Genomic DNA, 72,089 nt, shown 5'->3' with positions numbered 1-72,089 from the left:
TCTGATTTTGAAGATATAGAAGATGATATGACATTACTTGCTAAGAAATTTTACTAAATTTTAAAAAATTGTAAAGATTACATTTTCAAAAACCATCTGACAAAAGAAAAGGAAAATTTAAATCTTGAAAATCTATAAAGGATAGTCAATGTTCCAATTATCGTGAATACAGGCACTTAGTGAATAAATGTCCTAAAAGGGATAAGTCAAAAAGAAATGGCATGATAGCTACTTGAGATGAATCATCCGGCTCTGAAAGTTCTTCTGAGTCTGATGAATCAGAACAATAAAATACAAATGATGTAAAAGCCCTAATGACTATAGCCAAAGTCACCTCCTCGATAGCTATAACATATCTGACTGTGAAAATCTTAGGAGTGACCCTGAAAATGAAAATGAAGAAGATCTTCAAGATGTCTACAATGCCTTATACAGGGAAAGTTGCAAAATTGCTGTCAAACTGAAAATTCAAAGAGAGGAATATGTTAAACTAAAAGAAGAACTTGAACATAATGTTTTAGAAAAATCTTATCTTTCAGATTGTTTTGAAAAAATAAAACTAGACTTAAATTTCAAAACCTCTGAGTTAGAAAAACTACGACCTGAAAATGAGAAACTTAAACTCGAAGTTTCTTCCCTTTTGAGTTCTAAGGATACTTGGAGATATGCCCACAGAGACCCAAAATTGAAAAAATTATTGACCTCATCTAGAAAATGTGGTGAGAAATCAGGTCTGGACTAAATCAAAAATGATTCTCAGTAAAATAAGAATTCATCTCCTATATTTGTAAAAGGATAATCCTCAAACTCTAAAGGTAAGAATTTGAAAATTTTTGGACAAAATAATTTCAAATTTTCAAAACCTCTTCAAGTTCCTAAAAATAACTCAAATGTCATCAACTATAAAAATCAAAGATATAATAAATCACCTTTAACCAAAAAAATTATGAACTTACTCAAAGAGCTTCTAAAATCCAACTTAGATGGAATCAGAGTTAATAGAATGTGAGAAATTCTAACTCCCAAAAACAGAGAAAATTCAATGGAACTCCTAAACCTAAAACCATAATAAAATGGGTTTCAAAGGTTACATGTCTTGTTGCCCACACACAGCCTTCAAAGCCACTAGCTATTCAAAATGGTACCGGGATAGTGGATGTTCAAGACATATGACAGGTAACAAAGCAATATTCACCAACTTTAAAGAAGTAAATGACGGATCAGTTATTTCGGAGATGGAAGCAACTGCAGAATCATAGGCCTGGTACTATTCAACTCTCTAATCTTCCTCCCTTTGAGAATGTATTGTATGTTAAAGGTCTAAAACATAACATCCTTAGCATATCTCAAATCTGCGATAACAAACATAGTGTAAAATTTATAAATCATGGATGTGAGATTACAAATGAAAAGGGAAGTGTAATATTAAATGGTCGTAGGACCTCTGAAAATTTCTACATTATTAATGACTCATGCTCTTCTAACTTTTCATGTTACATGGTCCAGACAGACGAAATAGAACTATGGCATAAACATCTTGGACATGTTAACTTTAGAAATCTTTATAGATTGAGTAAAAGAGATCATATTCGTGGCTTACCCAAGTTAAAAAAATGTAGAAAAAATTTGTGGCGCATGTCAGATTGGCAAGAAAATTAAGAGTAGTCACAAGAAACTGAACTCCTTAGCCACAGCCAAACCTCTTGAACTACTCCATCTGGACTTGGTGTGACTAATGAGAACAGAGAGTAGAGGTGGAAAGAAGTACTTTCTGGTTATTATAGATGATTTACTAGATATACTTGGGTAGCCTTGTTGAGAGAGAAATTAGAGACTCTCGATGAAGTCAGAAAAATTCTAAAATGAATTCAAAACTGAAAAAGTACATGTGACCAAAATCAGAAGTGATCATGGTACTAAGTTATTATAAATTGTGTGTATGTTAGAAAAGTAAAAGATAAATTAGCCTATGAGATATGGTTTAATAAGAAGCCGACTGTCAAATACTTTTGGACTTTTGGAAGTAAATATTTCATTTTACATGACCGAAAAATTTTGAAAAAGTTCAAAGCCAATAGTGATGAGGGAATACTCTTGGGTTATGCTTTAAATAGTCGAGAATATCGTGTTCTTAACAAAAAAGATAGGAGTGATTCAAGAATCTATTAACGTAGTAATTGACGATCACTTGATCACACCCGCACCAAGTCAAGATGATGATGAAGTCAACATTATAGATAAACCTGACTCTTCATCTAATCAGATAATACTGAATTAAAATCAGTCAAAGACCATCCGACTGATCAGATATTGGCTAACCCTCGTACTGGTGTTCAGACAAGATAGTTAGAAAATATCTGTAATTACGTCTACTTCACTTCTCAAATTGAACCAGCAAATGCAAAAGAAGCACTTGCCGATTAAAGTTGGATATTGGCTATGCAAGAAGAGTTAAATCAATTCGTCAGAAATTAAGTTGGTATTTGGTTCCTAGACCTTTTGATAAATATATAATCGGAACCAAATGGATTTTTAAGAACAAATCTAATGAAATGGAAAATATCATTAGAAACAAGGCACAACTAGTTGTACAAGGCTACACTCAGATAGAAGGAATTGACTATGATGAAACCTTTCCACCAGTTGTGCGCCTTGAATCCATTAGATTATTCATTTCAATTGCTTGCTCTAAAAATTCAAAATATATCAAATGGATGTTAAAAGTGCGTTTCTAAACAGTGATCTACATGAAGAAGTATACGTTGAACAACCTAAGGGTTTTGAGGATCCTAAACTTTCATATCATGTGTACCGTCTTAAAAGGCACTTTATGGTTTGAAACAAACTTGCAGAGCATGGTACAAAAAGTTAACTAAATTCTTACTTAGTCACAACTTTATCATGGGAAGTGTTGATAAAACTTTATTCGTCAAAAAATATAATGACCATATATTAATAGTACAAATCTACATTGACGATATTATTTACAGATCTACATGTACTAACTTGTCCATTGAGTTTGCAGATCTGATAAAATCCAAGTTTGAAATGAGTATGGTTGGAGAATTGAATTACTTTCTCGGAATACAAGTAAAACAACAGGAAGATGGAATATTCATCTCACAAACCAAGTACACCTTAAATCTTGTAAAGAAATGTGGGTTTGAGAATGGGAAAAAGCTTGATACTCCTATGAGTACAACTCTCAAATTCTCTAAGGATGAATCAGGTAAAAGTATAGACTCCTTATTTATATCGAAGTATGATTAGTAGTCTTCTATACTTAACTACTAGTAGACCTGATATTGCTTTTAGCGTTGGAATATGCGTTAAATATCAATCTTATCCTAAGGAATTACATTTAATCGTTGTTAAATAGATAATCATATATGTCGCAAGAACTACTAACTTAGGTCTATGGTATCCGCATAATACAACTGTACAAGTTGCCGGATATACCGATGCAGATTGGGCAGGAAACGTTGACAATAAAAAATCTACCAGTGGTGGATGTTTCTACGTAGACAATTGTTTAGTTCCCTGGCTTAGCAAGAAACAGAATTCTGTATCACTCTCAATAGTTGAAGCTGAATATATTACAGTTAGTAATGCTAACACCCAGCTGATCTGGATGAAGAAGATGTTCGCTGATTATGGGATTGTGCAAGATACAATGATATTATATTGTGATAACTCAAGCGCAATTAATATTTCAAAGAATCCTATTCAACATTCTCATATGAAACATAACGACATTCGATATCATTATATTCGAGAATTTATTGAGGAAAAGAGTATTTCATTAAAATATATTCAGACTGAAAAGCAGCTTACAGACATTATGACTAAACCGCTTGATAGGAATAGATATTCTAAATTAAAACATGATATTGGTTTCTATACTTTTAATTAATTAAATCATATCGTTTATGCATTTTTATTTATTATATGTTTATAATTTTAAAATGAAAACATATAAATAAACTTAAAATTTTAAATATAAAATTATTTTTTTTACTGCTCGACGGGTCAAGTACATCTTGGACCAGTCGACCTTCGACGAGTCGAAGATCATACTCAACCAGTCGAGGTGCGCGGGTTTGCCCATTAAAAGGGAAAAAACTACTTTTCTATTTCATTTTTCTTCTTCTTCCTCGACTAGCCAGTGCTTCCCTCGACGAACCCATCTTTAAATCTTTGTTGTAAGTGGTCTATTTCCATTTTCCTTCTAGATTTGGTTTCCTATTTACTAGTTAATCTTTCATTTGTAGTTTATTTGTGATTTATAACCTTTCTTTAGTGGGTTTTTGAGCAAAAATATGATCTAAGCTTAACCCATCTATCTTCTTTAATATTTTCTTTTGCAATCTCTAAATGGAGCTTCGTACTGAGAAGAAGGCTACTTGCAAGGGCCCTAGTGGCTCCTCCTCCAGGTCGACTCCAATTAGGAAGAGAACCCTAAGATCTCCCAAAGAATATTCAGAGCATGTTAGGGAATTTTGCAGTAGGAAAATTATTATTGAAAGGACTGTAAATATAGACCACATTACACTATTCCATCTTTTGCCTATCATTACTGCTATAAGTTGGGAAAATATTCTCGGTTGGGGTGGAACGGCTTACCGCTCCATAGCGCAAGGCATGTATGCTTCCATAAGGGACTTGTCCCTTGAAAATATGACATTTTCTATTAATTTTCAAGAAGGGACAGTCCCTATTGATTGCCACTTGATTTTAAGTTTGCTTGACGTAAACATCAATGATGATGGCATTCTCATTGCCACTTTCGCTGAGAAAATGACACATACTAAGTGACGGGCAATCACTCGCAAATTATGTCACTTTCACGCTAAATGGAGTTCTAGCAATGCCCTCCGTGCTAACCAGATGCTTCCTAAATATAGAGGCTTACATCGCATTTTCACATCCAATGTGTACCCACGATTTGGGAATAAGTTTGAACTTACTCCCTTCATGACTCGTGTCCTTCACTCTGTTGTGTCTGGTATTCCTATTTGTCTTCCCTCCTTGATGTGCTATTTGATTATCCAATTCCATATCCATCCTGGTCATGGGTCGATACCTTTTGCCTATCTCATGACATGCATTGCTCTTTATTACAATGTTGTCATTCCTTCGAAGGAGGCACCTGAGTCGCTCTACCATTTGATAATACAAATATACATAAAATGAACCTGGCACTCCTTCCGACCAACGCGATGATGGAGAAGAAGATAAAGCCGCTCCTATACCAGAGGACACATCCATGGACGACATATTTACCAAGCTTGATGAGTCGGATGATGAAGCTGATCCAAACTATCAACCTTCCCAGGTTGATGATCGGCTCAAGTCATTGGAAGAGAAAGTTGTTGAGTTGAAGGTATCCCAAGATAATCTAGAAAAAAGTCATAAAGCATCTACAAAATATATGCGAAAATATTTTCATCGCATTACCAAGGGACTTCACCAGATTGATCCTTCCATACCTCCTCCATCTTCTTCTGGATCCAATTCGGCTGTTTACATTTTTTTTTAAAGGGTTGTATAACTTTAACTTTGTGTGTGCTTGTTGATCACTCTCAAACTCTACTCTCTTAATGCTTCTTGATGAATTTTTGATAACTCCTTTAAATGACATGTTTATATGCATTTTCTTCTTATTATTCTACTGATTTTACTGTGGTTAATTACTTATAATCACATGAGTAATCTTCCCTTTGTCATTTTGTGACAAATAGGGGGAGAGGATTGATAATTACTAACAGAGTAGAATGAATGAATGTTGAAACACATTATATGAATGTTGATATATGCTTGGAGTTTTGCATTGGAATGGAAAATGTATAGGTCATAATATAGGAGAAAGCTCACATTGAGGGGGAGTAGTAAAGTTTTTTACACATTCATTAAAGTTGCACCAAATCTTCTACAATATGCAATTCAAGATGTCATTCTAGTTGTTGTAATAATAAGTGTTTTGTCATGAATTTGACAAAGGGGGAGATGGTAAGTATTATATTATATAAAGCACACCTCTATTTGTCAAATTTCGTTTATACAAAACAACTTATGAAGTGGTCCATTTAATGTGGATCAAGATGGAAAGCTCAAGACCCTACTTCAAGTCAAGTAGTGGATTAATGTCACACCCCAAACCCGAAAATCGAGCTCACAAAATTCTCGATCACCGAATCCAGTGCCGACAGCCTCCGTAGTACCCCATTCTCGGTTCCCAGCGCACATACACCAGATTCTGATCCTAGGATCCTACAAGGAGGATTTTCCAACTTACATTTGTCTCGTAATAAGCATAACCACAAGTTTGCCCAAATCACAAAGGCAACATCATCATCACGTATCCACTAATATAAATATTTGAATACAATGCTGAAAGGAAAAATACATATGTCAAAATCAAGCTCCAGAAGTCAGCTATATGCTTCAAGCTCCACGTTGCTGCAATTAACATCACCTGCACGCATCTATCGTACATATGCTTATAGAAAGCTCAGAGGGTGGTGTAAGTGTGTGCACAAGGTAAGTGCCAAGTAAGCAATATCAGAGTAATCAGAGTAAGCGGAAATATTGACAAGATCATGAATCATACGATATTAGAGTAAGCGAAAATATACTGGTAAGTTCATGAGTGTTATCAGCCGTACCAAGGATATGCGATGCAAGGCATGAATGTTAATGGCCATATCAAGGCTATGCAATGCAAAACATAATAAGACAATAACAGATGTCGAGTATACAATGCAATATGCAAATTCTGAAGAGCCATGAATACCATTAACCTCATCTAGGCCATACATCAAACCTGCGCATATCGCGTGATCATGTGGGGATAACTCCGTCTCACAAGGAGTCCCATAAACATCTCAGCCTAATGGCATCTGATTTAATCAATCATCCATAACAACATGTATACGAATGATGAGGGTCCCCAGAAGGATGACGAATCTAGTCCAAATATTAAGATAGGCTCATTGATTTAAAATGCGTCATGATAGTTAAGGAAAGAATCCAACTTATAGCCACCACAGCATCAGACGATGCTCCCGATGTGGGACAAAGTTCTGCCTTCACTATGTGCACAGTAGCCTGTCAATCACTGGTAGCTCGCCTAGGCCCTTAGTCCTCGCCCATATCAGCGTCCGCCCACGTGTGCCCACCCACATGTGTAACAGTGATGGAGCGTCACAATATCCCCCACCGAGGGCAGATCCGAGTCTAAGTGCAATAAGTGGGCTTCCTTACCCTCTCTATCGTGTAATAAACTGGACTTCCTTATGGGGCCCAATATATACACAAGGTGGGCTCCAAGGTGTAGGTATCAGATGCAATGCTGTCAAACCATCCAGTCATGCAGCAATCCTGCGCGTACCGCGCACTCATGTGGGTAACTCCTATCAATGAGTCCCATAGATAGGCTACCCAATGGCATATGCTATGATCAGTCACTACTCATATCAAGCATACATATGATGCGTATGGGCATGAGTCATAGAATTATACTAAGCATGTTATAAGGTGATGAATCTATCCTCACAACGAAGATGGGCCTAGCTGGCCTACACACAACAAGTATGGGCCTATCAATGGGCCCTAGGGAGAGTTACAATGCGGACATTTAACCATCATTGCTCCTGCAATGTGGACATCAAACCATCATTGCTCCTAAGGCATGGCCCGCCATAAACATCATTACTTAAACCATGGTGGAATTACACATCACAATGGACCTTACATACATCCAATTGGGCCTTGACCCATGAGCCTCAAACACATCAAATGAGCCGCATCACATGGGCCTTATATATATCAAGGTGGGCCTCAACAATGGGCCACATACATCACATCAAGGTGGGCCTCAACAACGGGCCTCATATATCACATTGGGCCTAATCAAATGGGTCGAATCAAATGGGCCAAGTTGAATGGACCGAGTTGAATGGGCCAAGTTGAATTCCACTATTTTTTTAGAAATCAAAGTAGAGTATTATAAAAATGAATCATATCAAAATATCAACTGGACCATACAACAACTAGCAGTGGAGATAATGATTTCCACCATTAAATAAATCACAAGGCCTACCATAAAGTTTATTTTTCCAACCAATCTAATCATAAGGTCAGAAAGACCTAGATTAAGAGGGAGAACAATTCCCCATTGATCCAGAACTTTCGTGACCCAAATGGGTTTCAATGATAGACATTCAAATCCCACTATTTTCGGTAACGTGGTCCACCTAACCCTAGATCTGTCTCAATTTTAGCCTCAAGCCTTAAGATAAGCTTGCCAAAGAGGTTGGACGGTTTGGATGCAACACATGCATCATGGTGGGTCCCATAGGTATGGACAACATAGATAAAGCACATACCTCATGGTGGGGGCCACACTAATGGAAGGTGTGGAACACATACATCAGTGGGTCCCACGTGGGCCCCACCATAATTTTTATTTTCCATCCAATCTGTTGATAAGGTCACCAGACTCGGCTGAAGAGGAAAAATAAATTTCATAATGATTCAAAACTTCTGTGACCCAACAGGGTCTCAATGGTATACGTTCAATCATCACCGTTTCCTGTGACGTGGGCCACCTGAGCATTGAGTACGGTTGGATTTTTGGGGTGGGGCTCACAGCTAAAAGGGGCCCACCATATGTACAGTGTGATGTTCAACACACATCACGTGGGGCCCATGGCTGGGACCACGTCCCTGCCTCCAGCGAGCCACAGCAGTACAGGACGCTGCTGTAGCGTCCTCTGGATGTCAGCAGCAGCAGCCCTGCTGCATGCTTATTATTTTTTTTATGAAAAGATGGTTTTTCAGTGGTTTTTCCTAAGCGGGGCCCACATCAGGTGAATCCAAACCAACCACTGGATTTCACGACTCAAGACGGACCAAACGAGCCCAATATGCAATGTGTTTTGGCGGGTAGAAACATCAAGGTGGATTTCAATGGTAAAAACCATTGTTTTCGACGCTATGGCCCACAAGAAAATTGTATTGGCTTCATTTTTCAACTCAACGCCTAAAATGAACTAGGAAATGGGATGGACAGTATGGATTAGACTCATACATTGAGGTGGGGCCTGCTTGAGCAGCCCACCCTAAGTTTGGAATCAAGCTGATATCTTTATGTGGTTTACACATCAATACACCACACTCTCAGTTCATACTTCATAGCATGGTCACGTCCAGCGTCCCTGGACGCTAGATGGTTTGCATACAACACATTTAAGGTGGGCCCCACCTACAGACAAGCTGTCCAGGTGGACCACCAAATAGCTGGATGGTGTGGATAAGAGATACATCAAGATGGGGTTCATCCAGGTGGGCCACACGGCCACATCATCACACCAAAAATAATGAAAGAGAGGGAGAGAGAGAGAGATCGAGTGATGGAGGGACCCCGGCACTATGGGACCTCCCTTCCATATATCACAATAAACATCAAGTGGGTCCCATTACATGTGGGCCCACCGATCAAAATCAATGGTGGAGATCCTTTCTCCACCAAAAATGCAAGGTCTAGGTGACCCTATTCATGGAAGGAAAATAAACATCATGATGGGGTCCATGAAACATGAGCCCATCATGGAATGATCATGAGAATCAAGGTGGGCCATCGGTCACATCTAGGGTCCAAAGTGAGATCCATACCATCAATCGGTAGCCTAAATTGGCCCATCATAAAAAAAAGTGAAATCTAAGCCTATAGAAACACCCACCCTTTGATCTTCTTGGTTCGATGGAACACCGATCTTCTTATGTCTCACTTTGATGGAGGTTGATGAGAAATGAAGGGCTAGGATGATAGATTTTGGGATGGAAAGTGGGCCACATAACTCACTCTTCTCTCTTGAAATTGCTTGGACGTCCACCACTTTGTTGCTTAGAAAATGTGTTGAGAAAGAGAGAAAGAAATGGTGGTTGTAAGGGAGAGGTGATGGATGTGAGGTGATGGGTATACTTGACATGTATGGGTGTGTAAGAGAGAGGGTGAGAGAGAGTTGATTTTAGGGTTGCTCTTGTACTTAACATGAGGTGATTAATTGAGTGATTGATTAATGGGATATGTTGTAGAGATTCTCTTAGGATTGCAAACTCGCGGTGTTTTCCTCGAACTGAACGTGAGCCCACATCTCCTGGCTAGGGTATCGAATTGGTATGCAAGACAAGGCGTTGGAACCGCGGTGACGGTGCAGTCACAATGGTACAAGTCTCAGATTAAGCCAACTCGGATCTATAGGATATGACTTAGGGTCTCACGTAAATGTCGATTACAGATCACGGGTTGCCGAAATTTGACCGAGAGGACCGCGGAAGCCTACGAAACGGTACAGGCTAGGATACGGGCCTTGCAGCTCTCCCCTCTTAATAAAAATTTTATCCTCAAAATTTAAAGCACGACACAACTAATACAGAGTTCACAAGGGAGGAAAATCCTATTGCTATAGATATAATCATCAAACACCTAAGAGATGGGAGCAACACCCACGAATATCAGCCTCTTACTCCCAAGACGCCTTGTCAGCACTATGATGATCCCACTGAACCTCGGATCCTGGATCAAAAATGATCGAAACTGGAATACTATGCAGCCTCACAATCTCAGCGGTAGGGAGCTATATCAAAAAATCTCTAAGTTATTCGAACTCGGAGATCTAACCATTCTAAGTTCTTAACAATCATAGAGTGAAGGATAGCTATCAGCAGATATGTGATGTTATCTTTAGGTATTCCCAAGTTATGCTCTGATACCAACTTCTGTGAATCTAAAAGGATTTCAATGATAAACGTTCAAATCCCACTATTTTCAGTAATGTGGTCCACCTAACCCTAGATCTGTCTCATTTTTAGCCTCAAGCCTTAAAATGAGCTTGCCAAAGGGGTTGGATGGTTTGGATGCAACACATGCATCATGGTGGGTCCCATAGGGATGGACAGCATAGATAAAGCACATACCTCATGGTGGGGGCCGCACTAATGGAAGGTGTGGAACACATACATCAGTGGGTCCCACGTGGGGCCCATCATAATGTTTATTTTCCATCCAATTTGTTGATAAGGTCACCAGACCCAGATGAAGAGGAAAAACAAATTTCATAATAATTTAAAACTCTGTGACCCAACAGGGTCTCAATGGTAGATGTTCAATCATCACCGTTTTGTATGACGTGGGCCACCTGAGCATTGAGTACGATTGGATTTTTGGGGTGGGGCTCACAGCTAAAAGGGGCCCACCATATATATGGTGTGATGTTCAACACACATCACATGGGGCCCACGGCTAGGACCACATCCCTGCCTCCAGCGAGTCGCAGCGGCAGAGGACGCTGCTGCAGCGTTCTCTGGACGTCAGCAGCAGCAACCCTGTTGCATGCTTTTTTTTTGAAAAGATGGTTTTTTCATGGTTTTTCCTAAGCGAGGCCCACATCAGGTGAATCCAACCCAACAACTAGATTCCACAACTCAAGCCGAACCAAACAAGCCCAATATGCAATGTGTTTTGGTAGGTCGAAACATCAAGGTGGATTTCAATGGTAAAAACCACTGTTTTCGACACTATAGCCCACCAAAAAATCGTATTGGCATCATTTTTCAGCAACGCCTAAAATGAACTGGGGAATGGGATGGACGACATCGATCAGACTCATACATCAAGGTGGGGCCTGCATGAGCAGCCCACCCCAAGTTTGGAATCAAGCTGATATCTTTATGTGGTTTGCACGTCAGTACACCACACTCTCAATTCATACTTCATAGTGTGGACATGTCCAGCGTCCCTGGACACTGGACGATTTGCATACAACACATTTAATGTGGGCCCCACCTACAGAGAAGCTGCCCAGGTGAGACACCAAATGGCTAGATGGCGTGGATAAGAGTGGGCCACACTACCACATCATCACACCAAAAATAATGAAAGAGAGAGGGAGAGAGAGAGAGAGATCGAGTGATGGAGGGACCTCGGCACTATGGGCCCTCCCTTCCATACATCGCAACATACATCAAGTGGGTCCCATTACATGTGGGCCCACTGATCAAAATCAACGGTGGAGATCCTTTCTCCACCAAAAATGCAAGGTCTAGGTGACCATATTCATGCAAGGAAAATAAACATCATGATGAGGTCCATGGAAAATGGCCCCATCATGAAATGATCATAAGAATCAAGGTGGGCCATCGGCCACATCTAAGGTCCAAAGTGAGATCTGTACCATCAATCGATAGGCCTCACTTGGCCCATCATAAAAAAGTGAAATCTAAGCCTATAGAAACACCCACCGTTTGATCTTCTTGGTTCGATGGAATGCCAATCTCCTTGTGTCTCACTTTGATGGAGGGTGATGAGAAATGAAGGGCTAGGATGATAGATTTTGGGATGGGAAGTGGGCCACACAACTCACTCTTCTCTCTTGAAATTGCTTAGACGTCCACCACTTTGTTGCTTGGAAAATGTGTTGAGAAAGAGAGAAAGAAATGGTGGTTATAAGGGAGAGGTGATGGATGTGAGTGATGGATGTGAGGTGATAGGTGTACTTGACATGTATGGGTGTATAAGAGAGAGGGTGAGAGAGAGTTGACTTTGGGGTTGCTCTTGTACTTAACATAAGGTGATTGATTGATTGATTGAGTGATTGATTGATGAAATATGTTGTAGAGATTCCCTTGAGATTGCAAACGCGCGGTATTTTCCTCTAATTGAGCACGGGCCCACATCTCCTGGCCCGAGTATCAGATCGATATGCAAGACACTGCATTGGAACCGCGACGATGGCAGGGTCGCAATGGTGCATGTCTCAGATTTAGCCGACTCAAATTTATGAGATATGACTTAGGGTCATACGCAAATGCCAATTACAGATCGTGGGTTGTCGAAATTCAATCGAGAGGACCGCGGAAGCCTACGGAACAGTACTGGCTAAGATACGGGCCTTATAATTAAGATAAAAAGTTCAAGTCAAGTAGTGGATCAAGATGAAAAGTTTAATAAGTTCAAGATGATTGAGTTTAAGTTCTACTAAAGATCTAGTAGGAGATAAAGCTTCATCTTTAACTACAAGCTTTATTGAAGAATCAAGTAGAAGAACAAGTTACATAAAGTTCAAGCATCCCATCTACTTCAAAGTTTTAGTCTTTTCAGGTATAATAGACCGTAGAAAAACCTTAGGCTTAGGTTCTTTGAAAACATAAACTTAAATGGGTTTCTATACTTATGTTAGGCTAAGGTTCGACTAATCTAAGTTGTGGCTCGACCAGTTTAAGGAATCTTCATCCAATCCTAGTTTAAATTACAGAAAAATGGATTTTTTCATTACTTCTTCGACCAGTCGAGCAGACTGCTCGACCAATCACAGAGGGGCCTTCGACTAGTCAAGGGTTGCTCGACTCGAAGTCTAGCAACTGAATCAGTTCAGATTTTTGGCACCCTCGACAAGTCGAAGACCATGCTCAACCAATCAAATAGGGCCCTCGACCAGTCGAAGTTCTATTTTATCTGATCATGTTCAAATTTAAAAATTTGTTGGAACAAAATCTAGTTCTTAGACGAGTCGAAGAATGTCATAGACGAGTCGAAGCAACAACTTTTCTGCCTATAAATAGAGGCCTTCTCTCAATCTGAATATACAATTCAAGTACATCAAATCCACCATCAAGAGAGATAGAAGCCCCTATTATACTCAAGTTATTGCATGGCATTTCTAAATTTTTAAATTGCTTATTTGTTTTAATTCCTAAATCTCTTATTATTTGAATTTCATTTTATAAAGAGAATAGATACTCTTCTTTGAATCTATTTAAAATCAATCTAGAACCTTGAACCCTTGTTTATGTGACTGAACATTGAACAATCTACAACAAGAGAAGTGGTTCTACATCTACATCGACTAATACATCTTCAAAGGTGAAGATAAGTATATTCTGTCTTTTTTATTTTCGTTTTATTGAGATAGCCAGAAAATCTCATTTGTTGGTTTGTATGAGATAGCTAGAAAATTCTCAGAGAGGGGTTTTTTGATAGCCCTTTAAAATTACAACTGTATCAAGTTTTGAAGTGACCCTGGGAAAACCTTATTTATAGTGAAAGCCAATATCACGTGGATAGTGATTATTGGGAGTGGAGAAGGTGTTGCTATTTGAGAACAGTTGTTGTACACACCGAATCTCTATAATTCTTGGTGTTGTGGTAAATGTTTACTTTTTACATATATGGAGAATGTTTGTAATTTCATTTATGCAAAAGTAGTCAATGTTTGTAATAGATAGCTTTATTTTCCCTTGCTTGGTTTGAGTTCTTAATTCTTACAAACATTCATGAAATAAGGTTGTCCAACCTAAACTTTATTTTGGGTGTAGGTTGTCCTACGAACTAGTTTGAATCAAATTTTCAATACTAGTGCGATTGAGATTTTTTATTTATTTATTATTTCAGCACTTTAATTTTTATTTCGCATAGTCCTATTTACCCCCCTCCCCTCCAGGACTTCTTAAGCTCGCCTTTTCAAAATATATTTTTAATCAAAGGGATTTAAATCTGCGTCAACACCGTTGGATAGATACGTTGAAGGGTTTCAAATTTGAATTATCATATTATCTAGGAAAGGCATATTTGGTGGTTGATGCTTTAAGTAGAAAGAAAGCACCTGAGTTTGTAGTGTCACTTATGTTAGAAGAGTGGAATATGCCAGAATTTATACTAGATTTTGAGCTAAAACTGCAAATAGAAGAACCTAATGAGAGTATAGCTCATATCCATATTCGACCTACAATTAATGGTCGAATTATTGCAACACAGGATCAAAATGAACTTTGGTAAAATTAAAATGAAATGTAGTTCAAGGAGAAGACTTAAAATGAAAAATAAGTACCGACGGTGGTTGTAAGGCCCATATCCTAGACCGTACCGTTCCTTAGACTCCCGCAGTCCACCCAGTCGAAATTTGGCACCTGAGTCGCACCCTATCAACCCGAATCGGCTCAACTCGAAACTTGTACCATAGCGACCGTGTCGTCGCCGCGGTTCCAATGACGCATCTCGCGCACCGATGCGATGCCCAGGCCAGAAGTTGTGGGCCCACGTTTATTTCGAAGAAAACGTCGCGCGTTACAAATCCCAAGAGAATCTCTACCACCTTTCACATCAATCAATCAATCACAAGTCAAGTACACAACACATCCCTCTCTTACACAAGCCTTATCCAAAGTCAACTCTCTCTCTCGCCACCCATCCCTCTCTCATCCAAAAATTTAACCAAGCCTATACCCTCCATGTCATTTTCTTACAACATCTATTCCTCCCATCCCATCTCTCTTACAACACCCTCTCCTCTCTCATTCTCTCCACCATTTCCCAAGCTTCCATGAGAGAAAGCTCTAAGGAGAGAAAAGATCAAGGCTCACTTCCTACCCCCTCATCTCACCATCCAACCCTCCATACTTCATCATCCACCCTTAAAGAGAAAGCCTAAGAGCTAAGGAGTCCAAGGAGCAAAAGAAGAAGACCATCGGTGGGTGTTTTATAGGCTTAGATTTGTGTTTTGATAATGGGCCAAGTGGGGCCTACCGATTGATGGTAAAGATCTCACTTTGGACCCTAGGTGTGGCCGATGGCCTACCATGATTTGCATGATCATTTCATGATGGGGCCATCCTTCATGGACCCCATCATGATGTTTATTTTCCTACTATGAAAAGGTCATCTAGACCTTGCATTTTTGTGGAGAAGGGATCTTCACCGTTGATTTTGATTGGAGGGCCACATGTAATGGGACCCATTTTCATGTATGTGTTGTAAGCAAAGAGGGGCCCATAGTGGCGAGGTCCCTCTATCTCACCATTTTCTCTCTCTTCTTTTTTATGGTAATATATGTGTGTGGCCCACCTGATGTGATCAAACATCCAAACTATCTAGAAATTTCTGGACGTCAAGTTTATGGAGCCCACCTTGCTGTCCATTTTTGGGCCAGCCCAGATGAAGGAAAACACAAATATCGGCCTGATTTTGAGGTCATGTGGCCCACCCTATTGGACCCCACTATGATTTATAGGTTATATCCATGATGTCTACCTGTGGGGTCCACTTTCCTAGACTGTCCAGCAGACGAGCTTGCCTCTTGTTCGTCTAGATAGGCCTAGGTGAAGAGGAAAAATAAATATCAACTTTATTTAAAACTTGGTGGGCCACACGTGTGGTCCCAACTGATGAAATCCACACCATCTAAACCTTGGACGGTGGGCCCCATTACAGCCTACAGCTGCTGCGTCAGCAAGTTCTAGAGGTCTGATCATGTGGTATGAGTTATATCTTAACCATCCACTGCCTAGACATGGCTCACCTTGATGGTTTGCTCGACCCACACCGTCCAGCAGGGATGGTGGGTCCCAGCAACCATAGCTGTTGTATTGACGTCAACAATTGTGGGTCCGATCATGAGGTTGTGTTATATCCAAGCCGTCCGTCCATTTAAGGACGCGGACCCCACCAAGATGTATGTGTTGTCTCTAACCGTCCATTGTTTAAGATGTGGGGCCCACCCCACATGTGTGGCATGTGTGGGGGTGGGACCCGCCTTAATGTATATGTTTTATTTCTACACTGTCCATCTGGACAGGTGGTGTGGGGCGCACCATGACGTATGAGTTTTATACACACCGCCCATCTAATTTGAGGGTAGGCCCACCCCACATGTGTGACACGTGTGGCTAGGTGGGACCCACCTTGTTATATGTATTTTGTATCTATATCGTCCATCTAAACGGTGTGCAGTGTGGAGCCCAACCATGATGTATATATTTCTCCACGCTATCCGTCCACATGGGACGTGGGCCCCACGTGATGTACGTGTTTGATCCAAACTATCCATCTGATGGGGCCCATTTGGAATGTCCAGGGCCCACCTCAACATGTTGTATGTGAGGCCCAATCTGATATGTATGAGGCCCATATGTGAGGCCCAATCTAATGTGTATAAGGCCCATATGTGAGGCCCAATCTGATGTGCATGAGGCCCATGAGACAGGCCCAATATGATGTATATATGGCTCATATGATGAGGCCCATTATGATATGTATGTGGCCCATGAGTGAGGCCCGATATGATGTATGTGTGGTCCATATGTGTGGCCCAATGTGATGTATATATATGGCTCATATAACGAGGCCCATTATGATGTGTATGTGGCCCATGAGTGAGGCCCGATATGATGTATGTTTGGTCCATATGTGCGACCCGATGTGATGTATATATGGCCCATATGATGTGTATGAGGCCTTTGTGTGTGAGGCCCAATGGGATGTGTATTGGGCCCTTACGTGAGGTCATGGGCCCACTATATGTGAGGCTCTATATGGGCCACTCCTTGGGAGCAATGTTGGTTAAATGTCCACATTGATGAGCAATGATGGTTAAATGTCCATATTGTGACCTTCTCATAGGCCTTATTAGGCCCATTCTCATCATTCTCTAAGTGAGTTAACCCAAATCATTGGGCCTCATTGATGTTGCATGGTTCATCATCATCGTAGACGGATGGCTCCGTTCTATCAGATTTAATATATCCGCAGCCGAGGGCCGATCTTTATATTATGGTTTAGATCAGTTGTTCATTTATGGACCCCGCCTTGCATATAGGCCAATTATCGATGTTGATTATCAATACAGATTATTGATACCGATTATGAGTATGTGACAGCATAGCATCATGATACATGCCCATACGCATCATCTGCATGCTTGCGATGAGAAGAGGTTGACCATTGCATATACCTTCTTGCAAGTTGTTTATGGGACTCCCTGATAGGCGGTGTTATCCCTCATTAGCGCATGGTATGCGCAGGATTGATACATGACTGGATTGTATGACTCATGCATCTTGCATTGTGTGATGTGGTTACTATACGCCCTAGCGACATCAGGACCGTGGCCTCCACAAGCACATCGTGGAGGGCTGGATCGGATACCAAAAACACTGTTACTAGTATCAGGGTGCCATAGATGTCCCTAGGTGAAAATCCCTAAACCTGATGGAACTAGAGGATAACTCCAACGTCAAGACCGAGTGGATATATGAGCGCACGAGGGCCATATACCAGTAAGCCGTGTCTCTCACTGTGTCATGGTTGGTTGGAAAGGGGTGTGACCTTACCCACCTGAGTGAGGAGGTAATATCTAGGTTGAGTTTGACCAGCTTGAGGAATGGGTCCGCTATTGACAAGCCAGGCCCGATATTGGTAGGTGAATGGTAAGGGTTCTTTCACTTACCCAGTTGTGTGCTCGGATAGGGGTGGTAAGCTGGCGTAGAGTGTACTAGACCCCGGTGATTATCCAACATGAGAACTGCACCGATATTTGATGCTCTAATGATGAGCTGCATTAATATGTCGATTCGGATGAGGACTGGTATGCTTGAGTTGCATCTCGCATCGCATGGCCTTAGTATGGCCGACATCATTCATACCTTACATCACGTGGCGTTGATATGGCCGATAGCATTCATGCATTGCATCACATAGCCTTGGTACGACTGATAGTATTCATGGATTCACCAGCATATGCCGCATTACTCTGATATTATATTCTGAGCACACTTATATTGAGCACACACTCTCACCACCCTCTAAGCTTTTCGTAAGCTTATGCATGACCATTGCGTGCAGGTGACGCTAGGACGCCGCAGCAGCATTGAGATTGGAGCGTGCAGCGAACTCTGGAGCTTCCGATTCTGTTATTGTATTTCCCTTTATACGCATTGTACCTTAAAGTTTATGATCAAAGTGGATTGTGATGGTGTCTTGGTTATTGTTCGTAGGTTATGCTTATGGTTATGCTTGTTACAGAATAAATTCATGCTAAAAAATCTCCTTATAGGATCCCAAGATCGAAACCTGGTATATGGGTGCCAGGAGCCGAGAATGGGGTACTATGGAGGCTATCAGTGCCGAATTCGGCAATCAGGAATTTTATGAGCCTGATTTCTGAGTTTGGGGCGTGACAGTGGTTTGTGTTACCATAATCGATTATGTGTTTCAAATAATCTTAAATTAAAACAAGAAGTTCTTGATGCATCCTATCTATCTAAACCAACGATTCATCTTGAAAGTACCAAGATGTATTAAGATTTGAAACGAACGTATTGGTAGGAAAACATGAAAAATGAAATAGCATAATGTGTTTTGAAATGTTATACTTGTTAACAAGTTAAACCTAAACATCGTAGACCACAAGGACTTTTGCTACCTATGCTAATAACTAAGTGGAAATGGGATTTTATTTCTATGGACTTTATCTCTGGGCTACCAAGGACGAGGAAGGATCATGATTCGATATGGGTGATTGTGAATCGACTTACCAAGACTGCTCATTTCCTACTTATTCGCATGATAACTACAATAGATAATTTAGCCAAGTTATACATTAAAGAAATCATACATTTAGATGGAGTGCATCTTAGAAATTGTATCAGATAGAGATTCACGATTCACATCATTCTTTTGGACTCGTATTCAGAAAGCTATGGGTAGATCTCTGAAATATAAAACTGCATTTCATCTATAGAAAAAAGGATAGACAGAAAAAGTCAATCAAATTTTAGAAGATATGCTCTGTGCATGTATAGCATATTTTAAAGATAATTAAGATAATTATCTCCTTTATACAAAATTTACGTACAATAATAGTTTTCAAGCTAGTATTTATATGGTCCCATATGAAGCATTGTACGGACGTCCATGTTGAGCCCCGCATTATTGAGTTGAAGTTATGGAGAAAAGTTTGGTTGGACCCGAGTTAATTCAGATTTCTTCTAAAAATATTGATATTATTAGACGATGTCTATTAGTAATCCAGAGCAGAAAGAAAAGTTATGCGGATACTGATCGAACCTAAGGGTTGACAACCCCAAGTGCACGGCTGTGATGTAGAAATAACTTGGTGAGACCGAGGTCGAATCCGTAGGAAATGGAGAACACGGCCTAAAATTAGTATAACAGTAAACGTTGGTTTAGGTTTTTAATCCAGAGAAGTATAAAAGAGTTTTAAAATAATAAATAAATGACTAAGTATCAAGGAATCTACTTATAGCAATTATAATATCTCATTTATTAATTCAATATATAACTCAATTAGAATAGAAGTCATATCTTATCCAATCAGAAGATAATTCGGTTAAACCATTCATGAACACCGAAAAGAATATGATTTCAATTGAACAATTCTCTCGTGAAGCACTCGGATCTGAATTGTAAGGAATCAAAGCGTTTAAAGCACCCTTACGTGACAATAGATCAATCAATTATACATATTAAATCATTCTCTAATTCAAGCTAAACAATTGTTAAATCAAAGCATTCATTGTACCCAGAGTACACAATAAATCCATAAATAAACAACTTAAAGACTTTAAAATAAATCAAAATCAATTCAATCTGCTATCATCATTGAAATCATTGCCAATGAATCAAATAAACTAAATAATGTAAGTAACTACAAGCTTCATCATCCCTTAGCCTAGCTAAGAGATTAGCCTAGCATGGCTAACATCTTAGAAACAAAAACTAAAGAAAAGACAAACTACATTTGAAGGATCGAACAAGAAGGATGGCTCCATGGAAACTCCACCACCCATAGGTCTTTCTCCCAAGCCTTAATGTGTGCTTTGAAAAGCCTAAAATACTCCTTTAAATAGAAAAAATCTGCACCAACTTGAAACTAACTTTAAATTTACGCACTTATGTTACGCTTCAGTTGTAAGGCCCTTATCCTAGTCCGTACCGTTCCGTAGGCTTCCGCAGTCCTCCTGATCGAATTTCGGTGACCTGCGACCTGTAATCGGTATTTGCACACAACCCTGAGTCGTATCCCATATTCTAGAGTCGACTCAACCCCGAGACTTGTATCCTTGCGACCGTGCCATCATCGCGTTTCCGACGCCGCGTCTCGCACTCCAAGGCGATACCCATGCCTGGAGATGTGGGCCCGCGTTCAATTCGAGAAAACACCATGCATTTTCTAAACCCAAGAGAACATGTCCCATCAATCCCATCAGTCAAGTACATGTCCCATCCCCAAAAGTAACCCCTAAAGTCAACTCTCTCTCTCCACCCATACATGTCAAGTACACACCTATCACTCACCCATCACTCCCCATCACTCCATCACCTCTCACCCATCCCTCTCTCTCTTACAACATCATCTCTCTCTCTCTCTCTTTCTCAAACCCATCTCCCAAGCAACTCCCATGGGAGAGAACCGTCCAAGCTCCATGAAAGAAGCTAGGTGTGGCCCACCTTCCTACCTCCCATCTCCACCATCCAACCATCCAATGTCCATCATCCTTCATCAAAGTCAAAGCTTTGGAGCTAGGGAGTCCAAGAAAAAGTCTAGGTGGGTGATTTAGGATTTATACCTTTGATCTTAATGATTTTAGGGCCCACATGTGGTGGGACCCATTTGATGTATGCATTGTGAGAAAGGGAGGGCCCATAGTAGTAGGGTCCCTCCTCTCCATCACGTTTCTCTCTCTATTTTTCTCCCTTGTATGATGGCCCACCTATGATGAGTGTATCTTATCCATGTCGTCCAACAAGTGGGCCACCTTGATCCCGGGGCCTGCATGACCGGTCCGTCACACAGGCCCGGACGGAGGGGAAAAACACAAGTATCAACTTGATCTGTGAGGTGGCCCACTGATGTGGACCCCACTATATATGTGTGTGTGTGTGTGTGTGTTATATGTGCACTGTCCAGTGCTGCTGGACGTAGGTAAAACACAAATATCTGCTGGATTTTCCAGCTGGTGGACCATACAGTGGAAACCTCACCATCCAGACAGATGGGACGGTGGGACCACGTAATGTATGCATCTCATCTATACCATCCATCTATGTTTTATCCACCATCCATCTGTGGACTGTGGAATCCGTTGCTATATTGACAATAGCAAGTTATGTGGGTCTGATCCGAGGCATGGATCTCATCATTCGTGCATAGCATGTGGCACCCACGTCGATGAGGTGTTGTATCCAGCACATACATCTCCACCGTGATGCATGTGTTTCATCATTGCCATCCATCTGTGATGACCCACCATGATTTATGTATTTTAGCTGCTGATTTGTCGTCAACAAGCTCTGTGGGACCCATGCACATGTGGAGATCATGGTGGGAGCTCACATCCAGACCGTCCATGGAATGAACGTCTAGGGGCTAGGTATTTGATTATAATATATATATATATATATCATGAGTGGTGGGCCCCACGTGGGACCCACCTGTTGAGATAGCAGGTTGGCTGGAGTACCTTGCACCAGCTATATAGCTGCTGTATTGAAACAGCAAGTTCTGGGGGTCCCACCTACTATCCACACCATCCATCTGAAGGACAGTGGGACCCCACCTCAATGCATATGTTGCATTCACACCGTCCAGACATCTAGACGGTGGAAATCCACCATGGTGCATATGTTATATCTACACCGCCCAGGTGGACATGGACCCCCCCCCCCCCCCCCCAACTGGCCAAGATGTATGTGTTATATCCAACCATCCATCCAATTGGAGAGCTCGTCTCAAGGCCTGAGACTAAAAATGAGGCAGATCTATCAGGTGGACCACACACGCAGAAAATAGTGGAGAGTTGAACGGCTACCATTGAAATCCTTCTGGTACCACAGAAGTTTTGGATCAATATGAAATTTATTTTCCTCTTAATTCAGGTCTTTAAGACCTTATGAATAGATTGGATGGAAAATCAACATTATAGTGGGCCCTGATTATGAGGCATGTGTTATATCTAATCTGTCCATCTGTGGGGACCACTGTGACATGTATGTTTTACTCTCACCGTCCATCTGGATGGTGGATTCCACCATGTTGTATGTGTTTTTTCAGCACCGGTCCAAGATGGGACGGTGGGCCCTCACATGATGTATCTGTTTAATCATACCGTCCATTTATTTTGGCAGTGGATGGGGCCCACCTTATGTATGTGATGTATATCCAATCCATTAATTTCAGCTGGACATGGGACTCCCACCACATGATGTATGTGTTTTCAGCCACATCATCCATCTGATTTCTGGATGGGTGGGGGCCCACCTAGATGTATGTATTTTGTATTCACACCGTCCATTCATGTGGCCCCCACGTGATGTACGTGTTTTACCCAAGTTGTCCATCTGATGGGCCCATTTGGAACGAGCAGGGCCCACCCCATTGTGAAGTATTTGAGGCCCAGAAATTAGGCCCATGTGATGCGGGCCATTGTGATGTATATGAGGCCCAAGTATGAGGCCCAATGTGACCTATATGAAGCCCATGAGTGTAGCCCAATGTGATATATTTATGGCCTATATTAATGAGGCCCATTATGATCTATTGGAGGCCCATGGGATGTGGCCCATCGAGATCGTATATGGCCCACTGTGATGCGGTCCATGGTGATGTGTATAGGCCCATGTGATGCGGCGTATGTGATGTGTATTAAGCCCATGTGACACGGCCCATTGTGGTGTATGAGACCCTTGTGTAAGGCCCATTATGATTATGTGAGGCCCCTTGAAATTGTATGCGACCCATTTTATTGTGCATGAGGCCTTTGTGTGAGGTTATGGGCCCACTATATGTTTGGCCCTATGAAGGCCACTCCTTGGGAGCGATGTTGGTTAAATGTCCACATTGATGGGCAATGATAGTTAAATGTCCACATTGTGACCTTCCCTTAGGCCTTGTTAGGCCCATTCTCACCGATTCTAATTGTCGAAGCTGATTCCAATTATCGAAGCCGATTCCGATTGTTGAGGCCAATTTCAATTGACAATATTGATTATCGAGGCCGATTCCGATTGTCGAGGCCGATTCCAATTGCCAATATCAATTCTGATTATCGAGGCCGATTTCGATTGAATATGCCGATATCGAAGCTGATTCCAATTGTCGAGGCCGATTCCATTGTCGAGGTCAATTCCGATTATTGAGGCTGATTATCAGTGCCATTGTCGATACCGATTATGAGTATGTGACAGTATAGCATCATGATACATGCCCATACGCATCAACTACATGTTTGTTATGAGATGTGATTGACCATTGCATATGCCATAAGGAAGGTTATTTATGGGACTCTCTGAGAGACGAAGTTGCCCCACATCAGCACGTGGTATGCACAAGATTGATGCATGATTGGACTATGTGATTCATGCATCTTACATTTTGTGATATGACCACCGTACGCCCTAGCGACATCAGAGTCGTGGCCTCTACAAGGATGTCGTGGATGGCTAGATGGGACACCGAAAATGTTTGATTCTAGCATACGGGCGCCATAGATGTCCCTAGGTAAAAATTCCTAAACCTTCGTGGCCAAGATACGCCCCAACGTCTAGACCAAGTGGATATATATGAGCGAATGAGGGTCGTAAACCAGTAGGCCACGTCTCCCACTGTGTCATGGTTGGTTGGGAAGGGGTGTGACCTTACCAGATTGAGTGAAGGGGCAATATCTAGGTTGAGTATAACCAACTTGAAGAATGAGTCTGCTATCGACGAGCCAGGCCCGATATTAGTAGGCGGATAGTGAGGTCTCTTCCACTTACCCAGTTGTGCACTCGGATAGGGGCAGCAAGCTGGCTTAGAGTGTAATAGACCCCGGTGATGATCCCAGAGATGTACGGTACTAATATGTGGACTTATTGAGCAGGAGTTGTATACTCATTCATTCATTCATTCACTATCTACCCGGGTTGGTGGTGTGCAACTAATTGGTGAGTATCTTTGCAATAGTCAGGATTTCGGTTGGGGCGTGCAACTAACTTGAGATCAGGAGTTTACCACATTGAGTCTGACTATCCAAATTTAGGTATGGGATTGGTTTGGATAGAAGTCCCTTGTGGTGGACCCCGTAGCCTGCGATATTATGTACTATCATCCCGACTTCACACTCCAGCTTGATCATTTCATTCACACCGTATATTGCATTACATCCGCGGCATATGATATTTTGGGTTGCTATGTTTTTGCATTTATATGGCCTAGATGAGGTTGACAGCATTCGTGGACTCGTCAAGATTTGCATATTGCATTATATCCTCAGTTTATGATATTGTCTTATTATATTTTACATCGCATAGCCTGGATAAGGCTAATAGTATTTATGGACTTACCAGCATATTTCCGCATTACTCTGATATTGTGCAATTTATGGATTGCCAGTATTTTCACTTACTTTGATATTTATATGCTTGGCACGTGCATCGCACACACTTACACCACCCTCTAAGCTTTCTATAAGCTTATGCAGGATAGATGCGTGCAGGTGACGTTAGGTAGCAGGAGAGTTGAGCTTGGAGCATGGAGCTGTCTTCTGGAGCTTTGATTTTTATACATGTATTTTCCCTTCATGTATTGCATTCAACTGTTTATATTAGTGGATATGTGATGATGATGTTGTCTTTGTGATTTGGGTAAACTTGTGGTTATGCTTATTACGAGTAAAATATATATTGAAAAATCCTCCTTATAGGATCCCAGGATCGGAATCTGGTATATGGATGCTGGGAGCCGAGAATGGGGTACTACGGAGGCTGTTGGCACCGGCTTCAGCGATCGGGAATTTTGTGAGCCCGGTTTCCAAGTTTGGGCAATGACATCGGTCGCACTGAATGAGTCTCACGGTAGTAACCGAATTTCTTCAATATTCATCAGAAGTCTCTGTCTCCCTAAGGTCACGACAAACTCTTCTTCAATGGCACCAAACCTAACTTCGGTCGGACCTAAGTGTCAAGCCGAATTAACTCTAAAAATCACAATTTCTTATTAGATTATTCTATGCACATTCGATCAGACCAAATTAACCTCAAGTGGACCAAACAGTTGTTATTTTTGTTGATGTACTTTATGATTTTTCAATTTTTCTTTATCCTTTGTCCTTGGTTTTCTTGGTTCTTTGGCATATAAATTCTTCATTAATGACCTCCAAATATCCAATTCTTCTTTTTATTCAATTTGATCTCTTTTTGAGCTTTAAATCCATCTCTTTAAGAATGTATTCATGTTTAGGTCTAAAATTACCTCACATGTAAAATAAAAAAAAATAAAAAAATAAAAAAAATAAAAAAAAACATATATAATTGAATCAAAATAACACTTAAATACTAAAAAAGCTAATGTAATCGAGGAGATAAATATGCAATATTTAGGTGTTATGACATACTATAAGAAGACATTTAGAATTTCTAGTATGAGATTATGTTTTTTTTAAAGTTTCTCCTATGAAAGAAATATTGCGTTTTGGAAAGAAGGATCTGACTCCACATTGCATAAGTCCATTTCAGATATTAGATCGTGTTAGGATAATTACTTATCATCTTTCACTATCTACATCCATCTTAGGAATTAATGATGTTTTTAATATTTTAATATTGAAGAAGTATGTTTGTGATCCGTCACATATTATCAAATGGAAACATGTATAACTCCGCGATGATGTTACATACATTTTACAGCTTACTCGAATACTTGACAGGAAAGAACAAGTCCTTTAAAATAAAGTTATTTCATTACTAAAGGTGTTATGGGTTTATTTAATTTATTTTAAATTATGGACCATGATTGTTATTAGATTAAGAATTTTGTAATATTGTGAAAAATTGATAATATGATTTTGTAAGTTGTTAAAAATACAATTCATATAATAGAGACTTTTTGATAAATTATAAAATTATAAAGTTGGCATGTTGGGTGTATGATCATACTTGAGTGAGAATTTTTGTTAATTTTTATTTAAAATGTAATATGGGGATGTGTAAAATATTATGGACTATTTTAGTAAAGACTGTCTTTTAAAATTTTATAATATTAGGATTGCTTACATTAGATTTTTCAATCAGTTGCATGTTCGATTGATTAAAGTAGAACTAGGTTGACCGACTGTAGCATGGGCTACTTGTGGGTTGCTTTGCACTCAAGGTCTGTCTAGTCCATGATCCTTTAATCCACTGAACTTGTCTAATTTAGGGATAGCCATTAATTTGTGAAAGATGTCACATATTCAATCGAATCCAATATACCATGATTACCATTGACATACAATCACCATTCATAGCATTTAGTAAATATGATTTAATGTGCTACTTGTTACAACTCATAGGCCAAGCATGGTAGTATGTGATATTATATTTGTGCTATCTTTGACTTGTGTAGGTGAGCAAATCTTACAGTGAGTCTTGAGCACCGATTGAGGTGACGAGACTACCATTATCGATCTTGAGTGATAACCTAAGACTGTATAAAATTATGTTTGGACTGATGCCTAAATTAACAATATTGTTAGTTACTTATTAAAATTGTTAAGGACCATGTTGATGAGCCATGTGGTTCCTATGTACTTGACTTGTAATACAATTGTGATAATCAGGCTTCATTAATATTGTTTCTTGAATACGAAATAATAAAGGCCGAACACTCACGCATTCTGTGAATGGTTACTTATAGGGATTTGTGTGCTTGGTTGCTTGTTGAGAACCAATGGTGAACTTTTCTCCTAGCATATCGTGTGTGGCAAGAGGTCCACTTCGTGGTAGGGAAGAGAACCCCACATTCGTGTTGTCCAGACCATGCATTTATGTGTTTAACAAGTAGAATATGATCGATTTGAATACTACTCTTCATTATATGAAACTTAATTGTTTTGATATAATGTTTAACTTTAGGAATGGTAACACTAAGTTGATCACTCACTCCCTTTTGGTATGATATTTAAAACACCAACTAGATGTTTGTGACGTAGGTACAAACAGAACAATAGGTGATAATGATGGGATGGTGGACCTGATCTCTTTTAGGTCATTTTATCAGTTTGCAAATGACTAGTTATAGACTGATGTGCCTTGTTTTTATTTTGTTATTATGAAAACTAGTAGGAGATGACAGACACAGACTTTATATTTTTTGATATGTATATATTGAGAAGCCAAATTGAGTGGACTTTGCTGATTATATGGTTGATAATATGGTTTGCACACTTTTTTTTTCAGATGATACACATATTCACTATTGAGGTTGAATTTCTTTACTGTGGTTTAATGCCCTATAAATTGTGCTTTTAAATTCATTATTTGCATTAATAGCAATACTCAGAAATTTTGATTATATTCAATTTCTAGATTTGGGGGTGTTGCATATAGCTATGTTATAAAGTTTAGAAGCATATGCATGGATTTGGTTCGCATATTCCTGATCCTTGGAGTATCTGTGACATGATAGTAGTAGTCCATCTTCATTGACAACCAAAAATAGCTGAGTCGCGGAATCTTCTTTATCATCATATACTCATTATTATGTGGGTCAAATACTCCATTGTGAATTTCTATCATGATTTTTGCTGATTCAGTTTCGTCCACACATCAAAGGACTTGATTAAGGGATCACTTGTGAAAATGCCTCCACTAATCGTAAACAATCTCACCAACCGCTAGATGGTGCAATGGTCAATTGGTGTCACTTCTTCTGGGTATTACTAACATTCTAGATACTTCTTGATGTCATCATACTAGGGTTTGCGGGTAGGAATTTATTCGGCTTCTTTGATTTATAAACAAAAGGTAGGTTATTCTTGAATTTCAACTATGAGCTCTCACTCAAAAGTTTCCTTCAGAATTGCATTGATGTCAAAGTGGTAAGAGCGTCTACGAGCTCATTCTTACCTTGCAGTCTATATGAGAATGTGTTGAGTGTCAAATATTACATATTTCTCCCTATTTATGTCTTGGTTTTATAAACATAATAGTGCTTAATCGATCTAATTATGCATGTTTTCATGTACGAGGTGATTTCGAGAGCTTAAGGTGAAATTTATGCTAAAAGGATGGATTTAGAGCTCAAAAAAAGATAATGAAAAATTAAAAATTTGGAAGTCATTAATGAAAAATTCACATGCCAAAGATCTAAGGAAACAAAGTGAGGAATGAAGAGAATCAAAGATTTGAAGTAAAGAAAAGGAATCCTGAAAATTGTCCTTAAAAAAATATATTCTGAAATTATTGGGTTAGAAAAACATAGTTCTGAAATAGTTCCAGAATAGACTTCGATGCAATCAAAGACACTTAGATAACATCGAAGATGCAATCGAAGACAATTCAATGCTATCGAGAATTTCAGGATTTCTCAACCCAAACTCATTGGACAGTTCTGGACGATTTTTCGATGCAATTGAAGACACTTAGATAGCATCGAAGGTGCAATCGAAGCCAGTTCAATTCAATCGAGAATTTCGGAGTTTTTCAAGCCAAACTTGCTGGACAGTTCTGGATGATTTTTTTATCAATCGAAGACTGTTCGATTGATCGAAGGCGTTATGCAAATTTTATGTAAATTCAAGACAGTTCGCGGATTTTTCAACTCAATGAGAAAGTTGGAATTCCACAACTATAATAGGAGTCCCTAAGGTGCTCCAAAGCATCTTCTCTAGGGTTTGGAAAGGGAAAGGAGGCCTAGATGGAGTACCGACGACGTTCTTCTGCTCCGATTTCTTCATGGGTTCTAATAGATCTTTTTGTTTTTCTTATATTTTTTGAGTTAGCTATAACTAGCTAATCTCTTAGCTAGGGCTAAGAGGTGAAGCTTGTAACATGTTAGGATGCTTATTTTGCTTTGATTCTTGCTTATGTTGAACTTCATTGGTTGCTAGTTTGATTATTAAGGAATATTTTCAGTTTTATATGGTTTATTGTGACTCAAATTATAATAAACACTGCGATAGCTTTGAATATCTTCTTTTTTATTCTGAGATTGTGATATTGGTAAATCCTGTTGTTCACCATCGTCTCCTAGGTATGGTAAGATGATGGAATCCCTTCCAATCATCACAATACTCCTTCATGTGTGAACTAATTTAATGTAAAGTTCAGATTGTACTTTAATTATTTTATTTTCCAACTAGATAGAATAGGACTTCGATTCCAGTTGTGTTTATTGAATCAAGCAAGGTAACATCTTAATAGCTACAAGTGGATCCTTGGCACTCTAGTTCCTTTTTGATAATTGATAAATCCTTCACAATTACTCTCTTTTATTCCAGATTTAAGTTTAGATCTTATTCTACTTCTAGTTCTAGTTATTTTCAGTATACGTACAAGTTTAGTCCTTGTGGATTTGACTTCGGTCTCACTGAGTTATTACTACATCGCAACCCTGCACTTGGGGTTGTGAATAGAATGTGACCTCTTCAAATTCTTCAATCAGATTATCGAAGTATACATGATATGAGATCAACTTCTCATCTTTAATCTTCCAGTCATCATTAGTCTGATTAATGATCAGTTGTGAGTCTCCAAGTACCCGTGAATATAAGTACCCGCAACTTCTTTACGCTCAAGATTATGATTTCTTTTAGATCAACAATGCATGCTTCATACTCCACTACATTATTGGTGCAGCTGAATGCTAATCAGCTGAAGATAGGAAGGAAAATATCGTCGAGGGAATAGAGAATAGCTCTGATTCCACTCCCCTTTAAATTTGTAACCTTATAAAGTGGCAATTAATCATCACGGTAAGCCCTAGGAAGGTTTCAACTGTAGGCATAGTTATCACAATGGCTTCCCATGGAATGGTACCACAATTGTTTCCCATGGAATGGTCTACTTGAGTCTTGGATATGCCTCATTTTTTGGCTTCTACCCTAGAATGATAGGGTAAAATGAATAAACAGTCTGAATTAAACCCATACATCACAATGACCCCATGGAGCCTCTGTTCATAGATAAGAACGGGCAAGGGTAGTCCTTAAGGGGACCTACCAAATGCAGGGCGTGGATATCCATCACACATCACGGTTGGGCCATGGAGCTCGACCTGATTAGGCCAACCTCATAAGTACCATTTCCCATATTTCCCACACACACACATATATATATGGGCACACATTACTTTCTAACCATGACACCAAGTAGATGGGCCATATGAGCCGTGAACCTTTTGATTAGATGGTCCTAAACATCCCATTAATAGCATGAAAAATGGACAGTCAAGATTGAACAGAGAAAAATTAGGTCAAGTCACCATCTTGAAACATCTATTTAATAATAGATCTCACTTTTCATTGCTTATGATTCTACAATAGCACTTTGTTTGATGATTCTATCCATGTGATCTATGGCTGGTAAACAAGCGGATGGTTGTAACAACTTGGCCCCATTCAAAGGGCTAGGATCATCCAATCTGCGCAATTCTTGTACCATGGCTTGCTCCCTATGGATCTATTGATGGACCAACCAAATCGATGATTGGGCATTCCACATATCATTTATGAGGTTTGCGGACATTGCTAAAGTTGTGTGCGCGCGCGTGTTCAGACACAAGGAAAAGCGACCTCATGGAGCTTCCCATAAGATCAAGCTCCGTAGGCCCATTGTAATGTGTGTGCATGTCCACATTATCAATTAGATGCATCCTTCCATGATAGGCTATGGGCCTAAAAGCAAGCTAATCCATGATTTTGATGAGCCACAATATTGATAACAGTTGAGAGTGAATGACCACAGATTGAAGCCTTAAAGAGCCGAAAGAGATGTGGTTCAGACATCAACCCATCCATTATGTGTCCCACTTGGACGATGGTTCACACCGTGGTGTGTCAGACATCCACATTGTGCATTTTGTTGGGTCCCCTCTAGGTTATGGGATTTCCTAAAAATCAAATTGTATCTGGAACTCAGGTGGACCACACCATCTGAACCATATGAAATCATTTCCAAAACATCTAAAAGCACTTAGCCTCAATGGGCCCTATAAACATTTTACAGACAATCTAGCATGACTGAAGGATAGCGAAAAAATAAACTTTTAACAACTCAGGTGGACCACAGTGAAAATCAAACTTCTCTATGGCCCACTTGATTTTTGGATCAGGCTGACTTTTGGGCCCTCGGGTTTTCATGAGGTGACTCATCTAGTGGATGGTCCAGATTTTGTGTGCACATCACGTGAGATGAGCTCTCAAAGGGTTCTCATGAGACTGGTAACACTTGTCTCGATCATAAATCATATATAAATACAAACAAAAGCAGCTGGCAAAGGAAGTCTCATTATCCAAATCCCAAGAATTGATATAAGCAAACAATTGTTACTCGTAGACGGTTTCTTCAATATCGTTTAAAATTGGATGGCCAAATGGTCTTTACCACTACAGTGGCAACAACACATTGTCGTGTGATAGTGCTTTTATTTTTCTTTTTTTCCTTGTCAAAAGGCTGAATGGAAATCCCACTGGCGAAGAAAACCCAACAAATAGCTAATGAGAAATCGCCGCAGGCGATGAATTGCACCTTTAATGTAATCAATTCAAGCTAAGATCACGGCTTGTGAAAGAAATGAAATGCCCAAAGTCATATGAAAATGCCCACAAATCCATAGCAATACAAGCTTGATTTCTTACTCCTGGGTTCTTTAGCAAATTCCCAAAAAAGGGGGAGTATAAAGGTGGGTGGAGTCAATTTTCTCTGGCAGGAGCCTTCTTTGCAGCTTCAGCTGCTGCCTTTTCTGCTTCAATCTCCATAACAATTGCATCGATTTCTGATTCATCAAGCTGACGAAGCCCATGCTCTTTTGTCATCACAGCAATCTCTATGTTCTTTCCTCCACTCTCAACAACCTAAAGAAGTCATTTTAAATTTATCATATCAAACACTCAAAACCACATGAAGGTGATAAACACACGCACGCGCGCGCGCACACACACAAAGACACATGAACACATATACCTAGCCCTACCACATATACAGCCCAGACCATAACTCAGGTCAGTCCACTCATCAGGTGGGCTAGTCCACTCATCAATCTTTGCTTTGGTATGTGTTCCACCTCTTAACTCGTCTGATTTTTAGGCCAGGGCATCTAAACGGTGGACCCCACCTGATCCACAGGTCGGATTCCCACAAGTGCAACCACATGCAGAGGTAAATGTGGAGAAGTCTGTTATGTGCTCGGCAAAGCTCTGTGCAAGTGCCAAGGTGCTTGGATATGGCTGCATGTCTTTCAAAAATACACAGTGTAGGGCCTTTTGAGTTCATGCTTGTGCTAAGGGTCCCTACTCATGGCCTAGTGGTAGACTCTGCTTTTCAACACTGAGGCCGTGGGTTAGAGTGCCCCATGTGGAGTGTGTGGGTGTGGGTGTGGGTGTGTAAAAATTTAAAAAGAGTTCATGCTTATGCTTATTACATGCAAAATAGCAGAATTTCCATAGACATGTTCTTGACGGATTCTGCTCCATTAGGTAAGTACTTTTGACTATCAGTAGAGTTCCCAATATCAAAAGATAACAGAACACCAGAAATCGCATCTTGAGTATGGAGCAACAGCAGCACATAAATTCATTGATTTTCCTATTTCCATTTTTTTCTTGATATAACATGATAAAGTTATAAATCAGTGATACTGGGAAGATTCGCAAATTCATCAAAGAGAAGTGATAGCAGCAGTTGGCTGAACCTTCGAAAACAACTAGAAGTGATATTAACAGAGAGCCGGAGAATGGGGTGGTGGGCATAGATGTGTTAAAGAGCATTACTTGGAACCACGAGATGAAATGAATAAATGCCTCGGTGCACAAGCTAAGCTTGTGGATAAACAGGGTGGGACAACTGAGAAGGGAAACCATTTACAAATCAAAGAGAGATACCTGTAAACCAAAGTCAGCATTATCAAGTCTGGATAACTATACAAGCTTTTCACCATAGTTGGAGGTATTGGTGGGCTTATTTTTGGCTGCATGCTGATGCCAGAAGGTAAGCTGGGCCAGCAAATTCCCACAACCAATTTCGACCAGTAACTGGAAAAGAAGCTGAGGTGATTGACTGATATTGAAATCTACAATGGCAATATATTATGTTTTTTATTCAACATCATCTGCAATAATTTGGCAAAGCAGATTAAATGAACCTAATGGGATCTTTTCTAGAGGAAGGATAGAGTGATTGGTGATGTACCCCCTCTAAGATGTGATGTAATCCTCAAACGGCTGAAATTCTTTTATTGAGGCAAAATTTTCAAAAATTATCGGAAATTTTCTAAAAACGTGAGGATCCCCAAATATGTATTCCTTTTTTTTTTTTTGGGACAATGTATTTGATAGCGTAGCGAGCCATTCTTTGATAATAATGTTCTGTTGAGAGCAGAGTCTACTTGACCTGTTGAAAGTCAACACCAAATGGGCCTTTAATTTAATGCAAATCTTGCATGATTTGGTGGATTAGAGCTCCTTACATATAAACACAATAAAAGCAAGATGGAAAATGAAAAAAAAAAAATGATAGTTTACTCCTGATGTTTCCCAAACTGTTCCAACGTACACATGAAGCTCCAATCCCCATGATCGTAAACCTTTTTTATATCCAAGTTACACATGATGCTTTTTAAACAAAACTAGTGTTGAGAGTCAATACACAAGTGAGCTATAAGTGCACTATCCAATATATGTCTTTACGCACTATCCCGAACCCCCCCACCCCCCCAAAACAAAAAAAAAAAAAACTCGGTCTCTTGGTGCCCGGCAGCTTCGGGATAATAGCAATAAAGGACACCCCTAACTTTGCTGATAACGGCCCCTTATGAAGAAATCCGTCATGAAGCTCAAGACATCACCTTTCATGACTTCCCAGCAATGTACGAAGTATCAGTATCGCTATGAGTTTCGTTGGTCGGGGATACGGAAACATTATCGTTATTGCCGATAATATTGTCGATTCCTAGGAATTCAATGAAACATTGGGGAGACATGGGGAAAACGGTAGAATTTTTCATTGAAACTTTAGGAGATACTAAAATACACATATTTGCATATTTAAGAATCAAATAATAGCAAAAAAGATGCATATTTACACATTTAAGAATCAAATAATAAGTTTCCTAGGAATTCAATGAAACATTGGGGGAGACATGGGGAAAACGGTGGAATTTTTTGTTGAATCTTTAGGAGATACTAAAATACAGACGTTTGCATATTTAAGAATAAACTAATAGCAAAAAAAAAAAAAAAGAGAGAGAGAGAGAGAGAGATGCATATTTGCACATTTAGGAATCAAATAATAAGTTTCCTTTTAATAGGGATTAAAAGCATGTATCGTTGACACATGGAAACATTGGGGAAAATGCATGATCCATCCATTCATCCACCTATGCATGATCCATCCATTCCCCGGTTGACAACCCTTTATAAAACTGAACCACTGAATCACACATTTGATCTTTCTCCTCTATTCTTCTTCCCTACACTACAATGTTGCTAATCTTGTGCTTCTAATTCGTGCACTTGCAATGCTATAAAAGAATCTCGTGTTTTTATCACCCTCAAGCCAAGTAGCTCGCAAGCAGTTGTAGCCCACCTGATTTCTTCCTCTTTTATGTATGCATCCTTTTTGCAATTTTATTGTTCCTAAATATGCAAATATGTACATTTTTAGCATCTACAAAAGCTTCACTAGAAATTTCCACCATTTCCCCATGTTTCCATCAGTCAGCGAAATCCAAGGTGTTCCAAAACAGTAACAGTGACCGTAACGGCCACCACTGTTACCGTTATGATACAGGGCATATCGGCCGTTACGGCCATTTTTTAGTTTTTGAAAAAAAAAATTGTTACTGGACCATTACAGCCTGTTTTTCTGTAACGACCATTACAGCCGTTTCGACCCCATAACGCGTAACGGTTATGACCGCTACCGTTACGTAACGGCCATTACGGCTGTTATGTAACCGATTTTGTATACCTTGAGAAATCAGCGATATCGATACATGTTTCTGTATCCCCAGCCACCGATACTTGTAACGATACAGATACTACAAACACTGCTTATCACATAATTGCCAATCAAAATTGGATGGAAATGCAGAAAATGTACATCAGATACCTCATCGATAATCCTTAGTTTCTACCCCGATAGAATCATTCAACTCTCAACTACATTGTCCAACATATCCATGGAAATCATTTCTTATGTCCCATTAGACTTCGGTTCATGCAACTGCTACATTGACATTTAATGTCTCATACTATATTTTGAACATGACCAGTGAAACAGGACAAGTAAGCTGACCCCAAATAGTTGGGGCAAAGACATTATGATGATGAACATGATAAATTATAATGAACCTAAGTTCGCATTTCAGCACAAATCGATTTATTATATTTTAACAAAAAAGGAATTCTAAAGTTAAGGGGATTTTAATTATAATGAACCCACAGTTCACATTTCAACACAAATTGATTTATTATATTTTTAACAAAAAAAGGAACTCTAAGAGTTAAGGGGATTTTTGTTGAATATGTCACATAATTGAAAATTACACCTGGAACAGCAAGTCCCTGGCCCTGGTAAAGAAGACATGTTGATGTTGAGCAGGCAGCCAGAGATATAACCTTGTCATATGGTCGTGAAGTCATGTTTTAAACATATATTACCAGCTTACAAGCAGCGTTGACAGTTTTAAATATGATTGGAGAAACAGAATTTCAAATGTGGATTCCAAATAATTGATATATCCGTTGACGATGAATAATTGATGTGAGAACAAATATTACAAGTTTACAAGCAGTGTTGTTGGATACTACATGAACTGCCAATGACAATTAATAAATTGGTCAAGGTAGAGTAGGAGCCCTAGACAAACTGTGCTGCAACTACTTTCTGAAGATCCTACTACTTTGTACTCAACAATCTTCATGCATCCCAGGAATGGGACCCATGAAAACCAGAAAGTGGGCACCCATTATCAGTCCAATCAGTAAAGTGGGCTCCATTAACTATCCCATCAGTGAATTGGGCCCATAACAAGGGGTCTGGGTTTACAATCTGTTCGATCAGTGTGATCTGGTGGTGTCCAGAGTTTTGTGGGCCCATGATGGTCGTCACACTCACATCAATCTGTGAACCTGGGCTCTTTTTTATAGAAACAGTTACAGACTTGTACGGCAAGTTCCCTTTAGTATTTTCAGGACTTCATGGGCCATTTTTTGGGTACTCAACAATTTTTCAATGACATGAAACTGCTTCCTTTTTTATTTTATTTTATTGTATTATTATTTTTATTTTATTTTTTGTGTGTGTGTGTGTGCGCAAACGGTTCGCCTCTAATTAGATGAAAATGTTAGCAATAGTAAATACAAAAAGCAAAAGGGGAGGATAACTTGGGAAACAATACTACAACAGAATTATCATTTTGAAAACACTCACACGATTTGCTTCATGAGAGGTTGACATGAGATTGGTATCATTCGAAGGCCTAAGCCCATGATCAAGCAAAACCTAATATCATTTGAGTAATTTATGGCTGATTTACAAAGGTTGCATGGTTGTGACAGAATTTGGGGATAGTTTATTATTATTCACATTTTATCTTTATTTATTTAAGAAGAAGGAGAAGAAGAAGATAGATAGGATTAGAGTCAGATAGATAGGATTAGAGTCCATTAATGGCAAGGATTTCATTGCAGTTACTTTAGCTTTTGAGTGTATATATACATGAAAAGATCTCTATTGACTAGAATGATGAATGGCCTCTATTTACTCCATAAACTTTTGATGGGTTTTTCTTAAGATGAGGTACACCTTTGTTGGAGGACCGACTCTTTGAGATAGTTTGGTGAGACTCCACACAACAATGGTTTGGTCATATATTAATATGTTCCCTTCAATCCCCTATCCTTCAACCTACAAATCATCTTTAATTTACATTTACAGCTTGTCTGCATCCATCCTGTGTCAATTGACATCAGAGCCAAGTTGGAGAACGAGCTTGATTTGAGGTTATTCTTTTGCGGTTATTCTTTTGCTGAATCCTAATTTGTCATTTTCCTTCCTAGGAACCCTAAATGTCATCTTTTCCATTAAAAGATAAGGTCTGGTAGAATACATCCTAAAGTATTGCAATACTACATATCGTCAATACATTAGTTGGGTTTGGATTCTTTTCAATGATCCAAACCATTTATGTGATAGAGCTAACTGTTTTTGTTTTTTTCCAGGGGTTTATCAATCAGATGAAAGAACAATGACCTTAATCTTATCTTACATGTGCCCGTTTCTATCAAACTAGCTGGAAGGCATGGGAATAAAGGCATCACTTCAAAAAATTTGCCTAGACAAGACATGCCCTATTTGCAAGATGGAACACCATACTTCTTCAACCTATTAGGAGTACTTTCGCAAATGAATTTGGGACAGATTTGAATGCTCACTGGGGGGTTAGCGGGGGACCTGCTGGACGGGCATTATATAATAGCACCCTTTGATGAGAGCAATTTTGTCAAAATCGTTATCACATCACAAATCATAATAGAGGTTGAATCATATCGAATCACAAATCGTATTGTAAATCGTAAGATTTTTCATGATTTTCTTAAAAATATGACAAATATAAATAAATCAGAAAAAATTAAAAACTTTAACACTATCATGACATGGTATTACTTTAAAATTAAATGATTCTTATCTTTCCTTCTTCTTCTTCTTCTTCTTTTTTTTTTGTCTTTAAAGAAATTTTCCTTACAAAACATACGAGGATCCTTTAATAATTTATGTTCTTGTTACCTTTCTTGAAGGTAGAATCACATTGGAAAAGCGGCAATTAATTTCGTAGACCAATGAAAAAAGATAATTTGATTTCTAACCATCATTCCACAATACATACAAGTCAATTTGATCATAACGATCCATTAAAACATTCTAGATAAGTTATACAAAAATTTGGTGTTTCAACGAGTTAAGAGAAAAAAAAAAAAAAAAACTACATAATTTAACATTGTAGAAAATATATGATTTAATCTCTTAAAAAGAACAAAATAAAATAATTTACCTTTTCTAAACGATTCTTTTTTTTTATTTTTTTTTGAAAGGTTTTTTTCTAAATGATTCTTGGAGCCTCCATCAATTTAAAAACATAAAATGAAAGCCGAGTTGATGAGGACATCAGACCCTTCAAAGTTTAACAAAGACGAAGGCGGCCGACGAATACATCTCTATGGCTCGATGATGGTTCGTGGCACAACCAAGGAGGATTTTAAAGACCTTACACGTGTCCCTAGATTAATTGAAGGCCCCACATTAGGAGGACACATGTGTAGGATGACTTAGAAAACCGATCTATTATGCGGGATTTTTTTAGAAAGCTTTGTTTTGTGCTCTTTTTTTTTTTTTTTGTTATAGGGGCAATTTAGTCATTTTTTAATCCGAATTTTATAAATAGGGTGTTTTCTACCCTAAACCTAATGATGTTTTTTAATGAAAGCTTGGTGCCTCCTTCCCCTTTCTCTCTATGGTAATTTCTTCTCTTCCCCTAATCTCTTCCCTTCTTCTAAATTATGTTTCTAACCCTCCAAACTTCTTCTTCTCTTTCTATGCCTAGTATTATTTGATTGCTACTGTTTACAATTAAATTCTTTTTAGTCCCCTAATCCTGAAAATCTGAGAATTGATCCCAACCCTCTCTCAGATTTTCCAGTCGTCCTTCCAGAAATCCTTTGATTTCCTGGACTAGAAAAGTTGCATTGACTGTTGGATTGAAACCATACACGATCGAGAGGTCTCATCCCTTGTCGGATCCAATTCACGCCTGATTTGAATACAGTACTACAGGATTGTGATGGTCTTTAACCATTGCATGTTTCATTTGTTATTATCTTTACTATGATGTGGAATGTTGAATATTTCAATCGATTTGCTTAGTTTATTTCGCTAGATAATTTATGTGCTCACACAAGCATTCTAGTTTAAACCGTCCTGCATCACTAGTGAAGCTTAAAATATAAGAGAATAAGTATAATTTGAATCATAAATCGAGATGTGAATCATAAATCATAGGATTCAAATCATAAAATCGTAGGATTTAATTAAAAGGGGATTCAAAGGTGGGATTCAAATCGCTTCTCCTAAGATTCAACTCAAATCGTAATTAGTACGATTTTGACAACACTGGATGAGAGATATGAGAATGAGGCTTTGAGAAAACTAGTATTTTCTGAATTATATTCAGCCAGTAAGCAAAGAACAAATACATGGGTATTTGACCATCGATATCGACATCATCATCGTCTAAGCCTTATCCCAACTAATTGGATCAAGTACATGAATCCTTTATTTGGATTCATGTTGAGTCCATATTGACAGCAAACGAGCCAAATTATCAAAGGTTAAAATAATCCAATTTAATAGCTTAACAGCTTTTATTTGACCTCTATCCACCATACAAATTGAGACCAATCATGTAAACAATTTCGATGAGTGAAGTAACCCCGGATTCAAAGGCTAAAGTCTGAACATATCATATTGCAATATGTCAGGATATATTCTAACAAACCTCTAAAAATGTTTCTTTCGCAAGTTCCAACAAAAAATCTTAGTGCTCTTTTAGAAAGAAAAAAAAAAAAAATCTTTTCTTTTCACATCTTCACTAAAACCCTCGATTTCAAAACCCTTTCTAAAATTTTCACACATTTACACATTTTAAAAAACAAAAACCTAAATTTTGCTAAAACTGATGTAAATTAAGTTAGTTGCCCGGGTTCTCAAAAAACTACTACAGGATGTTGTGTATTGCTTGGCCCTTCTCTCATTTCTTGTAAATGTAAAAAAGTAACAAACCATCTCAAAATCGTTAGTAGAAGCCAAATACCAAGCAATGTCTTCTTCTGCTAACAGTGGAATTATTTGGCTCCAAGGCGCTCTTCAGGAATTTACCATAACAAGTATTTTAGTATCAATAATATTGGCCGATACTATTGGTACCACAGTTGCCCAACAAAACAACCAGAGAACTACAAAATTCTCGTGTACATTCGATAGTATAGCATTGTATTAACGATATCGTACAATATTTTGAAATACCACAAGATGTTGCCAAGATTCCTTCATAAAGTTCCCCGAAGTTGTTGATACTCACAATACATATCAATAATATCGAGGCAACACATGAGAGGTTTAAAAAAAAAAACCAAAAATATTCGAAAAGAAACTCTTGGTGGGAGGTAGTGGGCATAAATGTATTTTTGCTTCTATTTTTGGTTTTTGGATGTATTGTTTTTGTTTTGGTAGTTGTACTGTATGATTAATGAATTATATGAACTCTTCTTTTATACATAATTACAGAGCTTTTCTTGGACAACACATAGTTTAGGACCCTATACAAAAATTAACATATATGCATTTTAACATCTCCAAAGTTCTATTGAAATTTTCAAATATTTTCCCAACGTTTCCCTCAAATAACAATGCATGTGATATCAATATGTTTCCATATCCCAAGAGTGCATGTACATGCATCAATATTGATACTGAAAATACTGACTATAATGACTACAATACTCCAGGCAGAAAATACCAATGCTATTCAAATTGTTCATGATCCAGTGTTTCTTGAATGAACCAAGGTACATCGAAGTTGATTGTAACACATCCAACAACATTACAAGACACCAGTGCACCTCATGTTTCTTCAATGAATCAATTGGCTGACTATTTTGACAAAGCCATGACCATTTCATGCCATGCATTTCGCATTGGCAAATTGATGCTAATCACTTCCCGCATCAAATTAAGAGGTGTAAAATAGATGAATAGTATGCAGTACACCTGCAATGTACCTATACTACACACTTCACTTCATTGTACATATACCTGTACTTTTTTGCTAGCTTAAATTTATTATCCCAATACTTATCATTGTGTAAACAGTACAAAGGGCATAATTGTAAATTCTTAGCATGTGTTTTCTATATTAAACTGTGGAATCCGCAATTGGACTTTACACAATTTTCCTACGCATCTCTCTCCCTTCAATTGACTTTGAAACGATGCAACTCAATGATTTTAATCAACGTATGTATTAGACTGTTATATAGCGCTTGTGGGAGTTTTTGAGCTTTCATTGCCACCAAGCCTGGATAAACAAGGGTTGCAGCAGGTTGGCAGCCAGCGTGAAACTTTTGTCATAACTTCTGTCGTGAATTTTGACAACGTGACATTCCAAATGGAATTGTGGGGCAGTATTCATGTAGCTGACCTCAATTAGTTGGGAATTGGGATGAGAATTGGATGATGATGATGATCTCTCTTCCTTCTATTCTCTTTCATTAGTTTAAATCTTGTCTTTTTTATCCAAGTCCTCCCTTACAACTATTTACATAGGCTACAAAAATATTAATAGAGATTGCATATTGTATTAAACTCTGAAACATGGAACATGAAAAATGAAGGTAACATTATCCAGCGATAATGATCTATAGACTGACTATAAGCAAAAGAAATCCAACAAGACTTTCCTATCTATAACTAGTCCAGCAAGACAAATTTAGAAAAATGGGACAAGTAACTTACTTCCAACAATGCACGAATAGCCAGCTTTACAGTTTCTTGCCCAGAAGTTTCTTTATAATTTTTCTCTAAAAATTCTCTCATAGAATTCGAGTTCCTTCCTGTTGCGTTAGCTTTCCAAGCTGAAAATGTCCCAGATGGATCTGTTTGATAAAGAGATGGAACGCCAGTGTATGGGTCAAAGCCAACAATCAAAGTTGAAAGGCCAAATGGTCTCACACCACCACTCTGTGTATACTTTTGTTGAAGGCCAGCAATGTAACGTGTTATGTATTCAACAGTTACAGGATCCTCAACAGTAAGTCTGTGGCTCTGGCATTCAATGCGTGCCTTGTTTATCAAGACCCGCGCATCTGCTTTTAGCCCAGCACAAGCCAAAGCAATGTGATTATCCAGATTAACGATTTTCCTAACCGATCTGGAAAACAAAAGTAGCTGCAACAAGTCAGAGTAGGCAGTCTAAGACAGTCCACTACAACAAAAGAAAGAAATTTGAACTTGCACCAAAAATAGACAGTCTTATTGTATCTGAGCTAGAGCCCAGGAAAAATAATAAGATGTTTTATTTTATACAACCGAACTAATAGACAGTGTTATTGTAGATACCCAAAAATAGATTGTGTTATCGAATATAACCAAATAATTGCACTAAGAAGATAAGAACAACCAACTGATTTTTCCCATTGCATATGGAAAACTCACTGATTGGATGGTTAGGATTGCATGATCAGTGTGATTTTAGAGATCTGCTCCATCCATAATGAGAATCAGAATTGGGATGGTCTGGATAGCTGTACATCAGTGCCACATGTTTAAAAGTGACGCACGCGACATACGAGTAAGTTTTGTGTTGAGTCTGTTGACTGAGCTGTGCATCAAGTACAATCTGTTGTGTGCATAGCCTGGCCCAGAAAAACAGCACATGAAATTTACTAATGCCAGAATTTTTAGATCATTGATCAATTACCTGCTGGATGTGGTCCATATTCAAAGGAAAACAGTTAATGATCAAAGCGTCTAAATATTCCGTTGGAGAGTTTTTATTTTTAGAATTCTCCATCCATGGTGTGGCCCATAATATAAACAGTTTAGATCATTGAAACATGGCCCAAATCCAATGGCCATAGTCCCGTGCATCCTTTAATAATACATCCCCATGCATGTCAGTCATATTAGCCAGCATAAGGTGGGTTGCATGTTCATGATGATCTGGTACAAATTCAGCACACTAATTAAGCGACCCACACCTGCACATTGAATATGGACCATCAGTAAGTTTTTTAAACCATCCTTAGTTATGCATTAAATGTGGTCCAGTGTGTGCATGGTCTTGCCATAAATCAGCTACCTCGATTTGGACAGTCACCCTATTAGAAAAGTATGGGAGGAAAAGGTAAGTACAAGCAGTTGAATGAGGTACACATCCAAAAGTAGGCCCAACACTTGCAAAGTCTAGGTTGTTATGATCGGCAAGTAGTGAAGGAGTAGCTGAGGAGAATGATCAGCAAGTAGCTAAGGAGAACCAACAGCCCACATTCATTGAACATATATGGCCCACCTGACGACTGGAGTCATTGGACCACCACTGACTTTTGGGCGTAGGCACATCGACTCTAGGTTGACCAACGGTCAGTGTAGCTGGCACATGTTGGGCACTTGTCTTTGACTCAATAGGATCACAAATTACAGTGACACAATAACTAGGAGGTGTTGTAAGAGGTCATGGACTCCAAAAACTCATCAAAAGGGAAGGATAGAAATGTAGAAGAGAAGACATGGCTAATGAGTTTATACTCCGTATCTGATCTGGCGCGATTTCAGGGAAAAGGAGGTAGTTTCACTAGCTTTATCCTTTATGTTGAGACAAAAAATGAGGAATGGAAGAAAACAGATGAAAATCTCAAGTCCTGTCTGTGCCCTCACAATAGTCGAAAGTGCCACGATTCGCGCCTTCTGAGCAGTGGAAGGCGCCGACAGCTGCTCTTCCCAAGTAATGGAAGGTGAGGAGCGTGAAGGGCATTTTGAACATTGGGAGCACCCTGCCTTGGTAGAAGGTGTGGGTCACCAAATGCAGTGGGACCAAGGTGCCGCATGGACTTGCCAGCTGGCTGGATGAATTGTCAACACCCAATGAGAGCATGCCACATGTATGATCAGCCTGATTAGTGCAGGACAGCTGTCACCTAAATATTCCTTCGACCAGTCAGAATCCCCAAAAGATACCGACCTTTTGAAGGTAAAAGGCATGTTCACACATTCCTGTAATGTATATCCCCATGTCATCATACACTTTGTGCTGTAGAAAATCGGCATGATAACACTAGCAGTCTATTTCAGCCTTTCCCTGCACCCTGTTGACTATCCTGCAAGGAGCAACCAACATAATTTGGGTGCTGGCCGCACTCAGTGGATGATCCCCAGGACTCAGATGGCTACACCACGTTGAACAGGCATTCAAGGGAGAGGCACAATAACAAATTTCCCATTCTCCATAGAGGCAAGAGTTCTAGAGGAAGATGGTCTCAAGAGTAATTATCTTCGATCTGCACTCTGCACCATGACTATGGCAGTGCTCTACGCCCTACACCATGACTATGGCAGTGCTCCACACCTAGCAAATTGATTGCAACAATACTCAGCGCCCTGGGCCTTCCCTCTGGTTGCAAGACGCATGGCGTGCCATCGTGCCTCGCACTTTTGTGGATACAACATGCATTGTTGTGTTTCATTGCCTCACCCATGCCTTCATTACACTATAGCACATCTTTTGGCTGCCAGCTGCCACAGTGCCCAGTGCACTCTCAGGTTAGGTCCATGGCACCCTCAGGGATCTGATTGATTTCAGGTTCAATCATGCCAATGTCACTTGGACATCTCGGTCATTCCATTGATGTTGCAATCACTGATGATGGAGAACCATTTGGCTACCTCATAGGAGGGTTGATAAAACAGCCTGATAGGCTATAATGCTCCTAGCGGAGAACCTAATATGTTTATTTGATTATTCTGAGTAGGCTCAGTCTATACTAGTAACTCGTGTCATTTGATTTGAGCTCTTGCCTGCTCACATGGCAATGGAGCCACACTGGCTCCTGTGAGTACATGTGGAGAATGCTCTTTCTCTTATAGTATCCATGATGTTGCGGATACATTATCAGTGCCGTGCATTGCCCATTCTACCCTTTTTCTATGCAGCAACCTGGATTGCTTGCATTTATCTATGACGTGAAACATGCTCCATCATTGACACAACTCAATGCTTGTCTTGGAGATGCATATGCAAAACATGTATAGTTCCGTAGCCCCTCTTCAGTCCATCCTGCACTGGTGACATCAGGGAATCTATATTAGAGAGAGAGCATTACCAATACAGTGCGCTTGCACCATTCCTCTTACTGTGTGAGAGGGCACAGAGCCCAGATAAATTGATCACAGCATTTTTGTAATTTGTTCGAGCTACACTCTATATATGAGAGCTACGCTCACTCTTGACTGCATGCATCATGTATCTACATCGCATCCATTGCATTGCATTCTTCTCTTTTCTCTATTTTCTATGCTATATTCCTTACTATTATTGCTTTAGAATCAAGGGTTGTTCTATGTAATGTAATTAAGGGCCATGTGTCATGCCACAACCTAGAATGTGATAAGCAATGCTTTAAATAGCTATGCTATGTAGCATGTAGCTTACGCTACGTAGCGTAGCTTAGCCTTAACACTACGTAGCTCATGAAAATAGCTTAAGTCATGTATAGCCTACACTAAATGATCATTTGCATATGCTACACGCTATATAGACTACGCTACACACTATGTAGCCAAACACTGCATAGACTACGCTACACACTATGTAGCTCACATTACAATTTATTTTTCACTAAGACATTAAAATCAATTAATGTTTTCAATGATTTGTTACAATTTTATATTTTCAACAAAATTAGTTAATTTTTCAATACTTAATAGTAAAAATAATATAAGTAACAACATTAAATCAGTTTCGTTGACCTCTCAAAAAAATATTAGTTTCCTTGCTTTCTTTACATTTACATTTAATCATTACCCTATATTATTTTAGGTTGAGTTTAGTTGCACCAAATATCATGAAATATTGTTAAATTTTACTATTAATCATTCTAATTTGGTCCAAAATATCATGAAATTGGTGCAACTACGCACAAACTTGATTAAAATCCAGAAGCAGCATGTAGCTTATGCCTCGCGCTTCATAGGGGTGAATGCTATGCTACACACTATTCGCTATTTAAAACACTGGTAATAAGAACACGAACTAATAAAAAAATTAATAAAAGCCTTTCAACTATATGCCCTCTTCTCTCTTCCATGTGTGTACATTGGCAATGGCAATGGATCTCTAGTGAATGTCTATGCAATATCAATACCAATTGATATCTTGATCCCTAATCGGGACCATCCATTGAGCAGAACTTATAATTGATGAGCACAATGTAAAATTTAGATTGACCAATGGTCTAGACATTCACTAGAGCAGAACTTTTAAATCATGTGGCCCACATGAATCATGGATTGGGATGATTTTTAGCCCTATATCTAATACTGGGAAACACACCTGATGGTCAAAGTGGATTTCAGAAATATAGGATGTACGGCCATCCTATGAAATGACCTCGCCATTCACGTAAAAGAGATTCATGTGGACATAATAGCAAAGGGTACACAGATTGCATACAGCCGATAGCGATGGTGTTCTGTGGGCCCCACCATGATGTATGTGTTTTATCCACATTGTCCATCCATTTTGTTAACTCATTTTAGGGCATGGGCCCAAAAATGAGGTAGATCCAAATCTCAAGTGGACCACACCATAGGAAACAACAATGATTGAATGCTTACCATTAAAAACTTCTTGGGCCTGATTTTGACACAGGGCTCAAAAATCAGCCTAATCCATGATTCAAGTAGACTGCACAATCTTGAGATTATGTAGAGGGCGACGCAGACTCTCCAAAATATTTCCCTTGGTGTGACGCACTTAAATCATGGATGGGCCTGATTTTTGGGCCCCATGCCTAAATTTTAGTGTGGCATATAATGGTTCGAGTGGATTCACATAACCATCATCGTGGGCCTTCTTAAAAATCAACAGTGGACGTTTCTCCCAACTATTTCCTTCAATGGGGCCCACCTGAATCACAGGTCAACCTCAGTTTTGGCCTTAGGCCTAACACACACACACACGCACGCACGCGCACACACACACACACACACACACACACACACACACACACACACACACATTGTCCCATTTTTTCCTCTTCCATATTCATACACAGAAAATAAGTGTTGACTATTGGTTTCATAGTCAAATCCATTTTCCTCTTCCATATATATATATATATATATAAAAACATTTTTGCGTCATTATTTTCTAGAGTTAAATTAATTCCTTTTACAAGGGTCCCAACTGATCTCAAGCGGAGCCACGTTGTGCTATAAAGGCCGTTACAGGGCCGTTACATAAAGGTATCAGTGACAACCATTACACGTTACGGGGTCGTAAAGGCCATAATAGTTGTTATGGAAACAATGACCCGTAACTGTCGTTAATAGCCCGTTACACTTACACGCCTGTAAAGGTCGTAACAGCCTCGTAATGGTCTGTTACGGGACAAATACAAGTTTTTCAGAATTTTTTTTTCAACATTATGGGACAAATACAAGTTTTTTCGAATTTTTTCTTTCAATAAAAAAAGAGGTCATAACAGCCATTATGACCAGTACCATAAAGGTAATGGTGGTGGCCGTTATGGCCACCATTACCATTACAAAGTACCTTGGGTGGAGCCCACAAAACGTCATTTAGAGTGCTTGGTTGTGTCCGACAAGCTTGCTTTACTGAAACCAGTAAGTCTAGCAATAGTCTTTGTTTCTTCTTCTTTTTCTTTTTTTTTTTTTGTGGGTAGACCGAAAAGTTTATTAAAGACCAAAACATAAAGGGAAACAAATGCGCAAATAAGAAAAAACACAAAAGAAAAACATGCCAGACCCAAGAAATAACAAGATACAACCATGCCCTCAAGCTCCTAAAGCTTGCTCCACTTCTAACACGGGTATGGGCTAAGTTAAATTGGTAGTGGTTCGAGCTTGGGTTAGAAATGGGATCCCTTTAAGTAAATGGGTCAGGCTCAGGTTGAAACCTATCCAACCATATATGGGGGGCTAATTGGAAGATGTAATTGATATGATTGAAGACATTGACTGATTTTAGAAATATAATTATTTTTCATGTTTTCTTTTTATTATTAGGCTTTTACCATGTTAAGGAAGATTAGTTTGAAATAAATTGTGATTGATTTGAAATCAATCTCATACCTTGGGGGATTTCAATTAAAGATTCATTTAAGATCTATAAAAGGGCGTGGTGGTGTGGGAGTTAATCATTCGAATATTTTTCTAAGTGTGAGTTTACTTAAAGTTTTTTATAAGAGAAGAAGGTTGATATCAATAAAGTTCTCTCCCTCTCTACTCCATTGTTCTTGTGGATATATTTCTTTTTTTTTTTACTTTTTTTTTCCTTTTGCAATTTGAATATCAAGATCACATTGACTCGATAACCAGGTTGCATCATTTCCATATCAGAGTAGGTCATCTTTGGGGATTTTTCGACTCTACATCATCCTTTAATGGATTTGAAGGGAGGGTGTGAGTGTGACACATGAAGAGTTTTTGTAAGTAATCTGATTGATCTACGCACTCACAAAGCGAGTAGATCAACTCACGCATACAGTAGGCAATCCCACTAATCACGTGGGAGAGCTCCAGCGTGGAGGGAATCCGAAGACAAAAGTTAGAGAACATGGACACGTAGGGGGAGGTCCCCACCACGGTCCTAACCAACAACGAGCAGCCCCAGTTTGTCAAGACACTAATGATCGATCCTTTTATTGTTGGAACATGACAAAGAGACGGGAATTAAGAAGGTAGAACTTTCAAAATTCCATGGTCGGTTGCATGTTAACGACTTCATCGATTGGCTAGGCAAGGTGGAAAAGGTGTTTGAGTAAAATGTTCTTTCCAGTTCTTGCACTTCCGGAGTACAATAGTCTTTAAAGTGGAAAGCAACGCTTCAAATGTTGGCATTAGCGCAATGTAGAGTCAGGAATAGAAGCCGATCACTTTCTTTAACGAGAAGCTTAATAATACATGGAAGAATTACCCCATGTATGACCTCAAGTTCTTTGCAGTGGTCCTGGCGCTACAACATTGGAGACATTACTTGATTCATCGGGAGTTCATTCTATACTCCGGCCATGAGGCATTGACATATCACAACTCCTAAAAAAAAGGCTAAGTGCTCGTCATGCTAAGTGGAAAGCTTTCCTACAATAATATGCATTCCTTTTGCGTCATAAAGTTGAAATTTTGAACAAAGCAGCAGATGCTTAAAAGAAGGGTAGTTCTACTAGGAACTCTCGCTGTGAAGGACGTCGGATTCAAGGCATTAAAAGAACAATATAAAGAAAACCCCATTTTTTACAAAGTACTCGACAAGTGTGTGGATGACCGAGATCCAAAGTGTGAATTTATTTCACATGATGGATATCCTTCAAGGGTTCTCGCCTGTGCATTCCCGAAGGATCGATGCCAGAGAAGATCCTATTTGAGCTACATGGAGGACTGGATGGACACTTCGAAAGGTATAAAACATTAATCATGATCGAGAAAAATACTACTGGCCCAATATGTGGTGTGACGTTGAACGGTTCGTAACACGATGTTGTTAATGCCAAGTTTTTAAAGGTCATGTGCAAAATACCGACCTTTATACGTCGCTTCCCGTTTGAGTCACACCTTGGATGGATATTCCTATGTGCTTCATTATGGGTCTTCCTAAGACTCAAAGGAGAGCAAATACGATTTTCATTGTGGTGGACCATTTTTCGAAGATGTCTCCACTTCATTCCACGCGAAAGGACGATGGACACTATGCATATCACCAACATATTTTTCAAAGAAATTCTACGGCTTCAAGGGGTGCCAAAGACAATTACGGACCATGATTCGAAGTTTGTGGGCCACTTCTGGAGCACTTTATGGAAGCAATTGGGGACAAAACTTCAATTCTCTAGCGCAAACATCCTCAAACAGAAGGCCAAACAGATATAGTATACAAGCCTATGTAACCTCTTGAGGAGTATCGTAGGCGACAACGTATCTCAGTGGGACTTGGCTTTATCTCAATCCAAGTTTACCTACAACAACTCCGTAAATCGTATTACTGGAAAATCTTCATTTCAGATCATAAAGGGGAGAAGTCCATATCATGTACTTAGTATTACCAATACAAGAAAATCAAGTGAGCAAAGATGTTGATGCTTTCGTCAAGCACATCCAAGGCTAGCAAGCTCAAATAAAGAAGAAGATTAAAGACAGCAACACCAGGTACCAAGAAGTTGCAAACAAACATCAGTGTAAGAAGATATATAACGAAGGTGACTTAGTTATGGTCTATCTCCACAAGGGGCAGGGAATTCGAAATCGGTTACGTATCGGCCGGTCTGGGCTGTTACGCGATACGGGGTCGAAACGGGCACATAACGAAGGTGACTTCTACATGTCACATTCCAGACGATTTTTCCACCAGCTTCAGAGAAATGATCAGCAACATATGAATTTTTGGACATGGCGATACGATAGGAAATAGGGAATCTAAGTTTAAGCATTTGATCACTTATCCAGATGTTGTCACAAAACCTGATTTTAGCACCACTGCCGAGCACAAAACCAATATTAGGGAGAACTTCCCTTTTCATTTTCATAATTTCTTGCCAAATATAGGTAACTTTGTGAGACGGTAAATCTTTAACCCACCAACCACCAGAAGATCTGCCATATTTACTCTTGATGATGGAACACCAGAGTCTACCTTCTTCTGCCCCAAGCCTCCAAATCCACTTCCCAAGGAGGGCTTTGTTCATGTCTTTAAGATCTTTTACCCTAGCTCCCCCATCCAACATTTGGAGACAGACCTCCGACCACTTTAGGAGATGAAATTTCTTACCTACTTCCTTTCCTTGCCATAGAAAATCCCATCTCACTTTATCGATCAACTTCTTAACCAAAGTCAGAGGAGAGACATGAAGTAGACTGGCATGTTTGATACAGCGGCTTTGATTAACGTGAGACGACCACCTAATGACAGATATCGGCTCTTCCATCTCGACAGGTACGACTGAAATCTGCAAATGACTTTGTCCCAAGAAGAATTAGGAGGTTTTCCGACACAACAATAAGCCCACAAATGAGGACGGCAGCGACTCTGCGGTATAGCCGAGGGATTGAGCGAAGCATTCAACCTCCACGCTTTCCATGTTGATCCCGAAAATTTTAGATTTTGCCACATTCACCTTCAAGCCGGAAATCGCTTAGAAGCAGTGGATAGTAGTTCCTAGGTTGACCACCTTCTCAGTCGTGGCTTCAGAAAAAATGAGGGAGTCGTCCGCGTATTGGAGGTGCTGATTGGGCGTGACACTTCTTTGATATCGATCCCACCTAGAAGACCCTCTTGCCCTTTTGAGAGCATTCTAGACAAGGCCTCCCCCACCATGAGAAATAAGAAAGGGGAGAGAGGATCTCCCTGCCTTAGACCTCTATTGCTTTAAAAAATCATTTTCGAGAGCCATTTAATAAGATAGAAAAATGGGTTGATCCAGTGCACTCTCTCATCCAAGCTCTCCACTTGTCCCCAAAGCCCATGCGCTTCTACAAGTACTGCAAGAAGTCCCAGTCTACGTGATCATAGGCTTTTTCGATGTCCAACTTGCAGACAATATGCTTCAGGCCCGATCTTGCGCTAGCATCCAGAATTTCATTAGCACTAAGAGCTACATCAACAATCTACCTACCGGCAATGAAAGCACTTTGATTTTTGGATATGAGTTTACCAATTACCTTAGCCAGATGCGTAGCCAAAACCTTTGCCAGGATTTTATAGGGGCCCCCTAACAAACTAATGGGTCTATAGTCTTTTGGAGACGCGGCACCTGTCAGCTTCAGAATCAATGCAATAAAGGTCGCCCCTAAGCTAGTAGAAATCCTGCCTCTTTTATGAAACTCCTTAAAATACTCTAAGCCGTCTACTTTGATCACCTCCCAAAAATGAGCATAGAAAGATATTGGGAATCCATCTCGGCCCGGGGCCTTGTCAGCCCCCACAGAGTCGATGGCCCGTTTAATCTCCTCTCCTGAGAAGGGGGCTTCCAGAGATACCACCTCCTCCTCAGAGATAGAATTAAACTGAATACCATCAAGCTTTGGTCTGCACTAATCTTCTCCATTGAGTAGAGACCTGAAATATGAAATCATTTAGTCGGTAATTTCATGTTTATCCTCTTTTCGAACCCCATCCACCAAAATACTGGAAATTCTATTATTAGACACATGTCAGTTTGCCATCATGTGGAAAAATCGAGTATTCCTATCACCTTCCTTCAACCATTTCAGACGAGCCATTTGTTTCCATGATATTTCTTTTTGAAGGATTCTATATGCAATTTCTTGAATCACCTACACCCTTCTGGCCTAAGTATCGGAAGTAAAACTGTCTGCTTCCACCTGCGCATCTAAGGCTGACAACTCAGCAAGCAACTTATCTGATTCGTGATCCCTGTTATGGAGCTCACTCCGGTGCCATTCTTTAAGCTCTTTCCTCAGCATCTTCAGCTTGGAAGACAGCCTAAAAACGGCCAAACCTTTCTACCTTGAAACCTGCCCACCAGTCAGCAACCTTTTTAGAGAACCCCGTAATTTTGAGCCATGATATATCAAAGCGAAAAGGCTTTGGCCCCCAATTCTGCTCTTCCACATCGAGGAATATGGGACTGTGATCGGACGTGGTCCTAGGGAGAACAGATTGAGAAGCTAAAGGGAACTGATCTAACTATTCGATTGAGACAAGAAACCCATCCAACCTGCACATCGTAGGGGACTCTCTTCCGTTAGACCAAGTAAATCTAGCCCCTAGAAGAGGTAAGTCCACTAACTCCTCTTCGTCAATCCAACCAGAGAAAAGCTTCATAGCTGAGGTAGCCAATCTACCATGCGATTTTTCATGGATATGTCTGATGAGATTGAAATCCCCAGCTATGCAACACGCACCCGAGAATTTCTGCCTGGAGAGAGAAAGTTCTTCCCAAAAATATTTTGTCCCCATCCTGACTCGGCCCATAAACAGAGGAGAAAAGGCAAGTGAAACCTGAGCTTATATGCTGGAGAATGACCGAAATGGAGAAATTACCAATCCAACTGCTAAGGACCTGCCAAATTGACGACTTCCAAGCAACTAGAATACCCCCTGCACTGCCCATTAAGTCCTTTGCCACCCATTTCGCATCTGCGGCCCGCCAAAGAGTACCCATCAGCCTGTCATCAAATTTTAAACTCTTCGTTTCCCGAACGCAGATAATGTCTGGTTTGTATCTGTCACAGGTGTCCTTGATAATACTTCTTTTCTGTTTGGACCCCACTCCCCTCACATTCCATGAAATCAGCTTCATTTGGAAATGGAACTTCCCCGGGCACCCTGGGTGGAGATCCTCTTCAATGGAGTGACTGGATATCCCTGCCCTGTTAATAAGCTTTGCAATTCCCTATCGCTGCAAATGCTTTGCACTTTCCTGCCGATACATGGAGTTGATCTACGTCCTCTAGGCGATTTCTGATCTGCAAGAGGTCTTCCACTGGCTTCAACACATTGGAATAGCACTATGAAGTCCTCCGAACAATCTTCGAAGGATAGCCATAAAGCTCTGCCCACATGTCCCATAGCGTCTCTAATCCATTTCTTGTTAGGGATCTTCTCTATCAAATCTACGCTTTTAGAAACTTTCAACTGCTAGGATGCATCTTCAGCTATGGTCGAAACAACTACCGCTCTGGTCTGAAGAGGTTCCGCCTCTAGGACCTCTAAATTTGGATGCTCTTGGAACAGGTCAAGGAGACCGTGATCAGACCAGTCATGAGCTGAAGACGAAGGAGAGGATGGAGTTGATATCTGTGATGGCGGATTTTGAAATAAAAAGAGCCTTAATCTATTTCGAAATTGTCGCCACCCTGAATCATCTTCCTCGGGCTGGGTTGGGGCTGCGGAAGTTGTTCTAGCTGATGATGATTGTCGTAACGAAGAGGTTCCCCATAAGAGGCTGAATGAAGGATGAGCGCATCAGGAGGGATAGAAGAGGATGGGATCGTGCTACTGTTAGTATGTTGATTTGCTAAAAGAGGAAAGTTGGGATTAATGAGTCTCGGATCTAAAGCCTTGGACCCGCTGCCCCTCAAACTCAAGGGACTTTTAAAACAACCCGGAGGCCCCGAAATCTGGCTCCCCGAACAAGTAGAGGCATCGAATTCGGGTCCAATATCCGGGTAGAAATTAGAAGCCTCGAGAAACTCGAGTTTCTTTCTCGACATGGCATCCGAAAAGGGGGTGCCACGCGTCACGATATCGCCATCATAGCCGCCCGATGGATGGTGGAAATGATCCTCGGAAACAGCACCTGGGGCAATCGCCGAATGAGATAAAGAGAGGGTACCACCCAAGGTATCCCATATCGAAATCGGTTGGCGTAACGGTGCCCTCCAAAACCGATACGGATACGGGGGCGTAACGGCGATACGAGGGCGTAACAGCCCGTAACGGCGCAAATTTTTTTGCCAAAAAAATATGAAAAAATATGGATTAAATCCGGAATATTCTAAGCATTCCAAATATGCATTCATTTATAAATTAGAACATGTTTATGGTGGTGTAATGGACCACTCTTTGGTGGGAAGTTGTATCAGACTGCCTGATTAATTTTTGAACCAGGCAACCTGAATTTGACTATAAAATTTATATATTTAATTTTCTAAATATCTAATTTATATACTTAACAATTTAATATCTTTCTCCCAATAGTTCTTTAAAAAAATGAAATTAAATTCAGGTAGATCGCGTTGCCAATTTGGGGCTGACTTGGAGGACCAATTCATGCCCCAAATCAGCTTCAAATCCATGCAATTTATTAGCATTATCCTACTTGTGAATTGGTGGACATTTATTGGATAGTGAATCATGAAAAAAAATCAAAAGGCCCTGTTTTAAAAAATAAGCATCCACAAATTAACAATTAAACTATTCAAACAATTTGATTTTGGCATTTTGAGTTAGCAATTACAGTCCATAATTTAATTGGTAAATTTTAAGTTAATACATGTCTAGTGTACAATTTTTTAAGGGCCCAAATTAGATAGGACTCGGATTGTGAAGTGTAGCACACGAGTGTCAAAGTTTTTTGGACCCCACTCGTGATGAATGTGTTATATCCACACCGTCCATCCATTTTGCCAAATAATTTTAGGGCATGAGCCCAAAAATGAGGCAGATCCAAAGCTCAGGTGGACCGTACCATAAGAAACAACAATAATTAAATAACTATCATTAAAAATTTATTGGGGCTACAAAAGTTTTAGATCAAGCTGAAATGTGTGTTTTCCCTTCATCCACGTCAGTGTGACCCTATTAACAGGTTAGATGGAAAATAAACATTATAGTGGACCCTAAGAAATTTTTAATGGTGAGCATTCTATAACCACTGTTTCCTATGTTGTGGTCCACCTGAGATTTGGATCTTACTAATTTTTTGAATCATAACCTAAAATGATGTGGCAAAATGGATGGACGGCATGGATAAAGTATATACATCATGGTGGGGCCCATGTGGCACGTGTACAATTTAATAAAATGTGCAGTGTGCTGTGTAACTCGCACGCAATCCATTCATTTCACGCAAGCAGGTCCTGTGGGTCTGATCATGAGGTATGTGTTATATCTAAACCGTCCATTCATTTGACGAGCTCGTCTTAAGGCTTGACACGAAAAATAATACAGATCTAATTATCAAGTGGACCACACTGCAAAAAGCACTGGGGGATTGAACGTCTACCATTGAAACCCTTTTTGGGATCACAGAACTTTTGGATCAATATGAAATTTGTTTTTCCTCTTCATTCAGGTCTTTTTGACCTTATGAACAGATTGGATGGAACATAAATGTTATGGGGGGCCTTACGAATTGTTTAACGGTGAAAATCATCATCTCTGCTGCTATTTTTGGTGTGGTCCAGACGATCTTTGGATACGATTCATTTTTTTGGGTAATGCTCTAAAATGATATTTAAAAATAGATGAACGATATAATAAATACATCACTGTGGAGCCCATATAACTTTGATCTACTTTGAACCGTTCGTACAACTCGGAGCTCGAGGAGTGTCAGCGCTCGTCTTAGAGTGACACGTACCTACAGCAGCTAAGCTGGTGTGGTACACCTGGAAAAAAAAAAAAGGAGAGAGAGGGAAACCGAAAAGAAAAAAGAGGGAAAGAGGGAAAGAACACAGAGAGAGAGAGAGAAGAAGAAGAAGAAGAAGAAGAAGAAGACGACGACGAAGGCCGCAGCAAGGCCGCAACTATTCGAGAAGAAGAAGAAGAAGAAGAAGAAGAAAAGAAAGGAAAAATGTAAGTTTTTTTCTTTTTCTTTTTTTCCAGGCCCGTAACAGCCGTTACGGGTCAGTAACGGCCGTTACGGGTACAAAATCGGGACATCGGCCAATACGGCCCCGTATCGCGTAACGGGTCCCACCGTTACCGTTACGTATCGGCCGTTACGGCCGATATGTAACCGATTTAGGATACCCTGGTACCACTTGTCCCGCGATCTCCTCCGTGATCGAGATGGGCGGATATGTCAACTCCACGTGTCTGGCAAGGGAGATGGGTACTGACCGAAGCATTTACTTCCTCCTGAGAAGGCGCTAACACTGGAATCGGTGTTCTGCGGGAGTACTGAAGAGGAGTTCCTCCATGCTCCGCTCCAAGCCAACTATCGGAAACGGAGGAAGGTTCTCTGGCACGCCATAGATCACCCCACCTCGGGTATGGAGACAGATTATCTTAATGCTGAATCGGGAGGAAAATCTCCCTGTCCTCAACTACTACCCCTGATAGTTTATTTGCATGATGAAAGTAACCCCAAGTCCACAAAATTCCGAAAATACATTATCTAAACCGTCCATGGAGCTAGCCTATCGTGCAAGGTTAGGATCATCTGATATTTGTAATTTAGCTAGTAATCTATCGACGGTGGAGCCCAGCATTGGACAAAGTGTATTGTGGGGTGTCTGATTCTGCAAGTGGATAGTGGAACCACAGCCTGTGCCTTGAGCTGTCACAATGTATATGGTTGGGTCCATCTCCAAATGGACCACCATCCAAGCAGTTGAATCCAAGAGGTGGGCCCCACACATGGAAAATCTAGGCATAAGTTATGCATCAATAATGCTCCACAGTGAATATGCACTGGTCCAAGAATGAGGTTGGCCCACTATTCAACTGGGTCAGACATGCATGAAACTATGGATTCGTAGACTGTTAATATGGACCATTGATCATTTTCTCCTAATCAACACCATTAATCTGTGCAATTTCCAACACGTGCCTTTTACTAGTTACAGTTATAAATTATAAGAACATGATATATGTGGGTGGTCAACCCGAACATCATATATATATGGCTGCTGCATCTAATCCATCAAAGCGCGGGCAGAGGAATGACGAAATTTTCTCTCAGAAACAGCATCCGACCAGTGTGCAATATACAACACATGGTGTAAGATTGTTAAAATATTTTCAAAAGCCCTAAAACTGAAGTAAAAGATTCAAAAACCTAGAATCAGGTGGGATGAGGACTTTGAAACATGAAAAGGAAGCCCTAATTCAAGATCTACAGAGCAATGAGGAAGAAGGATGGATAGATAGAGAGAGAGAGGGACCGACCTAGAGTCTTGGAGTTTTGCGGTAGATTTCTTCTCGACACCGAGGACGATTGTGTCGGTGCCTCGGACACCCACAGCTGCATTCCCCTTGCGTACGGCTTCAAGGGCGTATTCAACTTGGAAGAGATGGCCATCTGGGGAGAAGACGGTGATTGCACGGTCGTACCGAGCCATCTTGCCTGCTTCTAAATCTCTGTCTGGGATTTTAAATGAGAAAGGTGAGAGAGACTAAACGAAAGAAACGGCAACTTGGGGGACAAGGCAAAGCTTCGAATTAGTCATCCAAGGACGGACGGGAATTGCGTACTAACTCAGCCGGACGGTGCTTTGTGGGCCCGCCATGACGTATGTGTTTTATCCACGCCGTCCACCCATTTTAACAGCTCATTTTAGGGCTTGAGCTCAAAAATGACTCAGATCAAAAGCTCAGTGGACCACACCAAGAAAACAATTGTGATTTGAACGCCCACCATTTAAAACTTTTTAGAGCCACAAAAGTTTTGGATCAAGCTTATATTTGTACTTTCCTTTCATCCGGGTCTTTGTGACCTAATCAACAGAATCAACAGATTGGATGGCAAGCAAACATTACAGCCGGCCTTAAGAAGTATTTAATGATGGTCATTCAATCACCTGCTGTTTTGCTGAGGTCCTCTCGAGATTTGGTTTTGCCTGATTTTTGTGCTCTAAGCTTTAAAATAATTATTCAAAATTGATGGACAGCATGGATAAAAAACATGGAGCCCACTAAACACCATTCAATAGCAATGTTACTACAGTCTATCTGCGTGGGACGCGGATTGCGTACTACCCCCACCCGTCCCTAGCTCCAACCGGCCAGCTTTAAAATAATTATTCAAAATTGATTGACAGCATGGATAAAATACATGAGCCCACTAAACACCATTCAAATAGCAATGTCACTACAGTCCATCTGCGTGGGATGCGGATTGCGTACTACCCCCGCCCGTCCCTAGCTCCGAACGGCCAGTTTTGTGGGCGGGCCCACCGTGATGTATCTGTCCATCTAAGCCGTCCGTCCTTTTTCTCATATTATTTTTAGGCATGACCACAAAAATGAGGCAGATCCAACACTCAAGTGGACCACACCAAATAATAAGCTTGTTTGCATTAAAATGCACAAAGCATTAAATGTCAGTTGCATTAAATGTAAGAGCCATCTATGGTGTGTCCATTTGACCGTTAAATCTGCATCATTTTTGTTTTGATGCCTTAAAATAATACGAGAAAAGGTATAAATGTCAGTTGCATTAAATGCAAGAGTTATATGGGGGTGTATCTGTGCATCTAAGCCGTCAATCCTTTTTCTCAGATTATTTTAAGGCATGAGCACAAAAATAAGGCAGATCCAACACTCAAGTGGACCACACCAAATAATAAGCTTGGTTGCATTAAAATGCACAAAGCATTAAATGTCAGGTGCATTAAATGCAAGAGTCATCTGTGGTGTATCCATTTGACCATTAAATCTGCTTCATTTTTTGTTTTGATGCCTTAAAATAATTTGAGAAAAGGTATAAATGGCTTGGATGTACAAATACATCACGGCAGGCCCGCCCACAGATTTCCCCGTTCGAGGGGGGGGGGGGGATTTCCTATGAAAGGCCCGTGCAGGAAGATCCTGTGAAAGGCCCGTGCAGGAAGTTCCTGCGAAAGATAAGGTGAAAACAAGTCATATAGTAAGTAATGTGGCATGATTTAAAAGAAAGGAATCTCTACTAGCTGTGAGACTCGAACATGTGCACGAGTGCCTCTTCTTTTTCTGTTTTCTTTTTTCTTTTTTCTTTTTTCTCTTCTCTCCTTCTCTCAGACGAAACTAATAATAATAATAATAATAATAATAATAATAATAATAATAAACCACCAAGGCGATGGGGGTTCTATTTCCCATTTTAAAATGCTAATGCAATTTGCAAATTTTCATGAATATGGGGGTTTTATTTCCATTGATTTATTAGTTGAAAATCATCTCACTAATCAACCAAACAAAGCTGAAGAATGAACCAATTTCAGTGTATTGGAATTTTCAAAATTCCCATGAAATTTGGAAGTCTTTGTTGATACATATATTGATTCGAGAAAAACTCATTTTGCAAAGCAAAAAAAAAAAAAAAAAAAAAACCAAGTGGTGAAAAGCCCATTTCAATTTACAGTGTTTAACACAAAATATTTAGTAGATAGTTTTTTTTTTCTTTTTTATTTAAAGATTTGTAATGTGTTCATATGTTTAAAGTGATTATTATAAGCCTTCAGATTCATTTAGAGTTGCTGCGAAAAACCCACTTCAACAAAACATAAGAAATATAAAAGGAATTGCAAATTTGCAGGTGCATTTCAGTATGTTGAGTTTGATGCAAACCCCTGCATCTTATATTTTGATTTGAACTGATTTGTTAATTATTAGTTATGAAAAAAATCAATTTGAGTAGGTTGTGTTTGAATTTAGATTTCCTCCAAAACCACGTGGTCACATGCAGAAAACTGTAATCTTTAATTTTTGAACTTGGAAACGCCATCTTGGTGGGTTTTTTTTTTTTTTTTTTTTTGTTTCGTCTCAGAGAAGGAGAAAAAAGAGAAGAGAAAAAAGAAAACGGAAAACGGAAAACGAAGAGGTGCCCGCGTACATACCCAAGTCTCATGGCTAACAGAGACTCCGTTATTTTCTTTTAAATCATGTCACGTCACTTACTACATGGCTTGTTTTCATTGGGACACCTCATCTTTCGTTGGAACTTCCTGCGCCGGCCTTTCGCAGGAAATCCGCCTCCGTATTTGACCGGGAAGTTAGGACATTAAAATTCTCTTTGTCCACAAAATCCTCATCAAGATGGAGGGATGCCCTGAAGATTAGAACATTTAAACTCGAAGTGGATTGTATCCAGTTCCACCTGGACGGAGTCTGTTCAGGCAGGCACTCTCTAGGGACAAGGTATTGATATCCATACATTTCCCATATTATTTTAAAATATGAGTACAAAAATGAGATAGATTTAAGACTCAAGTATACCATACGATAGGAAGTGGTGATGTTAACGCCCCACCTTTGAAACCTTCCTAGGAGCCCCACCTTTGAAACCTTCCTAGGAGTCACTGTTTGCCATCTACCTTGTTTATAAGGTCACAAAATGAAGGGAAAACATAAATAGCTTGATCAAAACTTTTGCAACTGGCGAGAAGTTTTTAATTGTGGGTGTTCTATCCCCACTATGTGGTCTACTTGGTCCACTGCTCATTTTTGGGCTCATGCCTAAAATAATCTGGAAAAACGGATGGATGGCCTGCATTAAACACATACATCACAATGGGACCCACATAGCCACTACTTGGACCGAGTTCATCCAAGAGGGAGTAGATACAGTCCACTTCCATTCAAACTCCCATGGAGCCAATACCAGGATGAATTTAGAGATTTCAGGCATTATTTTTTTTACTTTGTTGTGGTGTCTTTATAGACACTTCGTCATATCCATGATGACCAATTGCAGCAAGATCTGAATCATTGATAACTTCCAAAACCCCACAACCATCCACCCTTAAAAAGTCCCAAACCAAGCTTAAATCTCTATCCAAACTATGCCCAAATGCAGGCAAAAATTAAGCCCAATGCCAAGTCCCAAAATCCTAAGCTAAGTTTTAAGCCAAGCCAAGTCTAATTCTAAGCCAAATCTAAGCCAAATCCAAGCCTTAGCCAATACCTAAGTCAAAACAAAACCCTAAACAGCCCTAAAATTTGGCTAAATCCAAGCCAAATTCAAAGTAAAAACAACTCAAATTCAAAAGCCCAAAATGGATGCAAATAGAAATCCACTCCCCAACAGCCAACACAAACCCAAACCATAGTCTCTTGGGAATCAGGAAGTTGAGACCCATCACTTGCCCAAAATTAAAGCTAAACTATGTGGGGGGAAGCACTTGAGTGCTACTGACGCACTTCAAATAACACCTGCCACATGCCTTTGACAAAAATAGCTAAAAGTCTCACCTATAACTGCCAATTACATGAATCAATGGTTCATGCCAAATAGATCAATCAAGTGCTTCAATAATCACACCATGTGTAGATTGATGGATACATGTGTGCATGAATGCTAGGATGACTTGGTGGATCCACACAAGTATGCTTGAATGAAAGTAAGCATGCATGCCTGCGTGTGTATATATTTGTGCCAAAATCCCGAGTCATTACAATCTCTTATACGAAGAGTATCAAGCCTCTCCTTCCCTCTCCTAAATCTCTATCCATCGGTGATTTCACATGACACATTTATTGCTTTTTCTTTATTTCGTTTATAATTAATCCCAACACTTCTTTCTCTAACCCCCTGCTTCTCTAAGCATCTTATAAGCCTATGATTTTATGAATTGTCGGATTTCCGAATTCTGCCATATCAGAAACCCAAGGCCACCTAGTCTATTTCTTTCCCTTTCGTTTACATCATTGCATCCTCTCCAACCCTCTTGCTCCTCTAGACATCCTTTGAGTATATTCTTTGTGACTTGCCTGATTTTCAGATCTTGTCACATCAGAAACTAGAGGTTGCTCTATCCCTATTTCTTTTCTTTAGATTTTCTTGGATACCACATTTGTCATACAATGTGCCTCTTTTGTCCTTCCACAACTATCTCAAAGTCAAGCTCTAGCGATTACAGAGTGCTTGTCCGTGAGTAACTAGTATATACCCGTTACATGTATACAGTGGTTTAGAACTTATAAATCCCTTGAAATTCAGTTAGTTCTATAAAATAGAGACCGCACATTTGTGCAGGTAGAGAGGGTGCCTAACACCTTCCCTCTTATAATCGAGACCCCTTACTTGGAATCCTAGGTCACAGATCACAAGTCATTTCAAACTAAGAGAGTCTTTGAATTCTCTAGCTTTTACAGGTTCTGCAGGGTCTAGCCAACTATAGAATTTTAAGCAAATTAGCCAATGACGACTCCAAGTCAAAATTATCAAATACACGAGTCAACACACATGTAGGAAAAAGCATGGGCATTGAAACCCAACGTTCACAGAATGGCGACTCCACTAGGAAATTTTAGTTTTAGTTTTTATTTTCTCTAGATTGTACTGGTCTTGAGCATTTACTTTTTTTCACCTAAAAAAAGAGAGAGAGAAAAGTAAAAATTGGCAAGAAAAAAAAAAGAACAGAAAAAAGGAAAGAAGCAAAGAGAGAGAGATAGAGAGAGAGAGAGAGAGAGAGAGAGAAGCACCCACCACTACCATTGTGCCTCAAGGCACCCTTGGACCACCTGAGCAAATGGCCAATAATTTTGTAACCACCATCCATGGCTGATGTGGCCTAAAATCTAGCCCAACCTCTTTAAGGAAGGGCTGCCTAAACTGGGCATGCATCATCGCCAAGCACCCTAGCCATCCCACCTTTCCAGCACCCTCTAGCTTTTAGTCTCCCTCCAACAGCAAATTCAATCTCTTCCTTCTTTCCAACATCTGCACAAGACACCCAACATCCTCTCCCTTATCAGAACTTCTTTCAGGGCATAGTTTCTGGCAATCAGAATCCATTTCAACAACCTCCGACAGACAAGAGCCACTTCCAAATATATACTCCCGCAGTTAGGAATCCAAGACAATTCCAACAACATCCCCATAACGAAGCCATAAGTGTGTTGATGAAATCCACTACTGTGAAGGAAAAGTGGTCCAAACCATGCAACAAGGGCACAAAGCCCCCTCAAACAAGCGTATCAAAAATTGAGAAATTGAGAGAACAACTCTAGTCAATGCAGAATAAGCTACAAAGGCAGCAAGGTGTAGATCTTTTGTAAGCCCCGTATCCTAGACCGTACCGTTCCTTAGGCTTCCGCGGTCTTCCCGGTCGAATTCCGGCAACCTTCGACCTTTACCCGGTATTTGCGCGTGACCTGGATTCTCATGCCGACAACCTAAGTCGACTCAACCCAGGGCTTGTACCTTAGCGACCGCGTCGTCGCCGCGGTTCCGATGCCGCGACTTGCGCGCCGAGGCGATACTCTGGTCGGGAGTTGTGGGCCAGAGTTCGGTGCGAGGAAACGCCGCGCGTGCGAATCCCGAGAGAATCTCTACGAGGTGTCACATCAATTAATCAATCCCATCAATCCCATCATGTCAAGTACACATCACTTTTCACCCTTTCCCAAGCAAGCCCCAAAGTCAAAAGTTCTTACACAAACTCATACCTCTCTTACAACTTTTGCCAAAAAAGTCAAAAATCTCTTACACCCCCATCCCTCTCTCCCATCCATCACTCCATCACCCATCACTCCCTCTCTCTCTCTCCCTTACAAGTCTCTCTCATTTTCAAGCTCTCCCTTAAGCAAGAATTCATACGTATGAGCCTCTCCCATTTCCTCCCAAGCTACATGTGTGGCCCACCTTTCCATCCTTAGATCTCTCATCTCAACCATCCATTTCTCATCTTCCTCCATCAAAGAGAAGCACAAGGAGCTAAGGAAGCCAATGGAGCAAGAAGATCAAGCGGTGGGTGCCTTGATAGGGTAGATTTTGATATTTTTAAAATGGGCCAAGTGAGGCCAACCGATCAATGGTTGGATCTCACTTTGGACCCTAAGATGTGGCAGATGGCCCACTTGGATCACCATAATCATTCCATGATGGGGCCATTCTCCATGGACCCCATCATGATGTTTGTTTTCTTGCATATTTAGGGTCATCTGACCGTTTAATTTGGTGGAGATGGGATCTCCACCGTTGGATTTAATTTTAATGGGCCACATGTAATGGGACCCACTTGATGTATGATTTAGTGCAAGGGAGGGCCCATAGTGCCGGGGTCCCTCCATCACGCGGATCTCACCCTCTATCTCTCTCTCTCCCTCTCTATTTCTCTTTTTATGCTTGATGATAAGAAGGTTGTGTGGCCCACTTGAATGGACCCCACCACAAGGTATGTGTTCCATCCAAATCACCTACAAGTGGGGCCCACTGTGCATGTATTGTACCACACCATCCATCAGTGGTGGCCCACATGAGGAGGCCCACCTAGCTCGGCAGAGAGTCCAACGTCCAGGGACGCTGGACGTTTTTTTTTGGAAAACACAAATAGTTTGTTTTCAAGCCAAGGAGGGTGGTCCACTTATGTAGGTCCCACCTTGATGTATGTATTAAATCCATGCCGTCCATTCCTTTTCCATGCTTATTTTAAGCGTTAAACCAAAAGATGGGACCAATCAAACTTTCATGCGGGCCATGGTACGGCAAACGACGGGTTTACCATTGAATTTTCCCTGATTGTTTCTATACGCCGAAACAGGCCCAATATTGGGCTTGTTTTGCTTGTCAGGAGCTATGGACGGCTATTGGACGGAGTGGATCGCCTAGATGTGGACCCCTCCTGCGAAAACCACTGAAAAATAAAAATAAAAAAAATAAATAAATATCAACACAGCAGCTACTGCTGCTGTGTCAGAAAGGCAGCAGCGCTGCCTGCGCTCCAGCGTCCGGGCGGACAGCGGTCGGGCAGCCTCTCACGGCTGTAGCCGTGGGCCCCACCTTGATGTTTATATACCATCTAAACCGTTCATAGGGTGGGCCACTACCTGACGTGGGCCCACCCCAAAAATCAGCCAGATCCAAGACTCAGGTGGCCCACACCGTAAGAAACAGTGGGATTAGACTTCAACCTTTGAAATCCTTTTGGGGTCCACAGAAGTTTTGGATCAGGGTGAGATTTGTTTTCACCCTTCAACTGGGCCCATGTGACCTTATCAGCGGGTTGGATGGCATCTAAACATTATGGTGGGCCCCACATGGAGCCCACAGTGATGTAAGTGTTTTATCCTCACCGTCCACCTGGACGGTGGAGCCCTGTGATGAATTTCGTGGAGCCCACTGTGATGATTGTGTGGGCCCACTGTGATGATGGCGTGGAGCCCACTATGATGCGTGCGTGTGTGTGTGTGTGTATATATATATATATATATAATATTATATTTCATGTAATATTATATGTATTATGCATATGTATATTATGTACTATATTATATATATATATATATATATATATATATATATATATATTTACTAATGTTGAGGCCCGTGATTGAGGCCCACCTTGATATATAGGTAAGGCCCACCTCAGTTGCTTGTGGCCCATGATTGAGGCCCACTTTGATGTATATGCAAGGCCCATGGGTCGAGGCCCATTAAAAATGTTTTGGGGCCCATGGGTCGAGGCCCATTAAAAATCTTTTGGGGCCCATGGGTTGAGGCCCTTTTGATGTACATTTGGGGTCCCATTGGGGTGGCCCATTTGCTACTCATAAGGCCCATAAGATCAGGCCCATTTGATGCACTCTAAGGCCCACGGGTTATAGCCCATTGCAATGAACATAAGGCCCATTGGTGCGGCCCATTGATGTGGCCCACTTAATGAATATAAGGCCCATGTGATTTGGCCCATTTGATGTAATTAAAGCCCAATGGGATGTACCTAAGGTTCATTGCAATGTGCAGTCCCAACATGGTTTATGTAATGATGTTTACGTCAGGGCTATGCCTTGGGAGCAATGGTGGTTTGACGTCCACATTGCAGGTATAGTGTAGTTAAATGTCCGCATTATGACTTTCCCTAAGGCCCATTGTTAAGCTCGTACGTCTGATGTGTAGGCCGTCTAGGCCCATCTTTGTTATGATTATCATCCATCCTATATAACATGTTTAGTTCCATGATTCATGATCATATGCATCATATGTATGCTTGATATGAGAAATGACTGATCATAGCATATGCCTTCGGGCAGATTGTTTAGGGGCTCCCGTACAGGGGGTGTTGCCCTACATGAGCGCACGATACGCGTAGGATTGCTGCATGACTGGATAGTGTGATTCATGCATTCGCATTGTGTGATATGGTTACTGTACGCCCTAGCGACATCAGGGCCATAGCCTCCACAGACGTATCGTGGTTGGCAGGATTGGATACCGAAAATACTATTCTACATGGGGTGCGATAGATATCCCTGGGTGAAAGTCCCTAAACCCTTATGGTACCAGGAGGTTGCTCCAACGTCTAGACCGAGTGGGTGCATGAGCGCTGAGTGCCGATTACCAGACGGTTGCGCTTTCCACTGTGTCGTGGTCGGTTGGAAGGGGGTGCGGCCTTACCCGCCCGAGAGTAGGGGGCAATGCTAGGCTGAGTCTGACCAGCTCGAGGAATGGGTCCGCTATTGACGAGCCGAGCCCGATATTGGCAGGCGGATAGTGAGGTCTTTTTCACTCACCTTATTGCGCGCGATGGGACGGCAATCTGGCTTGGAGTGTACTAGACCCCAGTGATATTCCAGATTTGAGCCGTATTGACATGTGGACTTAGATGAGGATTTGTATGCTTGAGTTGCATTTCGCATTGCATGGCCTTGGTATGGCCGATATCATTCCTTGCACCGCATGGCCTTGGTACGGCTAATGGTATTCTTGGCACTCATCAGCATGTTCCGCATTACTCTGATACTGCATAGTTACATTATCACCTTGAGCATACACTTTCACCACCCTCTAAGCTTTCTATAAGCTTATGCACGACCGTTGCGTGCAGGTGACGTTGGATCGCAGCAGCGCTGAGGCTTGGGCACGTAGCTGATCTTTTTGGAGCTTTTGGTCTATCATCATTGTATTTCCCTTATGCTCATTGTACTTGTAAAGTTTTTGATTATAGTGGAAATGTGATGGAGTTTTTGGTTGTTGTTTGTGGGTTATGCCTTTGATTATGCTTGTTACGAATCAAACTGATGTTAAAAAAATCCTCCTTGTAGCATCCCAGGATCGGAACCTGGCGAATGGGCGCTGGGAGCCGAGAATGGGGTTCTAGAGGCTGTCGGCGCCGGATTCGGCGATCGGGAATTTTGTGAGCCCGGTTTCCGAGTTTGGGGCGTGACATCTTTCGTTCGCCAAATTCAAGGATTTATGTCCCTTTTCCAATGCATGTGTAACACCCTATTTTATTTTTTTTCAACAGTGAGTTCCATTTCTTCCTATGGTGTGGTCCACTTAAGCTTTGGATTAGCCTCTTTTTTTGGCCAATGCCCTAACTTGATCTGGAAAAATTAATGGACGGAGTGGATCTGCCAAGGCATCTCTGTGGGGGCCACCTTGTAAAAAAACAAAAAAAAAAATAGTGATGTGCGTCAGCACATCACTGCAAACAACAACTCCCCCTTCCTTTTCTCCTTCTTCGTTCAAATGGCATCCACACTCTGTAATCGTGCCCATCTCAACTACTCATCATGGTGGGACCCTTCTCATGATCTGAGTGGTTCGTCAAAACTGGAATCTAATTTGTAACCGTCTGTTGTCAAAACCTTGGACGCAACCCATTTAGAGCACATATCTCCCTCGTTTTTGTCTTGCTAGCTAATAGAAGCTTGACCAACCAGAGGAACTGCTTGGATTTCTTCCACATTATCATGATGGAATCCACCTAACTCCTTTAACATCCACATGTAATCCGTGTCTTCCACCAGTTGAAGAAACCATTCGAAGCAAGATTTATGTCCGCTTTCTTCTCCAGCCGCAGCAAAGTTGTGATGTCCCAACCTCATGAACCATTCATCTCAGCCTTCCATTTTCAATTCCAGTTGTTAAAAAAGAATCACAACTACATTCTTGATATGGAAACCTAATCAATCTAACCAACCGCAACATTTTTCCCCACTTCTTGTGCTAGTATGCGTGTGGCAGCTGCACAGTTCAACCTCAAACCCACCGGCCAAAGGACCATCAAGCTTTGAAAAAAGCACATCCACGAGCATCTTACAATCTATCTGGACTGTCTAGAACAAGTAAAACAAAGGAAGAAGCTATGGATAAGTTTTCACCATTAACGCTCTCATCAATCGCACCAAGAACCCACCATCAATGAGAGATCCAAACCACACATAAAAAGAGCCATTCATTTTCGTTTGAATTCCATGTTCAATCAATATTCAACCTTGCCATAGCAAGTTGCAACTGACAGCCAGTTGAAAAGAAAATATTACTAAAGCTCCACCTGCCAAGTTTGTACCTGATCAAGACGTCGAGCTAACCCCATTCTTACCAAGGTCAGATCAATTTCAAGCTCTATTCGATCCTCATATCATCACCTAGTAAGCACTCTTCCTTTAAGTTAGATCGTTCATCTACACCTTACAACCATTGCACCATAATTCCTTGTTTTCTATTTTATTTAAACCAGTGTTAGCAGGCCAACCTCATCACCTTGTCAGTTTCTGGCAATTTTAAAAATTTGACTGATCCCCATATCTACTATAGGTAAGCGATTTTTTTCTCTTATTCATTCTTAAACATTTCACACAAATGCATCTATGTTTTCCTCCAATGCGTCATCACTCACCAAGTGACTCAGTTAGTTAGAGGTAGTGAGTTCAAAATATATATTTTAAGGATTATAAGACCCCATCGACTCAAATAGATAATGTGTTTTCATTCGAGGGAAGTTGATCTAATTAAGTAGGGTTTGGATAAGTAAAACGGAATAGCTTTTGTGTTTCAAATCACAAGTTGGATCGGATGACTGGAGATTTCCAAATCAACGCATGTGGTGGATAAATATTCACTGGAATCTTAATGAATCTTCTTCAAATTTCAACTCATAAATTAGGCAGGTGATCTTCCCGGTTGAAAACACTAAGTTACGTTGAATTTATTTGATAATTAATATGTACATTAAATTTATTTGAGCATCATTATGTAAGTTGAAATTATTTGAATTTATTTGATTCTCATTATGTATATTAAATTTATTGGAGAATCACATTGTAACATCAAATTTATTGGATTTTTATTTCATAGTGTAGAATGTATTTAATTGACTTGTGTTGTGAGTGCTCTGCCCTAGAAAAGATCACCTCGTTACGGGTGCTCTACCCGTGCCATTCCCGAAAAAGATGTTTATTTTATTCCGTATTTTAAATTTTAGCAATTGTAGACATTTGATCCCTGACCGTATTTCAGAAATTATGTCGTATAGGAATATTCAATCCCTGGCTCATATTCTAGGATGTAAGTTCGATTTTCTTTATGTGAGATTAAATGAATCTATACATGGGTGCTCTGCCCTGGCCAAGTCCAAAAATGAATCAAAAGTCATTTTGTTTTATTTTTTGACTTCGTTATCAGAATTTTAATTGTTATTATCAAAATGTTAAAGTTCTTTTATATTTAGGTTGTGGATGCATAAATATAATGTGTACACATTCATGAGTCACGGTTCCCAATAGGTATGGGACTATTCGGGATCAGGAGTCTATCATCTCGGAATCACTTCATACGTTAAGTATGGGACTAACATCAGTTGTAGTCCTTGGTGCAAGGCCCCTACCGGCCCGTGATACCACGCATTATGACTCGACCTTTTGGTATATTATCTTTTTTAACATACCTATTTATGATAAGTCGTGTTGATTTTATTTATTTTATCAAGCTATACTTGATGTCAACATAGTATTTTCTGACTTTGCGAATGATTTAACCCTACGAGCCGTCGCGTTCACACCTTTGTAGATTGTTTTGTAGGTACAAAGATGGAATAATCCAAGCAAGCTAGACAAAAAGTTAGTTTTAATTTTGTTTTAGGATTAGTTTGCATTCGAATGATGATTTATTAATTAGTTTATTTTTATTCCAATGTAATAAAGATTTTATGATGGTTTAGTAAGCTCTCAATTAATGAGAATGGTTTATTATTTATTTTCTCTTTTAATTTGACTCTGATCACCTTGAAAATACATGGAAACTATGTGGGTTGCATTTTATATTTTGTTTAACTACAACTCACAGTCCTGAAATTCGGATTCGGTCCTGGCTAACTTGGGTATCGAAATTTAGTGTGTGATAGCATGGGTGCCTTAATTTTTTGAGGTACCCAAGTTCATGAGGTATAATGGTTGTAGGTGCCCCATAGCACACTTAAAAGCATTTTGTGGGGAACTTAATGTCATACCAGGGAATGGCAGAGCCTTGATCCATCTCTTTCAAAAGTCCTTAAAAGGGTGACACACTTGATTGGTACACCTTGCTCGACTAATATCGAATTAGGACCTGAAAACAATTTTCTCAGGCCTTTTGCCAACCGATTTGCACACAAGTTGAGCATGACAACTAAGAGGGCGAACCTAACTATCCTAATGTTGAGAAGTGATGAATCATTGCTAGCTTATGTTGGATGGAGGTGTTCGAGATAACCCCAAGTGCAGGGTTGCGATGTAGTAATAAATCAGTGAGATTGAGGTTGTACCCACATGGACTTACAATTGTGCGATTTCTGGATTACTTTAGAACTAGAACTAAACTAACTAATGAAATTTATTTTGAGGAGTTATTGTGAGAGAAACTATTAATGATAAAATAATAGAGCGTTGAGTATACACTTATGGCTATATCTTAATGTTAATTTACTTGATTCAATCATATAACTCAACTGAAATTAAAGTCTTATCCTATCTAACTAGATAATAGAGCAGTTAAATCATTATTCATATATCAAAATAAATTTGAACTTCAATTAAATTGATTCCCACATTATACACTAAAGTATTGATCACAAGGAATTCAAAGCATCTATCGTGGCCATAGTTTACAATAGATCAATGGATTTTACAGATCAATCTCTTGCAAAATAGAAAAGAACTATTCTTAGTTTTCCTAAGCATCCAATGTGCTTAGAGTTGACAATGGATCAAAGTGAACTAGAAAAATATCTTCATTCAAACCAAATATCAATGAATTATTCAGTAATTAAATCAAATATTTGAATCAAAGTAAACTAAGTATTAAAAATAACTGCAAGCTTCACCTCTTAGCCCTAATTAAGATATTAA

The 72,089-nt window shown here is 40.0% G+C and overlaps 1 protein-coding gene across 2 annotated transcripts; it reads right to left on the bottom strand.

Moving 5' to 3' along the window:
• Positions 1-32,305: 32,305 nt before the first annotated feature.
• Positions 32,306-58,499, bottom strand: LOC131237252 (proteasome subunit alpha type-7-like). 2 transcript variants are annotated; one of them, XM_058234943.1, is made up of 4 exons: positions 58,230-58,499; positions 42,377-42,791; positions 33,691-33,840; positions 32,527-32,664 (listed from the first exon to the last, which is right to left on the bottom strand). In XM_058234943.1, exons 1-3 carry the CDS (start codon positions 58,400-58,402, stop codon positions 33,727-33,729), a joined length of 702 nt encoding a protein of 233 aa, XP_058090926.1. In that variant the 5' UTR covers positions 58,403-58,499; the 3' UTR covers positions 32,527-32,664; positions 33,691-33,726. The 2 variants fall into 2 exon arrangements, with proteins under 2 accessions (XP_058090925.1, XP_058090926.1); XM_058234942.1 differs by lacking the exon at positions 33,691-33,840 and having other exon boundaries at positions 32,306-32,664; positions 58,230-58,491.
• Between the last annotated feature and the right edge of the window lie 13,590 nt (positions 58,500-72,089).

This window comes from Magnolia sinica, chromosome 2 (genome assembly GCF_029962835.1).
Source record: "Magnolia sinica isolate HGM2019 chromosome 2, MsV1, whole genome shotgun sequence".
Taxonomy (NCBI): domain Eukaryota; kingdom Viridiplantae; phylum Streptophyta; class Magnoliopsida; order Magnoliales; family Magnoliaceae; genus Magnolia; species Magnolia sinica.
The sequence above is the reverse complement of the archived record's forward strand: the minus strand, read 5'-3'. Positions and strand labels throughout refer to the sequence as shown.

Excerpts from the sequence above, each read along its gene's own strand:
- LOC131237252 (XM_058234942.1), bottom strand. The coding sequence starts at position 58,402 with ATGGCTCGGTACGACCGTGCAATCACCGTCTTCTCCCCAGATGGCCAT. Across the intron at positions 42,792-58,229 it reads GCAAAACTCCAAGACTCTAG|ATCGGTTAGGAAAATCGTTA; the intron begins GTCGGTCCCTCT and ends TTTGTTTTCCAG. Across the intron at positions 32,665-42,376 it reads CTATTCGTGCATTGTTGGAA|GTTGTTGAGAGTGGAGGAAA; the intron begins GTAAGTTACTTG and ends TGACTTCTTTAG.